The sequence below is a fragment of the Triticum aestivum genome, chromosome 5A, assembly GCF_018294505.1.
Source record: "Triticum aestivum cultivar Chinese Spring chromosome 5A, IWGSC CS RefSeq v2.1, whole genome shotgun sequence".
Lineage (NCBI taxonomy): Eukaryota > Viridiplantae > Streptophyta > Magnoliopsida > Poales > Poaceae > Triticum > Triticum aestivum.
The window spans coordinates 38,610,903-38,682,991 of NC_057806.1; the positions used below are offsets into that span (position 1 = coordinate 38,610,903).

At 50.5% G+C, this 72,089-nt stretch overlaps 1 protein-coding gene and 1 pseudogene across 1 annotated transcript; one reads left to right on the forward strand and one right to left on the reverse strand.

Annotated features, from left to right (window-relative positions):
* Nucleotides 1-1,895: 1,895 nt before the first annotated feature.
* Nucleotides 1,896-3,327, forward strand: LOC123106475 (splicing factor U2af large subunit A). The gene is made up of 5 exons (XM_044528629.1): nt 1,896-2,076; nt 2,222-2,266; nt 2,370-2,432; nt 2,539-2,739; nt 2,897-3,327. Exons 1-5 carry the CDS (start codon nt 2,023-2,025, stop codon nt 3,032-3,034), a joined length of 501 nt encoding a protein of 166 aa, XP_044384564.1. The 5' UTR covers nt 1,896-2,022; the 3' UTR covers nt 3,035-3,327.
* A 5,750-nt stretch (nt 3,328-9,077) lies between these two features.
* LOC123106476 (BTB/POZ and MATH domain-containing protein 1-like) lies at nt 9,078-59,265 on the reverse strand (annotated as a pseudogene).
* Nucleotides 59,266-72,089: the final 12,824 nt, after the last annotated feature.

Sequence of the window (72,089 nt, forward strand, 5' to 3'; positions counted from 1 at the left end):
GCCTGGACTAGCAGGGTGAATGTTGTTCTTGTTTTTCATTTGTAGTCGGATTCTACTCTTCTGTATGATTTTTCCTCTTTTTGTATTGATGTATTCATATGGCAAGAGTATGCCTTTGTATTATCCCTATCTATGTTGTACATGGTACGATGTAATGATATCCATCTTGAAAATCGTCTTCAATATGCGCTTCTATCCTTGGTAGGACATTCGAGTTCCTCGAGGATAGGACCGCATATTGGGCGTGACAACGCTGATCAGGGCATGGATAACTCTGATTAAGGGCGGCGAGTGGGGAGGGGTGCCTCGTGCGCTCCGATATAGCGCGTAGGTCGCTGGGAAGTGACCTAGCGCGTACTCCCTCTCGCGCGGTGCTGTTTCAATGGGCCGGCCCATTTCGGGGTTTCACCCCCAACCGGTTTTGGGAAGGTTCTGGAACCTTCTCTGAATAGGGATTTTCTGGTTTATTTCGGTTTCTGATTTCTTTTCATTTTTCTTTTCTTTTTGTTCCTTTTCTGTTTTCTTTACGTTTTTCTTTCTTTTATGTTTTCTTGTTTGGTTTTCATTCTTTTTTAATTTTGCGAAAATCTTTTGAATTTGCGGATATTCTTTAAATTCACAAATTTTTTATTAAATGATGACCATTTTTAAGTAGTGATTTTGCTTTTACAAATTCGTGAACAGTATCTTAGATCATGAACATTTTTTAAAACTCACAATAATTTTTTTCGAAATGTGAACATTTTAAAAAAATCATGAATATGTTTTTAAATTCGCGAAACATTTTTCTCGAAATCTTGAACATTTTTGAATCATGGAAATTTCATAAATTCACCACCAATTTTGTTGAAATCATGAAATATTTTAAAATTTGTGATCATTTTATGCAAATACGTGAACATTTTACTGAATTCACGAACATTTTTTGAAATCATGAACGTTTTTTGAAACCGCGAACATTTTCTGAAATCATGAACCATTTTTTAAATCATGAATATTTTTTGAAATCGAGATTTTTTTGAAATCATGATCATTTTTTGAAACCGTGAACACTTTCTGAAATCATGAACCTTTTTTGAAATCAAGAACATTTTTTGAAATCGCGAACATGTTCTGAAATCATGAACATTTTTTGAAATTCACGAACATTTTTAAATTCCTGAACGTTCACTTGAACCATGATTTTTTTTGAATTCCCAAACATTTTTAAATTCATCAACAGTTTTTAAAAAATTCATGAACGTTCACTTGAACCGTGATTTTTTGAATTCCCGAACAATTTTTTGAAATCATGAATATTTTTGTGAATTTGTGATTATTTCATTCAACATTCGTAACTTTATCTGAAATTTAGAATCTTTTGATACCCCAAATTATTGAAAAAGGAAATAAATAACAGGAAAAGAAGAAAAAAAGTGGGTGGCGTCCCGGCACGCACATGGGTCGGCCCAGATGGGTGCCAGGGGAGGGGACGGGGGGGGGGGGGGGGGTTGCGTGTTGGCTTGGTTCCCAGCGCGTTATGCGCCCTATAGGAGCTCTCGGGCACCCTCCATGGGGACCGTCTTGTCCGGATGTCCCCATAGCGACCGTTTCGGCGCCAATCCGGACGGCCTATGTTGCGCGAGTGCAGATGCTCTAAACTAAGCAATACTCCCTTCATCCCACAATATAGTATTGGGCCCGATTCCATTCAAATTCAGTGGTATAATTTTCGCTCCCGCCGCAGTCGATCTCGTTGGTTAAATTTATGCTTAAATTTAGATCTCGGAAAACGCAGGCGCACCAGATTGTGAAATGGAGGGACTATCAAATATAACTGTTTGCACCACCGTGTCCGAGAAATACAAAACACAACCGACTCGTATCTGAAATCGGCCCCCCAACGTCATATCATATTGACAAGAACAGCCCAAATTCCCCGTCTCCACCCAGGGCCGGGGCGATCTCATTTTAATCCCACGCGATCCGATCGACCAAGCTGCTCATGAACATACGGAATCGCCGCCGCCGCCGCCGCGTCTCATGGCCAACCACGGGGATCTCTCCCCGCCGACCGACAGCCGCTCCCAGCAGCAGGTTCGCATCTCCCGCCGTTTCCTCGCATACTATCGGTTGCTTTCACTCCCAGGGATTTCCCCACGGGGAGAAACAAATGCGTATATCCGCTTATGCTAGCTTGAACATGATGACATATTCTGACTTCCAATTTTGCATCTTTCAGCCGATTCCAGTCTTGTACCAGTCACGGTACGCCAAAACACCTGAGGTATATATACATACATACATACATACATCTTACAGATATGGCTTGATTCCTTTAATTCTTCTATCTACTTGTACTACTGATATGATATTTGTGCGCGCTGCAGGGCACTCCGCTTTCCTTTGTGCTCCACTACACGCCACTTCCTCCAAGTACTGCCACTCCTCCGGTAATTCCTACTAATTCACCACCTCCTCTTGTTCTTTCACGTGTCCAAGTTCAAGAATTTGTTCAGTAGGATCAGTTTCTCACCGACGATCTATCTGATTAAGCAGAGCCCCGTGCACGAAGATGGAGCCACAAGGGTGCTCTGTTTGACCCGCATGTTTTCACCCGATCGGCTCGCGGACGATGTGTATTACCGCAACTTCTGCTGGTGGATGACGGTAGAAGTGCGGAGACACGGTGGTAAACTGGTGAGAGCCGTGGGCCCACGGCCTGACCCCAGCGGTGCTCCGGTCCCCGGAGTTGGCAAGGTGAGGGACTACAGTTTAGTCTCTGATTTATACTCCCTCTGTAAAAAAATATAAAAGTGTTTAGATCATTACTGGAGTAGTAGTTTATTTCGACAGAAGATGAGGTGAGATCTCGTAACAGGGGGAAATTAATCAGCCTTTTTGTATTGCATTGCAGGTGTTTCTCGAGTACGCGGATCTCGACAGCTCAACACATTCAAAGACGATGTTGCACTTGACGTGGTTTCGCGGGAGGCAGGTGATTGCCGTGTTCTACCCTGAGGACAAGTTTGCTGATGGCAACTACGACGGATAAAACGTGATTATTCCCCTGTGTGTGGCTTTTACGCTCGATATGCTGTCAATGACATTGAGCTATGGGCTCGCCGGTTTTGCTGTCCTCACCGCAGTAATGTTGCTTGGAACCATGGGTCAGCCGCACCTATACTCGGTGCCGTACATCGGCTCACATCATGTTCGGGGATTTGTGCCTAACGCCCATAATATTTTATGACAAGAATCATCAACCATTGTTTAATAGCCCTAGTGTTCCTAATAAACCTACTGCATGGAGAGTGCCATAAGGAATAAAATAGAAACTTTGCATCAGTGCATGTAGTTTTCTCCATGTGGTCAGCACTGTTCAACATTTTGTATTGCCTTATTATGTGCAACATCATTGTTTTTGTTTTTTTACATGTCTGTGCATCAACATGGTTATTTGGGTCATCTATATCTTTTGAATAATTTCTTGAAAAATAAAATCGTAGCAACAAAAGGATAGAGATGGTTATGTGAAAGCACATGAAATCTTTCTTTTTTTGACAGCACAAGAGTTCTTTTCTTCTAAGAACGCTAAAGTATCCTTTTTGCATGAAAAAATAACATGAACACACACACAGAAACATCGATGTACCATGCGTACACTGTAGCCATTCTATAAATAAATAACCAAAAATATACTAATTGCTTTATTTGTATGGGACAACCAGGAGGGGAAGCAGCACTGGGGCACCTGCTTGGGCCCACATAGATTCAAAAACGAAAGGGTGTAGGCCTGGTCCTTTCTAGAATTAGCTTAACCTTTGAAGTTTGAGTGATAAGCTGGTGTGTATCCCATGAAAGCAGTATTAATCAAACGGCACCGAGCGTGGGTGCAGGTGGACCATGGTCCTGAATCTCGCCTCTCGTCCTCACCGATAGGGAGGCTCTCCACTCGGGGACAAATTTCATAATTTCCCGCCTAAGCGGGCTGTAATGTTTTCTTTCTGTTCCCCACCTTGTAACCTGCTCATGATGGCCTCGGCCTAACATTATGTATGCCTCTTCCAGTTGCCAATATAAAAAACGGTGGGGAGCCTGTGGATAAATTTGTGCTGTTACTTTGAAAGTGGCAGACTCTTGAGTACATATAAAATGAAAGACTCTTGAGCTAAACTTTTCAGTTTCATCAAGGTCACACAAAGAAAGTTGACATATTTTTTGAAGGCAGCGAAAGTAAAGATATTTGAAATTTGTGTTTACATTCAGTTTTCTAACTAAAATTTTGTATCAAGAGAGTCGAAGCAGCGCGCTTGTGCTTCCAAATGCCGATGTTTTCTCCTGCAGCCCATGCCTAACTTTGCCTGTCAGAGGTCCATAGTCTGTACTCTAAAGCGAGCCAAGCAAAAAAATTTCATTTGAAGAACAGCAGCATTCTGAATATTTGTAAATTACCACTTTGATGCCCGACTTGACAAGTTATCCCACTAAGTTCATGGATGGAGTCTCCAAGTTGAGAAGCCTGTACTCAATAAAACTGTTACAAAACTGAAGACACGAAAAACACAATTGTTAGATATGACTGATACAAAGGCATACTGCCCATGTTGTGACTTTGAAAGTGCCAACAGTGTAGCTAGATTAGCTTTCACCATTCTCAATCCTTGTCTACATGTAAAGTGATGAGTACAGTACATATCAAGTAATCCAGCAGTGTAAATTGACAGATTCTTGAGCTGAACGTTTCCAGTTTCATCGAGGTCACACAAAGAAAGTTGACACATTTTTTAAAGGCAGTGAAGTACAGATGTTTGAAGTTGTGTTTACATTCAGTTTTCTAACCAAGATTTTCTATCAAGAGATTCTTGACGCTCATGATGATTCATACAAGAAAAGAGGAACACTCTAAATTTTTGTAAATTACCACTTTGATGCCGGACTTGACAAGTTATCCCACTAAGGTACGGGGTACGGTCCTGGCCAGATCCAGAGTTCCACCATTGCTGATCACATCCAGGCTTTCACCCCCTTTCTAGCCGACCAAATTCACATTTATTGTGAGAAAAATAAAGAGGAGTGCTAAATTCGTGTTTCCACCAAATCTTGAACCCCCAAGTTCTTTGTGTGATTTTTCACTCTTGGGTTCGTGGGAATTCTGTGCGGATTGGAGTCACAGGGAGCTTTCATGTTTTGGATTTATGCTTCAGGCTTGTTTGTGAGTGCATTAGGGCATCTTCAACGGGGACCCGCAAATTTCCTCCCTCGCCTGTCCGTAGACAGGGGGATTAGTCTGCAGACACGAATGCACGAGTCGGCCATCTAACATTGCCTGCATACATTTCAAACATTTTTTCAACAAAACGGATAAAGTTCATGCAAACATGACAGATTTTCATATAAACCGGACGAGATTCATGAAAAGACGCCGGATTTTCGTTACAAGAACAAAAAAAGAAACCCGACCCTAAACTATCCTACGGTTTGACCACCAGCGGTAAGACCCGTGAAGGGAAGGTACGGTCTCCGACGAGGAAGAGTAGAACACGGGAGACAAACTGGCCCACATGGGACACAAGGCCCCGCCGCCTCCCGTGCCCTACTCATCCTTGGAGGAGTCCGTCCGTCGAAGGTGGACATGAGGTCCACGATGGAGATGGTGACACTGTCGCTGTCGTCGTCCAACCGGGCCGCTCGATAGTTTGTTGGAGGCGCAACTGGCGTTGTTCTCATCCACGATCGTCTGTAGCCATGCCTCCACGGCCGCTTATTGGTGAGCGGCGGCTTGAGCCCGGACGGCCTCGTAGATCTCACGCTTCTCCGCGACGAAACTGGGGTTCGCCACGGCCATGGCCGCCACGGCCTCCTCGTTCACGCACTCGGCATCAATCTAGCCCCCTCCGCTAGCCGGTGATGCTCTAGGAGAAACAAGTTGTAGCGCTACTTCTCCTCCGCTTGCCGGAACGCCAACCGAGGAGCTGACGCAGGCTGCTCCTCCTCCGCCGTGACGACGTCGTAGTGCTCCTGCGCCTGCTCCATGGTCAGGCCGGCATGCACCGACGCTGGTCCGGCGCCATGTCATCGTCGAAGCACGTGGGGTCGTCGTTGGAGACCTCGGGCGAATTGGCCGGCATGCCCTGCTCGATCCAATGCGGTCTTGAGGGTCGGTGTTGAGGGTGCCCTTAGTTGGTTGAGGCACTTGGAGACGTAGGCGAGACATTCGCAGTCATGAGGGCATTCGTTGGCTTTCACCTCTCCAACGAAGATTAGTACCCACATACATCTTCCTCTGGAACACTTGTGATTTATCTATCTTAGTAAGGTTTACGACGTGTAGCTTATCGCAGTCTGTTTGTGCATAATGTTACATCTTATAGGTTGCTCACCCTAACCGTTTTCATAGAGAACTTACTATTTACCATTGCCTCTAAGAGCATCCCGAGCCGCGCCTCCAGGAAGGCCTTCCCAGGCGATTTTTTCGCGCCGGCGTCGAAAAAATGGCTCAGTCGCGCCCCCAGAAGTTCGATTTTCGCCGGCCTGGGCCGAAAACAGCGCCGGCGGACCCAGGCCGAACCCGGCGCGCTGGGGGCCGCCCGGGGGCGCCGGGGCGAGCTGTTTTGGCGCGAAAAAGCTGCGGGCCAGCCGCGTCAGCGACACGGCGCCTCGTCTTCCCCCAACGGCCTCGGTTCCCGCCGGGAATCAATGGCAAGGCTGCCGCCGGTCAGCCTTGCCATTGATTCCTCACGGGCGGCGCGTCACGGGACGGCGCGCCGACGCCTCCCCTCCCTCGCACGCGTACACACGGGCGCGGCGTGGCTATATAGCCGGTGGCCTCACTCGCCTGTTCCCACACCAGCCCCGCCCCTCGTCGCCGCCCAGCCCCTCCCTCTACCTCTCCCGAGCGCCGCCGCCCAGCCCCTTCCTCTCCCTCTCCCCTTTCCCGATGGCAGAGCGTTTCCCCGGAGACGAGGCGGCGGCCAACGGCTTCGGCCGCCGTTCGCTCCGCGAACAGGAGTCCTGGCTCCTGTTCCAGGCGAACATCCAGACGCCGCCGGACATGCGCGTCGGGCCGACGGGCTGGAAGCTCAGCGACGGGGGGGGGGGGGGTTGACCATTCCCCCGCTGCCCGATGCCGTGGCCAAGCCCAAATACTTCGCCGAGAAGGTCGAGGTCGTGCGCGCCTCCCTCACCGACGCCCAACTATCCCTCCCCCAGTACGCTGCCGACAACCACGCGGCTTGGGCGGCGTACTTCGAGCGCCGCCAGCAGCAGCTGTTGGCGTCCACCAACGACGCGCCGGTGGTCGGCAGCCTGAAGAACAGCGAGGGGCGCCACCTGTGGTGGGGCGTCCCCGGCCGCACACTCGAGGTCGTGCTGACGTACCTCGAGGGCGGCAACGACCCGCCGTTGGCGTACCCCCCGGCGCACCACCAACGCGCCGGGCCATGGGCGCCAAGGAGGTTCAGGTCCTCCTCTTCTTCTTCCTCCTCGCGATCTTCCTCGCACTCCTCCGGTACTCCGGCCCTGTTCGGCGTCAAGGTCGAGCCCGCGGCGGAGACGCCGCTCGGCCGACGCACTTGCAGTGCCGGCATCGTCATCAACGAGGGCGGCCGGCGCGCCTCCTCGTCGGCTCCTTCTCCGCGCTTCGTCAAGCCAAAGACGGAGCCGGCCGCACCGGTGAAGACGGAGCTCGACGACGACGACGCGGCCCTGGAATGGGCGCGCAGGGACTCCATAGCGATGGAGAAGGAGCGCATGGAGAAGGCGAAGGAGCGCCAGTGCGCCGCCCTGCGCCGCTTCGCGGAGCGCCGACACGGCCGCGACGAAGGCGGAGTGGTCGTCATCTACGACAGCGACGATGACAATGCGCCGCCACCAGTCCGCCATGGCGACGCCGAATCTAGCAGGGGCACCCGCCTCAAGGACGATAAGGTCGACAACGACGACGGCGGTGAGGATGGCGGAGACGGCGGCGACTTCAGCCAGTTTTTTTAGATTAGTTTATATATGTGCTATGTAATGAAATTCCGCGAACTTTGTCGAAATATATGCTCAAGTTGGCCGAAATTTATCGTGTTTAGCCGAACTTCGCCGAACTGTGTGCCGAAATTTGCTATACATCTTTGAATTTTAAACGCGCCTGGGGGCGGCCCTGGGGCCGGCGTCTGGGGCCAACTCGCCTTCAGATCCAATTTTTGCGCCGGCTCACTTTCAGGCGGCGATTTTAGGCGCCCCCTGAGGGGCCAACAGCTGGAGATGCTCTAAAATGAACTAAGAAAAAGACAATTTGGTAATTGCCTATTCACCTTTATCTAGTTGATATCTTTAATCCTTCACTTTGCGAAGGTTGCGGCCTCGTTGCAAGTATGTAGATATGCTTTGCACTTGCTCCGAAGAACGAAGGTAAGAAACGTTGCACTTGCTCCGAAGAACGAAGGTGGGTGATGCAGTGAAGGAGTCTCTCGCGCCACTGTCGTCACAGCGAACCCGAAGCTAGCGATCAGTAGGAGAATGCAACCGGACTCCATTTGCCCCATACAGTGGGATGTATGCATGCATAAATTGTTTGGGACCTTGCTCCATGAGGCGTGGAATATATATAGGATGATCGACAGCATGTCACATACCCCGTGTAAAATTATGTACCATCAATGCTGGGATGATATTTTAGCGATATACAATTATGCTGGTGTATACTATGCTTAATTACATACAGTGATACATGGTGTCAATATCAAATCACCGACAAATTAATCTTGGTTTTCTCTATCACGCAAATAAAGTTGATGCATGTAACCTGTTTCCTGCATACACAACAGATAGTTGAAGATCAAGCTTCAGCTACCCAAAATTAAGTAGATTTCTTACTAGGCCAGTATGGTCAAGAACTCATGATATCATATATTCATGCATGAGTGGTTTCATTACATGCCGGCATCACAACTGAATCTGTAATCACTCGCCAGATCCACATCATCAGAACAAATCACGGAAATTAAATCAGACAAGATCGGGAACGTAAATGGATTTCCATCACAACTTCACAAGACACATATGTATATATGAAGTAATCAGCAGAGAATCCCATTGTACTAATTTAGTTAGTCAGACGTAGTGATTGCTGTGGTCTGCCCCATAGGGCTTGCTTTGTAGTATTTGCACCAAAGAAACCGCAGCAAAGCCGCCATTTGACCTCTTATCATCAACACAGCCTGCCCAATCTGCATCCAGAATACTCTAGCAAAGTTGACGACGAGCACCAAACGGTTAGCCCGGCAGACACAACCCCCTTCACAAATCGAACAATTCTCTTCACAGCCTCCCAATGAACATCAGTGGGACAAGACAAATACTGACACATCAAGATTATAGTTTCATAAAAGCAGTCAATACAAGAGTTACAATTCATAGATAATGCAACAGGTTCTACAGTACAAAATGGGAAGCTTATCATACTGCCTAGCTCGCTTGAGGAGCTTATCAAAATTGGTATAGTAATAAGTGAAAGAAGTTTCTAGCTGTTGACTGTGATTTTTGTTCATGGAGTATTGACTTAGTGTTTAGCAGAGATCAGATATAATACAACGCACTTTATAGTAAATAAGATACTGCAACATGCATTTCCCTCATCAAATATTTCTTATTTATGCAGGACAGAAGTTTCCAGATTTACATCCTACAAAAGTGGTCAGTAGACCGCGATGATAACTACATATTCTTTCATCAGCTTGTAAGAAAATATAGCACATACCAGCATAACCAGACAACTCATAAAGCTTCAACTGCTCCAATCTAGCAAAAGTAATGGACACATATCATGGGTTCTGACTGAAGATACGAAGAGGAAGGGCATTTTGACATTTCTACAAAAAATAGTTTTGATTATTAGAGAAAGCATGTAAATGCCTGTCATGTACAATATATAAGGTGGGCAAAAACATTTCACAGTTTCTTTTGTTAGCAGAGTTTGAATCAGAGAGTGTCCATCCGTGCATATTTTCCAAGTAAAATAAGAGTGTTAGGAGTCTTCATGCAAGGAACTGTTGTCATTTACTCAGAAACTTCGAATGGCAGATTATACAGGTCACGGAGCAAACATATAAACACACCGACGTATATCGTTCGTGCATGTTGCCGAATTGCACGCATGACCATGGCATCTTTGGCGCCAATTCTTTCCTGGGCTTTTCTTTTTTGCCACCTCTGTACCGTCCTTCGATTCCATATACAGAGTTCACAACTACCTCATTTGGATTGTAAGATTGACCTCTCATCATCTCATATTTGAAATGTTTCATGACTGCTCTAGTCAATCTTGCGTTCATGTCTACCTACTGGTCAGCCTCCCCTCTCTTTGCAATTACCGAAAAAGGCTTTCGCCCCGCTTTATAAATAAAGCACCCACCAAGCACAAAGTAACAAGGTAGCGACAGAACACAACACACACCCACACGCAATGCCACTGCAAGTCAGGTACCACACAAACACGCACAAACAGAACACACACCCCAAGTTCCGCTGTGGGCACAGCACAACAAGCCCAACACAAATGTCCGACGAAACAACCCAAGACGGCGGCGGCGGAGGCGACGCCATGACGAACTAATCTGGTTCCGGAGGTGGGGGGGGGGGGGGGAGCGGCGGCGCCAACCGGAGAGCCATCGCACGAAGCTGGGTGATGATGGAGGTGATGGCGTCTCTCTCCCTGGGCCGGCTAAGCGGCCGCCAAAGCTGCGAGTAACCTGACCATTTGAACAAAGCGTCAGTAGCACGACGAAGAGGGATATGCTGAACCACAAGTTTATTCCTAACAGTCCACAACGTCCAGGCCATGACCCCAATGGTCAGCCACCTAGTGTGGGGCAACGCGGGTGGGATCGCCTGGAGTTCGGCAAAGAGAGCGGGGAAATTGTTATGGTCCCAGTTTCCACCCACAATCTCGCGGAGACAGCTCCAAAGGAACTGCGCGGACACGCAGGTGAAGAAGATATGGTTCGAATCTTATTCAGGCCCACAGAGCGGGCAGCGCCCATCCCCAGGGCCATTGCGTTTCAGAACCTCAACGCCAGATGGGAGGCGGCCGCGAATCCATTGCCACAAGAATATCCTAATTTTCAGGGGGAGGCGGATCTCCCAAATGGAGGAGAGCGCCTCATGGCCAAGCGAAGGGGTGATGGCCTGGTATAGAGATTTGGTGGAGAATTGCCCAGACGGCTCTAGCCGCCATCTGGCACGGTCATCGTCCGTCGAGAGCTCAGGTTCGTGTAGTGCAATGCAGTCGAGCAGCTCCTGCCAGTCCTCGATCTCAGCAGGACCGAAGGGTCTTCGGAACGCTAGTTGCCCTAAGTCAATAAGGGCGGTCGCGATGGAGAAGAGGTCCGGAAATCGGGCCGCAAGGGGCGAGTCGCCAGCCCACCTATCAAACCAGAACAGAGTGGCGGTGTCGGACCCAACCTCAATCGAGGTTCCGATCCGAAGGACAGGGAGGAGCTGGATGATGGACTGCCAGAACTGTGAACCACCCGAACGCTGGCAGAAGGCGAGAGGCTGACCCCGGAGGTACTTCTGCTGAATCATGCGGAGCCATAGTCCACCATCACCATTCGCGGTCCGCCAAAGCCACTTAGTCAGAAGGGCAATGTTCATGCGTTTGGAGGACATGATACCCAGTCCGCCCTGGTCGCGGGGTTTGCAGATCTCCGACCACCTGACCATGTCGTACTTCTGCTTATCTCCCTCGCCGGCCCAGAAGAAACGCCCCTGGACGGTGGCAATCTCATGATGGAGGGTCTCAGGAAGGCTGTAGAAGCTCATGATGAATAACAGTAGACTGGAAAGGGATGAGTTAATGAGCACAGTGCGGGCCGCTTTCGAGAGCCATCTAACCTGCCAGGGTTCAATCCGGTGTTGAAGCTTTCCCACCGTGGGGCGGAGCTCGGCCACCGTAAGCCTGGAGTCGCTAATGGGGATCCCCAGGTAAGTCGTGGGGAAGCAGCTGAGGTGGCAGTTAAGCTGATCCGCAATGCTCTGGCGCTCTTCTTGGGTGTAGCCCAAGACCATCACCTCACTCTTGTCAAAGTTGATCTTAAGGCCGGCCATTTGCTGAAAGCACAGCAGGAGAAACTTGAGGTTGGAGATATCACTCTCTGAACCCTCCACCATGATAATGGTGTCATCCGCATATTGGAGGAGGGAGACTCCGTTCCCCCAAACCAGATGCGGTACTATTCCCTTAATGTGGCCAGCTGCCTTGGCCCTGTCAAGGATGGCCGCCAGGGCATCAACCACCATGTTAAATAGGAACAGGGAGAAGGGGTCGCCCTGACGCACCCAACAAAGTGTGGGGAAGAATGGGCCAATCTCCCCATTGATGTTTACTGCAGTGCGACCCGAGGAAACCATCTGCATCACCCTGGTCACCCAACGGTCATCGAAACCCTTACGAAGGAGACATTCCCGAAGGAAGGTCCAACTAACTGTGTCATAGGCCTTGTGGAAATCCAGTTTCAGGAAGACTGACTTGAGGTGTTTGGAGTGCACCTCATGGAGCGCTTCGTGGAACACCAAGACTCCATCAAGGATATAACGGCCCTGAATGAAGGCTGACTGGTCCGGGTGGGTGATCCGGTCAGCGATAGGAGCCGCCCTAATGGCGTACCCCTTGGCAAGGATGCGGAAGATGACATTAATGACCGTAATCGGCCGAAATTGTCGGATGTCAGACGCCCCAGCCACCTTGGGGATGAGAGTGATTACCCCATAGTTCAGCCGGGCGAGGTCAATGGATCCTACAGAGAACTCGTCAAATAGGGCCATCACCTCAGGTTTGATCACCTCCCAGAAAGTCTGGAAGAACTTGTCTGGGAGTCCATCCGGCCCAGGAGCCGAGGATGGGTTCATGCTCTTAATTGCCGCCCATACTTCAGCCTCAGAGAAGAGGGCCATGAGGGCCGCGTTGTCCAAGGGCGTGATGCAGCAGTGGGCCGGCCAGATATCTTGTGCTAAGGCAAGACCTCCCCGAGGGGAGGCAGAGAATAGGTCTTTGTAAAAGCCGTCAACATGGGCCCGGATCTCCTCAGGCCGCTGAAGGAGGGTCGCTCCGTCCCGCAGGAGGGGGATGGAGTTACCACGTCTGCGGCCATTAGCGATGGCCTGGAAGTAGGCCGTATTGGCGCCCCTCTTGAGGACCCAATTCTGCGTACCTCGTAAGCGCCAGTATGCCTCCTTGTTGGTGTAGATGACCATGAGCTGATCTTCCAGGTCATATCTAAGCATCCATTCGTCCGCCGATAGGCTGGCAGCGTCAGCCCACAGGTCAAGGGCCTGAATGTTCTCAAGGAGGGCTTTCTTCCGCTCACGGATATCCCGGCCCACATTGGCGCCCTACCCTTTCATGAATTGTCGTGACCGTTTGGCACAGAAATGCCATGAATCAACGGCGGAGAGGGCATGGTGGGGGGCATCACGCGCCTCTCGCCATCTGGCAACCACTATGGTAGTAAATCCAGGCTAGCGAAGCCAGAAGGTTTTGAAGCGGAAGCGGGGCAGTAGGGGTGGGCGTTCATTCTCCGAAGAAAGGAGTAGGGGGACATGGTCTGGACCAATCCGCGTAATCGCCCGGAGCGAAGCTAGGGGGCAGCGAATGTCCCACTCAGGGGAGGCGAAGACCCGATCGAGGACCGAGCGAGTCGGATCAACTTGGCAATTTGTCCAAGTGAACTTGGCCCCGACTCGATCGAGCTCTCACAGCCCCATGTCAGCAATGTAGTCATTGAACATTTGCATGCGAGGGAAGTTCACTAAATTATTGCTCTTGTCTTCTTCCGTCCTGATGAGGTTGAAGTCGCCGCCCATTACCACCGGTAGCTAGGCGGAGGCTACCTTCCTACGGAGCTCCGCGAGGAAGGTCTCAGACCGGCGGTGATCGGCAGGGCCATAAACCGCAGTGATTTCCCATTTGAAACTAAGGGCCCGCTCAAACACCTCCATGCTAACGAAGAACTCTCCCCGGTCCATGCTTCCTACCTCAAAGGTGGCATCCTTCACGCCTAGGAGGATGCCACCTGAGTGGCCCGTACTCCCACTAGAAGGGAGCCAATGCCAAGCGAACAAGTCGGAGCTCAGATGCACAAGTTCCGACAGGGAGAATTCGGTACGCATTGTTTCTTGGATTGCCACAATGTCGATTCACTCGGTTCGCATGTATTCTATGAGTTGGTGGCGCCGACCATCTTGGCCAAAACCGCGGATGTTCCAGAAGAGGGTCCGCGTCACGCATCCATCGGGGGGCTGCTTGACCCCAAGACACATGAGGCGCTCTGGGCGCGGATGGTAGCAGTAGGCGAGCGGGTGCGGCCCCGGATCTCACCCGGTGCGGCCGCCACGAGGGAGGCGACACTCGGAGCAACCCCGGAAGGGGCGGCTGATGAGGGGGGAGACGAGCATGGGCCTCGGCCAAATGACCATCGAGGATTTCCCGCGCACGTATCGCCTCGATCTGAACTAGAGGGGGGGCAACCTCCCCCCTGAACACTATGGCCGAGTTCGCTACCACCTTAGCTAGGTGGCCAAGCGGAGCCGACTCCAAAGCAGAGAAGGAACAAGTAGCCGAGGTGGCCGGAATGGATGGGGTACCTGACTCGAGGTTCCTGGAAGCGGCCCGAAGCGCAGCCCGCTCGGGAATGGGCAGAGCCAGGCTACCTGCCGGCCTGGTCGCCTCAATCCGAGCGTTGCGTCGCGAGGAAGTCACCAGGGTCGAGGTCGACCGGCCCCTCCTGGAGTACGCCGCAGACCAAGGCGGGGGTGGGGGCGGCCACCGAGGTGGCCACCACCGCAGACCCCCCACCAAGGGCGGTGCACGAGGGGGCCGAGGGGCGGGTCGGCGAAGAGGCGGGCGCGGCCGGGACCAGAGCCATCGGCACCGGGGTCACGTCCAGTACAGGGGGGGACGCAGGCATCCCCAGGTCCGCCCGACCCGGGGTGGCGCGAGGAGAGGGAGGGGCGGATCCCCTTCCGGGACCGGCCCACCCCCCTCGGGAGGTGAAGGAGCATCCGTCGAGGGTGGGGAAGCAGGCAAGGAGACGATCCCAGTGGAGAGCTCAGCGATGATGGAGGGAGGCACACCGGCAGGGGAGCGGGGGGACGACGCCGGGAAAATGGCAAGGCTCACGTCGGAGGCATCACTCCCGTCCGAAGGGGGTGTGGGGGCTGCCCCGTGGCCGCGGCCGGCGCCCGAGCCACCCCTGGAAGCAGCTGGGGGCGGAGGAGGAGCGGGAGGGCTGTCCTCAGACTCGTCGTCGTCGTCCTCCGATCCAGAGTGCCGGTCATGGCGGGGGCCACGATCACTGCGGTGCCCCTCGGGCCCCCACCATCGGGGCCGCCCAAGAAGCTGTCGTCGGGGATGCGGGGGCGGCCGATGTGGTTCGACGGCTCGGGAGAGATCCGGAGGTCGAACCCCTGGTCATTGAAGAACACCCGGACCGTGGCCCGGAGCTTGGACGAGTCAAGGCATTTGACCTTGACCCGCACCTCCTCCTCCTTGCAGAGTGAGAGCTCGTCCACTACGACCACCTTACCGAGAAGGTGGGACATGTTCCGAATGACCCTCTCCGAGCGCGCGATGTCGGGGAGGCCGCCGATGAGAATCCATGCCGTGTCAAGGACGGCCACAGCCAGGGGGTCCCGGACCGGCACAGAGATGTCCACTACCAACTTGTAGAGCGTGAGGGTGATGTCGCCGCTGCGGGTGTCGTAACCGTGACTGACAACGTCGGGGAAGACCACCGAGAACCGGTTGCCAGATAGAAGAGTGGCCTGCTAGTCCCAAGTGCAGTGGTAGAGGTGGTTGAGCTCGGCCTCGATCATCTCTGGGGACGCCACCCCGTCCCGGACGGTGACGATCGCGAGGAGCGAGGGTGAGGGAGGAGGAAGGTCCGAGACCTCAATGTGGAAGAAGCCGAGACCCTCAATCCCATGCCCGTACATCATCGACTCCTCCGGCATCGGCCGATCGGGGCAAAGGGCAGCCGGATGGCCAGAGTCGGCGCAAACGAAGCAGCACTGGGGTGGGAGCATGCCACCTGGGAGTGTCCGACAATGCCGGAGTTGAAGCACTTGATGAGGTCGGCGGCCCGGTCATCGGGGAGGAGGGCGGTCAGAGCGGGGATGGTCGGGTCGCGCGCCGAGGAGTGGAGGATGTCGGAAATATGCCCTAGAGGCAATAATAAATTGATTATTATTATATTTCCTTATTCATGATAATCATTTATTATCCATGCTAGAATTGTATTGATAGGAAACTCAGATACATGTGTGGATACATAGACAACACCATATCCCTAGTAAGCCTCTAGTTGACTAGCTCGTTGATCAATAGATGGTTACGGTTTCCTGACCATGGACATTGGATGTCGTTGATGATGGGATCACATCATTAGGAGAATGATGTGATGGACAAGACCCAATCCTAAGCATAGCACAAGATCGTGTAGTTCGCATGCTAAAGCTTTTCTAATGTCAAGTATCATTTCCTCAGACCATGAGATTGTGCAACTCCCGGATACCGTAGGAATACTTTGGGTGTGCCAAACGTCACAACGTAACTGGGTGGCTATAAAGGTGCACTACGGGTATCTCCGAAAGTGTCTGTTGGGTTGGCACGAATCGAGACTGGGATTTGTCACTCCGTGTAAACGGAGAGGTATCTCTGGGCCCACTCGGTAGGACATCATCATAATGTGCACAATGTGACCAAGGAGTTGATCACGGGATGATGTGTTACGGAACGAGTAAAGAGACTTGCCAGTAACGAGATTGAACAAGGTATCGGGATACCGACGATCGAATCTCGGGCAAGTATTGTACCGCTAGACAAAGGGAATTGTATACGGGATTGATCGAATCCTCGACATCGTGGTTCATCCGATGAGATCATCGTGGAACATGTAGGAACCGACATGGGTATCCAGATCCCGCTGTTGGTTATTGACCGGAGAACGTCTCGGTCATGTCTGCATGGTTCCCGAACCCGTAGGGTCTACACACTTAAGGTTCGATGACGCTAGGGTTATAAGGAATATATATACGTGGTTACCGAATGTTGTTCGGAGTCCCGGATGAGATCCCGGACATCACGAGGAGTTCCGGAATGGTCCGGAGGTAAAGATTTATATATGGGAAGTCCTGTTTTGGTCACCGAAAAAGTTTCGGGTTTTACCAGTAGTGTACCGGGACCACCGGAGGGGTCCGGGGGTCCACCAAGTGGGGCCACCAGCCCCAGAGGGCTGCATGGGCCAAGTGTGGGAGGGGACCAGCCCCAGGTGGGCTGGTGCGCCCCCCCACCAAGGCCCAAGGTGCCTCCAAGAGGGAAGGGGGGCAAACCCTAGGGCAGATGGGCCCTAAGGCCCACCCCAGGTGCGCCTCCCCCTCCCTCCTTGTGGCCGCCACCCAGATGGGATCTGGGGGGCTGCCGCCACCCCTAGGGAGGGAACCCTAGGTGGGGGCGCAGCCCCTCCCCTCCCCCTATATATACTTGAGGTTTGGGCTGCCCAAGACACACGAGTTCCTCTCCTTCTTGGCGCAGCCCTACCCCTCTCCCTCCTCGTCTCTTGCGGTGCTTGGCGAAGCCCTGCTGGAGTACCATGCTCCTCCACCACCACGCCGTTGTGCTGCTGCTGGATGGAGTCTTCCTCAACCTCTCCCTCTCTCCTTGCTGGATCAAGGCATGGGAGACGTCACCGGGCTGTACGTGTGTTGAACGCGGAGGTGCCGTCCGTTCGGCACTAGGATCTCCGGTGATTTGGATCACGACGAGTACGACTCCTTCAACCCCGTTCTCTTGAACGCTTCCGCTTAGCGATCTACAAGGGTATGTAGATGCACTCTCCTTCCCCTCGTTGCTGGTTTCTCCATAGATAGATCTTGGTGACACGTAGGAAAATTTTGAATTTTTGCTACGTTACCCATTAGTGGCATCATGAGCTAGGTCTATTGCGTAGATTCTATGCATGAGTAGAACACAAAGTAGTTGTGGGTGTTGATTTTGTTCAATATGCTTACCGTTACTAGTCCAATCTTGTTTCGACGGTATTGTGGGATGAAGCGGCCCGGACCGACCTTACACGTACTCTTACGTGAGACAGGTTCCACCGACTGACATGCACTAGTTGCATAAGGTGGCTAGCGGGTGCCAGTCTCTCCCACTTTAGTCCGAACGGATTCGATGAAAAGGGTCCTTATGAAGGGTAAATAGCAATTGGCAGATTACTTTGTGGTTTTGCGTAGGTAAGAAACATTCTTGCTAGTAACCCATAGCAGCCACGTAAAACAAGCAAGAAACAATTAGAGGACGTCTAACTTGTTTTTGCAGGGTATGCCATGTGATGTGATATGGCCAAAAGGATGTGATGAATGATATATGTGATGTATGAGATTGATCATGTTCTTGTAATAGGAATCATGACTTGCATGTCGGTGAGTATGACAACCGGCAAGAGCCATAGGAGTTGTCTTTATTTATTGTATGACCTGCGTGTCATTGAACAACGCCATGTAATTACTTTACTTTATTGCTAACCGGTAGCCATAGTAGTAGAAGTAATAGTTGGCGAGAAACTTCATGGAGACACGATGATGGAGATCATGATGATGGAGATCATAGTGTCATGCCGGTGACAAGATGATCATGGAGCCCCAAGATGGAGATCAAAGGAGCTATATGATATTGGCCATATCATGTCACTATTATTTGATTGCATGTGATGTTTATCATGTTTTTGCATCTTGTTTACTTAGAACGACGGTAGTAAATAAGATGATCCCTCATAATAATTTCAAGAAAGTGTTCCCCCTAACTGTGCACCGTTGCGACAGTTCGTTGTTTCGAAGCACCACGTGATGATCGGGTGTGATAGATTCTAACGTTCACATACAACGGGTGTAAGACAGATTTACACACGCGAAACACTTAGGTTGACTTGACGAGCCTAGCATGTACAGACATGGCCTCGGAACACAAGAGACCGAAAGGTCGAGCATGAGTCGTATGGTAGATACGATCAACATGAAGATGTTCACCGATGATGACTAGTCCGTCTCACGTGATGATCGGACACGGCCTAGTTGACTCGGATCATGTAATCACTTAGATGACTAGAGGGATGTCTATCTGAGTGGGAGTTCATAAGATGAACTTAATTATCCTGAACATAGTCAAAAGGTCTTCGCAAATTATGTCATAGCTCGCGCTTTAGTTCTACTGTTTAGATATGTTCCTAGAGAAAATTTAGTTGAAAGATGATAGTAGCAATTATGCGGACTAGGTCCGTAAACTGAGGATTGTCCTCATTGCTTCATAGAAGGCTTATGTCCTTAATGCACCACTCAGTGTGCTGAACCTCGAACGTCGTCTGTGGATGTTGCGAACATCTGACATACACATTTTGATAACTACGTGATAGTTCAGTTAAACGGTTTAGAGTTGAGGCACCGAAGACGTTTTGAAACGTCGCGAAACATATGAGATGTTTCGAGGGCTGAAATTGGGATTTCAGGCTCGTGCCCACGTCAAGAGGTATGAGACCTCCGACGATTTTCTTAGCCTGCAAACTAAGGAGAAAAGCACAATTGTTGAGCTTGTGCTCAGATTGTCTGAGTACAACAATCATTTGAATCGAGTGGGAGTTGATCTTCCAGATGAGATAGTGATGTTTCTCCGAAGTCATTACCACCAAGCTGCTAGAGCTTCGTGATGAACTATAATGTATCGGGGACATATATGATGATCCTTGAGATATTCGCGATGTTTGACACCACAAAAGTAGAAATCAAGAAGGAGCATCAATTGTTGATGGTTGGTGAAACCACTAGTTTCAAGAAGGGCAAGGGCAAGAAGGGATACTTCATGAAACGGCAAATCAGCTGCTGCTCTAGTGAAGAAACCCAAAGTTGAACCCAAACCCAAGACTAAGTGCTTCTGTAATAAGGGGAACAGCCACTGGAGCAGAATTACCCTAGATACTTGGTAGATGAGAAGGCTGGCAAGGTCGGTAGAAGTATATTGGATATACATTGTGTTAATGTGTACTTTACTAGTACTCCTAGTAGCACCAGGGTATTAGATACCGGTTCGGTTACTAAGTGTTAGTAACTCGAAATAAAAGCTACGGAATAAACGGAGACTAGCTAAAAGGTGAGATGACGATATGTGTTGGAAGTATTTCCAAGGTTGATCAAATATCGTACGCTCCCTCTACCATCAAGATTGGTGTTTGCGTTGAGCATAGACATGATTGGATTATGTCTATCGCAATACGGTTATTCATTTAAGGAGAATAATGGTTACTCTGTTTATTTGAATAATACCTTCAATGGTCTTGCACCTAAAATGAATGGTTTATTGAATCTCGATCGTAGTGATACACATGTTCATGCCAAAAGATATAAGATAGTAATGATAGTACCACCTACTTGTGGCACTGCCACGTAAGTCATATCGGTATAAAACGCATGAAGAAGCTCCATGTTGATGGATCTTTGGGCTCACTCGTTTTTGAAAAGTTTGAGACATGCGAACCATGTCTATTGGTGTATATGCATGAAGAAACTCCATGCAAATGGACCGTTTGGACTCACTTGATTTTGAATCACTTGAGACATGCAAATCATACCACATGGGCAAGATGACTGAAAGCCTCGTTTTCAGTAAAATGGAACTAGAAAGCAACTTGTTGGAAGTAATACATTTTGATGTGTGCAGTCCAATGAGTGCTGAGGCATGTAGTGGATATCGTTATGTTCTTACTTCACAGATGATTTGAGTAGATGTTGAGTATATTTACTTGATGAATCATGAGTCTGAATTATTGAAAGGTTCAAGTAATTTCAGGGTGAAGTTGAAAGATCGTCGTGACAAGAGGATAAAAGATCTATGATATGATCATAGAGATGAATATCTGAATTACGAGTTTGGCACAGAATTAAGACATTGTGGAAATTGTTTCACAACTAATACAGCCTGGAACACCATAGTGTGATGGTGTGTCCGAACATCATAACTGCACCCTATTGGATATGATGCATACCATGATGTCTCTTATCGAATTACCACGATAGTTTATGGGTTAGGCATTAGAGACAACCACATTTACTTTAAATAGGGCACCACGTAATTCCGATGAGATGACACCGTATGAACTATGGTTTAGAGAAACCTAAGCTGTCATTTCTTAAAAGTTTGGGGCTGCGACGCTTATGTGAAAAAGTTTCAGGCTGATAAGCTCGAACCCAAAGCGGATAAATGCATCTTCATAGGACACCCAAAACAGTTGGGTATACCTCCTGTCTCAGATCCGAAAGCAATAAGGGATTGTTTCTAGAATCGGGTCCTTTCTCGAGGAAAAGTTTCTCTCGAAGGAATTGAGTGGGAGGATGGTGGAGACTTGATGAGGTTATTGAACCGTCACTTCAACTAGTGTATAGCAGGGCACAAAGAGTTGTTCCTGTGGCACCTACACCAATTGAAGTGGAAGCTTATGATATTGATCATGAGACTTCGGATCAAGTCACTCCCAAACCTCGTAGGATGACAAGGATGCGTACTACTTCAGAGTGGTACGTAATCCTGTCTTGGAAGTCATGTTGCTAGACAACAATGAACCTACGAGCTATGGAGAAGCGATGGTGGGCCCGGATTCCGATAAATGGCTCGAGGCCATAAAATCCGAGAGAGGATCCATGTATGAAAACAAAGTGTAGACTTTGGCAGAACGGCTCGATGGTCGTAAGGCTATTGAGTACAGATGGATTTTAAAAGGAAGACGGACAATGATGGTAAGTATCACCATTAAGAAAGCTCGACTTGTCGTTAAGATTTTTTTCCGACAAGTTCAAGGAGTTGACTATGATGAGACTTTCTCACTCGTAGCGATGCTAAGAGTCTGTTGGAATTATATTAGCGATTACTGCATTATTTATGAAATCTTGCAGACAGGATGTCAAAACATTGTTTCCTCGACGATTTTCTTGAGGAAAGGTTGTATGTGATACAACCGGAAGGTTTTGTCAATCCTGAAAGATGCTAATAAGTATGCAAAGCTCCAGCAATCCTTCTAAGGACTGGAGTAAGCATCTCGGAGTTGGAATGTATGCTTTGATGAGATGATCAAAGATTTTGGGTGTATACAAAGTTTATGAGAAACTTGTATTTCCAAAGAAGTGAGTGGGAGCACTATAGAATTTCCGATGAGTATGTGTTGTTAACATGTTGTTGATCGGAAATGATGTAGAATTTCTAGAAAGCATGCAGAGTTATTTGAAAAGTGTTTTTCAATGGAAAGCCTGGATTAAGCTACTTGAACATTGAGCATCAAGATCTATAAGGATAGATCAAAACGCTTAATGGTACTTTCAAATGAGCACATACCTTGACATGATCTTGAAGGTGTTCAAGATGGATCAGTCAAAGAAGGAGTTCTTGCCTGAGTTGTAAGGTATGAAGTTAAGACTTAAAGCTCGACCACGGCAGAAGAAAGAGAAAGGACGAATGTCGTCCCCTATGCTTTTGTCATAGGCTCTATACGGTATGCCATGCTGAGTACCGCACCTGATGTGTGCCTTGCCACATGTCTGGCAAGAGGGTACAAAGGTGATCCAGGAGTGGATCACCAGATAGCGGTCAAAATTGTCCTTGGAGTAATAAGGACGTGTTTCTCGATTATGGAGGTGATAAAGAGTTCGGCGTAAAGGGTTACATCGATGCAAGCTTTAACACCTATCCGAATGACTCTGAGTAGCAAACCGGATACGTATAGTGGAGCAACCATTTGGAATAGCTCCAAGTGGAGCGTGGAAGCAGCATTTATAATATGACCTAGAGATTTGCGAAGTACATACGGATCTGAATGTTGCAGACCCGTTGACTAAAACCTCTCTCACAAGCAAAACATGATCAAACCCAGAACTCATTGAGTCTTAATCACATGATGATGTGAACTAGTTTAGTGACACTAGTAAACTCTTTGGATGTTGGTCACATGGCGATGTGACCTGTGAGTGTTAATCACATGGCGATGTGAACTAGATTATTGACTCTAGTGCAAGTGGGAGACTGTTGGAAATATGCCCTAGAGGCAATAATAAATTGATTATTATTATATTTCCTTGTTCATGATAATCGTTTATTATCCATGCTAGAATTGTATTGATAGGAAACTCAGATACATGTGTGGATACATAGACAACACCATGTCCCTAGTAAGCCTCTAGTTGACTAGCTCGTTGATCAATAGATGGTTACGGTTTCCTGACCATGGACATTGGATGTCGTTGATGACGGGATCACATCATTAGGAGAATGATGTGATGGACAAGACCCAATCCTAAGCATAGCACAAGATCGTGTAGTTCGCATGCTAAAGCTTTTCTAATGTCAAGTATCATTTCCTCAGACCATGAGATTGTGCAACTCCCGGATACCGTAGGAATACTTTGGGTGTGCCAAACGTCACAACGTAACTGGGTGGCTATAAAGGTGCACTACGGGTATCTCCGAAAGTGTCTGTTGGGTTGGCACGAATCGAGACTGGGATTTGTCACTCCGTGTAAACGGAGAGGTATCTCTGGGCCCACTCGGTAGGACATCATCATAATGTGCACAATGTGACCAGGAGTTGATCATGGGATGATGTGTTACGGAACGAGTAAAGAGACTTGCCAGTAACGAGATTGAACAAGGTATCGGGATACCGACGATCGAATCTTGGGCAAGTATCGTACCGCTAGACAAAGGGAATTGTATACGGGATTGATCGAATCCTCGACATCGTGGTTCATCCGATGAGATCATCGTGGAACATGTAGGAACCAACGGGTATCCAGATCCTGCTGTTGGTTATTGACCGGAGAACGTCTCGGTCATGTCTGCATGGTTTCCGAACCCGTAGGGTCTACACACTTAAGGTTCGATGACGCTAGGGTTATAAGGAATAGATATACGTGGTTACCGAATGTTGTTCGGAGTCCCGAATGAGATCCCGGACGTCATGAGGAGTTCCGGAATGGTCCGGAGGTAAAGATTTATATATGGGAAGTCCTGTTTTGGTCACCGGAAAAGTTTCGGGTTTTACCGGTAGTGTACCGGGACCACCGGAGGGGTCCGGGGGTCCACCAAGTGGGGCCACCAGCCCCGGAGGGCTGCATGGGCCAAGTGTGGGAGGGGACCAGCCCCAGGTGGGCTGGTGCGCCCCCCCACCAAGGCCCAAGGCGCCTCCAAGAGGGAAGGGGGCAAACCCTAGGGCAGATGGGCCCTAAGGCCCACCCCAGGTGCGCCTCCCCCTCTCCCCCTTGTGGCCGCCACCCAGATGGGATCTGGGGGGCTGCCGCCACCCCTAGGGAGGGAACCCTAGGTGGGGGCGCAGCCCCTCCCCTCCCCCTATATATACTTGAGGTTTGGGCTGCCCAAGACACACGAGTTCCTCTCCTTCTTGGCGCAGCCCTACCCCTCTCCCTCCTCGTCTCTTGCGGTGCTTGGCGAAGCCCTACTGGAGTACCACGCTCCTCCACCACCACCACGCCGTTGTGCTGCTGCTGTATGGAGTCTTCCTCAACCTCTCCCTCTCTCCTTGCTAGATCAAGGCATGGGAGACGTCACCGGGCTGTACGTGTGTTGAACGCGGAGGTGCCGTCCGTTCGGCACTAGGATCTCCGGTGATTTGAATCACGACGAGTATGACTCCTTCAACCCCGTTCTCTTGAATGCTTCCGCTTAGCAATCTACAAGGGTATGTAGATACACTCTCCTTCCCCTCGTTGTTGGTTTCTCCATAGATAGATCTTGGTGACACGTAGGAAAATTTTGAATTTTTGCTACGTTACCCATCAGTGGCATCATGAGCTAGGTCTATTGCGTAGATTCTATGCACGAGTAGAACACAAAGTAGTTGTGGGCGTTGATTTTGTACAATATGCTTACCGTTACTAGTCCAATCTTGTTTCGACGGTATTGTGGGATGAAGCGGCCTGGACCGACCTTACACGTACTCTTACGTGAGACAGGTTCCACTGACTGACATGCACTAGTTGCATAAGGTGGCTAGCGGGTGCCAGTCTCTCCCACTTTAGTCGGAACAGATTTGATGAAAAGGGTCCTTATGAAGGGTAAATAGCAATTGGCATATCACGTTGTGGTTTTGCGTAGGTAAGAAACGTTCTTGCTAGAAACCCATAGCAGCCACGTAAAACAAGCAAACAACAATTAGAGGACGTCTAACTTGTTTTTGCAGGGTATGCCATGTGATGTGATATGGCCAAAAGGATGTGATGAATGATATATGTGATGTATGAGATTGATCATGTTCTTGTAATAGGAATCACGACTTGCATGTCGATGAGTATGACAACCGGCAGGAGCCATAGGAGTTGTCTTTATTTATTGTATGACCTGCGTGTCATTGAACAACGCCATGTAATTACTTTACTTTATTGCTAACCGGTAGCCATAGTTGTAGAAGTAATAGTTGGCGAGCAACTTCATGGAGACACGATGATGGAGATCATGATGATGGAGATCATAGTGTCATGCCGGTGACAAGATGATCATGGAGCCCCAAGATGGAGATCAAAGGAGCTATATGATATTGGCCATATCATGTCACTATTATTTGATTGCATGTGATGTTTATCATGTTTTTGCATCTTGTTTACTTAGAACGATGGTAGTAAATAAGATGATCCCTCATAATAATTTCAAGAAATTGTTCCCCCTAACTGTGCACCGTTGCGACAGTTCGTTGTTTCGAAGCACCACGTGATGATCGGGTGTGATAGATTCTAACGTTCACATACAACGGGTGTAAGACAGATTTACACACGCGAAACACTTAGGTTGACTTGACGAGCCTAGCATGTACAGACATGGCCTCGGAACACAAGAGACCGAAAGGTCGAGCATGAGTCGTATGGTAGATACGATCAACATGAAGATGTTCACCGATGATGACTAGTCCGTCTCACGTGATGATCGGACATGGCCTAGTTGACTCGGATCATGTAATCACTTAGATGACTAGAGGGATGTCTATCTGAGTGGGAGTTAATAAGATGAACTTAATTATCCTGAACATAGTCAAAAGGTCTTCGCAAATTATGTTATAGCTCGCGCTTTAGTTCTACTGTTTAGATATGTTCCTAGAGAAAATTTAGTTGAAAGATGATAGTAGCAATTGTGCGGACTAGGTCCGTAAACTGAGGATTGTCCTCATTGCTTCATAGAAGGCTTATGTCCTTAATGCACCGCTCAGTGTGCTGAACATTGAACGTTGTCTGTGGATGTTGCGAACATCTGACATACACATTTTGATAACTACGTGATAGTTCAGTTAAACGGTTTAGAGTTGAGGCACCGAAGACGTTTTGAAACGTCGCGAAACATATGAGATGTTTCGAGGGCTGAAATTGGGATTTCAGGCTCGTGCCCACGTCAAGAGGTATGAGACCTCTGACGATTTTCTTAGCCTGCAAACTAAGGAGAAAAGCACAATTGTTGAGCTTGTGCTCAGATTGTCAGAGTACAACAATCATTTGAATCGAGTGGGAGTTGATCTTCCAGATGAGATAGTGATGTTTCTCCGAAGTCATTACCACCAAGCTGCTAGTGCTTCGTGATGAACTATAATGTATCGGGGACATATATGACGATCCTTGAGATATTCGCGATGTTTGACACCACAAAAGTAGAAATCAAGAAGGAGCATCAATTGTTGATGGTTGGTGAAACCACTAGTTTCAAGAAGGGCAAGGGCAAGAAGGGATACTTCATGAAACGGCAAATCAGCTGCTGCTCTAGTGAAGAAACCCAAAGTTGAACCCAAACCCGAGACTAAGTGCTTCTGTAATAAGGGGAACAGCCACTGGAGCAGAATTACCCTAGATACTTGGTAGATGAGAAGGCTGGCAAGGTCGGTAGAAGTATATTGGATATACATTGTGTTAATGTGTACTTTACTAGTACTCCTAGTAGCACCAGGGTATTGGATACTGGTTCGGTTACTAAGTGTTAGTAACACGAAATAAAAGCTACGGAATAAACCGAGACTAGCTAAAAGGTGAGATGACGATATGTGTTGGAAGTATTTCCAAGGTTGATCAAATATCGTACGCTCCCTCTACCATCAAGATTGGTGTTTGCGTTGAGCATAGACATGATTGGATTATGTCTATCGCAATACGGTTATTCATTTAAGGAGAATAATGGTTACTCTGTTTATTTTAATAATACCTTCAATGGTCTTGCACCTAAAATGAATGGTTTATTGAATCTCGATCGTAGTGATACACATGTTCATGCCAAAAGATATAAGATAGTAATGATAGTACCACCTACTTGTGGCACTACCACGTGAGTCATATCGGTATAAAACGCATGAATAAGCTCCATGTTGATTGATCTTTGGCCTCACTCGTTTTTGAAAAGTTTGAGACATGCGAACCATGTCTATTGGTGTATATGCATGAAGAAACTCCATGCAAATGGACCGTTTGGACTCACTTGATTTTGAATCACTTGAGACATGCAAATCATACCACATGGGCAAGATGACTGAAAGCCTCGTTTTCAGTAAAATGGAACTAGAAAGCAACTTGTTGGAAGTAATACATTTTGATGTGTGCAGTCCAATGAGTGCTGAGGCATGTGGCGTTGTCGGACCCAACCTCAATCGAGGTTCTGATCCGAAGGACAGGGAGGAGCTGGATGATGGACTGCCAGAACTGTGAACCACCCGAACGCTGGCAGAAGGCGAGAGGCTGACCCCAGAGGTACTTCTACTGAATCATGCGGAGCCATAGTCCACCATCACCATTCGCGATCCGCCAAAGCCACTTAGTCAGAAGGGCAATGTTCATGCGTTTGGAGGACATGATACCCAGACCGCCCTGGTCGCGGGGTTTGCAGATCTCCGACCACCTGACCATGTGGTACTTCTGCTTATCTCCCTCGCCGGCCCAGAAGAAATGCCCCTGGACGGTGGCAATCTCGTGATGGAGGGTCTCAGGAAGGCTGTAGAAGCTCATGATGAATAACAGTAGACTGGAGAGGGATGAGTTAATGAGCATAGTGTGGGCCGCTTTCGAGAGCCATCTACCCTGCCAGGGTTCAATCCGGTGTTGAAGCTTTCCCACCGTGGGGCGGAGCTCGGCCATCGTAAGCCTGGAGTCGCTAATGGGGATCCCCAGGTAAGTCATGGGGAAGCAGCCGAGGTGGCAGTTAAGCTAATCCGCAATGCTCTGGCGCTCTTCTTGGGTGTAGCCCAAGACCATCACCTCACTCTTGTCAAAGTTGATCTTAAGGCCGGCCATTTGCTGAAAGCACAGCAGGAGAAACTTGAGGTTGGAGATATCACTCTCTGAACCCTCCACCATGATAATGGTGTCATCCGCATATTGGAGGAGGGAGACTCCGTTCCCCCCAACCAGATGCGATACTATTCCCTTAATGTGGCCAGCTGCCTTGGCCCTATCAAGGATGGCCGCCAGGGCATCAACCACCATGTTAAATAGGAACGGGGAGAAGGGGTCGCCCTGACGCACCCCACAAAGTGTGGGGATGAATGGGCCAATCTCCCCATTGATGTTCACTGCAGTGCGACCCGAGGAAACCATCTGCATCACCTTGGTCACCCAACGGTCATCGTAACCCTTACGAAGGAGACATTCCCGAAGGAAGGTCCAACTAACCGTGTCATAGGCCTTGTGGAAATCCAGTTTCAGTAAGACTGCCTTGAGGTGTTTGGAGTGCACCTCATGGAGCGCTTCGTGGAACACCAAGACTCCATCAAGGATATAACGGCCCTGAATGAAGGCTGACTGGTCCAGGTGGGTGATCCGGTCAGCGATAGGAGCCGCCCTAATGGCGTACCCCTTGGCAAGGATGCGGAAGATGACATTAATCACCGTAATCGGCCGAAATTGTCGGATGCCGGACGCCCCAGCCTCCTTGGGGATGAGAGTGATTACCCCATAGTTCAGCCGGGCGAGGTCAATGGATCCTACAAAGAACTCGTCAAACAGGGCCATCACCTCAGGTTTGATCACCTCCCAGAAAGTCTGGTAGAACTTGACTGGGAGTCCATCCGGCCCAGGAGCCGAGGATGGGTTCATGCTCTTAATTGCCGCCCATACTTCAGCCTCAGAGAACGGGGCCGTGAGGGCCGCGTTGTCCAAGGGCGTGACGTAGCAGTGGGCCGGCCAGATATCTTGTGCTAAGGCAAGACCTCCCCGAGGGGAGGCAGAGAATAGGTCTCTGTAAAAGCCGTCAACATGGGCCCGGATCTCCTCAGGCCGCTAAAGGAGGGTCGCTCCGTCCCACAGGAGGGGGATGGAGTTACCGCGTCTGCGGCCATTAGAGATGGCCTGGAAGTAGGACGTATTGGCGCCCCCCTTGAGGACCCAATTCTGCGTACCTCGTAAGCGCTAGTATGCCTCCTCGTCGGTGTAGATGACCATGAGCTGATCTTCCAGGTCATATCTAAGCATCCATTCGTCCGCCGATAAGCTGGCGGCGTCAGCCCGTAGGTCAAGGGCCTGAATGTTCTCAAGGAAGGCTTTCTTCCGCTCACGGATATTCCGGCCCACATTGGCGCCCTACCCTTTCATGAATTGTCGTGACCGTTTGGCACAGAAATGCCATGAATCAACGGCGGGGAGGGCATGGTGGGGGGCATCACGCGCCTCTCGCCATCTGGCAACCACTACGGTAGTAAATCCAGGCTGGCGAAGCCAGAAGGTTTCGAAGCGGAAGCGGGGCAGCAGGGGTGGGCGTTCATTCTCCGAAGAAAGGAGTAGGGGGGCATGGTCTGAACCAATCCGCGTAATCGCCCGGAGCGAAGCTAGGGGGCAGCGAATGTCCCACTCAGGGGAGGCGAAGACCTGATCGAGGACCGAGCGAGTCGGATCAACTTGGCAGTTTGTCCAAGTGAACTTGGCCCCGACCCGATCGAGCTCTCGCAGCCCCATGTCAGCAATGTAGTCATTGAACATTTGCATGCGAGGGAAGTTCACTAAATTATTGCTCTTGTCTTCTTCTGTCCTGATGAGGTTGAAGTCGCCGCCCATTACCACCGGTAGCTGGGCGGAGGCTACCTTCCTACGGAGCTCCGCGGGGAAGGTCTCAGACTGGCGATGATCGGCAGGGCCATAAACCGCAATGATTTCCCATTTGAAACTGAGGGCCCGCTCAAACACCTCCATGCTAACGAAGAACTCTCCCTGGTCCATGCTTCCTACCTCAAAGGTGGCATCCTTCACGCCTAGGAGGATGCCACCTGAGTGGCCCGTACTCCCACTAGAAGGGAGCCAATGCCAAGCGAACAAGTCGGAGCTCAGATGCTCAAGTTCCGACAGGGAGAATTCGGCACGCATTGTTTCTTGGATTGCCACAATGTCGATTCGCTCAGTTCGCATGTATTCTATGAGTTGGCGGTGCCGACCATCTTGGCCGAAACCGCGGATGTTCCAGAAGAGGGTCCGCGTCACGCATCCATCAGGGGGCTGCTTGACCCCAAGACACGTGAGGCGCTCTGGGCGCGGATGGCAGCAGTACGCGAGCGGGTGCGGCCCCGGATCTCACCCGGTGCGGCCGCCACGAGGGAGGCGACACTCGAAGCAACCCCGGAAGGGGCGGCCGATGAGGGGGGAGATGAGCACGGGCCTCGGCCAAATGACCATCGAGGATTTCCCGCGCGCGTATCGCCTCGATCTGAACTAGAGGGGGGGCAACCTCCCCCTGAACACTATGGCTGAGTTCGCTGCCACCTTAGCTAGGTGGCCAAGCGGAGCCGACTCCAAAGCAGAGAAGGAACAAGTAGCCGAGGTGGCCGGAATGGATGGGGTACCTGACTCGAGGTTCCTGGAAGCGGCCCGAAGCGCAGCCCGCTCGGGAAAGGGCAGAGCCAGGCTACCCGCTGGCCTGGTCGCCTCAATCCGAGCGTTGCGTCGCGAGGAAGTCACTGGGGTCGAGGTCGACCGGCCCCTCCTGGAGTACGCTGCAGACCGAGGCGGGAGTGGGGGGCGGCCACCGAGGCGGCCACCATCGCAGACCCCCCACAGAGGGCGGTGCACGAGGGGGCCAAGGGGCGGGTCGGCGAAGAGGCGGGCGCGGTCGGGACCAGAGCCATCGGCACCGGGGTCACGTCCAGTACAGGGAGGGACGCACGCATCCCCAGGTCCGCCCGACCCGGGGTGGCGCGGGGAGAGGGAGGGGCGGGTCCCCTTCCGGGACCGGCCCATCCCCCTCGGGAGGTGAAGGAGCATCCGGCGAGGGTGGGGAAGCAGGCAAGGAGACGATCCCAGTGGAGAGCTCAGCGATGATGGAGGGAGGCACACCGGCAGGGGAGCGGGGGGACGATGCCGGGAAAACGTCAAGGCTCACGTCGGAGGCATCACTCCCGTCCGAAGGGGGTGTGGGGGCTGCCCCGTGGCCGCGGCCGGCGCCCGAGCCACCCCTGGAAGCAGCTGGGGGAGGAGGAGGAGCGCGAGGGTTGTCCTCAGACTCGTTGTCATCGTCCTCCGATCCAGAGTGCCGGTCATGGCGAGGGCCACAATCATTGCGGTGCCCCCCAGGCCCCCACCATCGAGGCCGCCCAAGAGGCTGTCGTCGGGGATGCGGGGGCGGCCGATGTGGTTCGGCGGCTTGGGAGAGATCCGAAGGTCGAACCGCTGGTCGTTGAAGAACACCCGGACCGTGGCCCGGAGCTTGGACGAGTCAAGGCATTTGACCTTGACCCGCACCTCCTCCTCCTTGCGGAGTGAGAGCTCGTCCACCACGACCACCTTACTGAGGAGGTGGGACATGTTCCGAATGACCCTCTCCGAGCGCGTGATGTCGGGGAGGCCGCCGATGAGAATCCATGCCTGTCAAGGACGGCCACAGCCAGGGGGTCCCGGACCGGCACAGAGATGTCCACTACCAGCTTGTAGAGCGTGAGGGTGATGTCGCCGCTGCGGGTGCCGTAACCGTGACTAACAACATCGGGGAAGACCACCGAGAACTGGTTGCCAGATAGAAGAGTGGCCTGCCAGTCCCAAGTGCAGTGGTAGAGGTGGTTGAGCTCGGCCTCGATCATCTCTAGGGACGCCACCCCGTCCTGGACGGTGATGATCGCGAGGAGCGAGGGTGAGGGAGGAGGGAGGTACGAGACCTCAATGTGGAAGAAGCCGAGACCCTCAATCCCATGCCCGTACATCATCGACTCCTCCAGCATCGGCCGATCGGGGCAAAGGGCAGCCGGATGGCCAGAGTCGGCGCAAACGAAGCAGCACTGGGGGTGGGAGCATGCCACCTGGGAGTGTCCGGCAATGCCGTAGTTGAAGCACTTGATGAGGTCGGCGGCCTGGTCATCGGGGAGGAGGGCGGTCAGAGCGGGGATGGTCGGGTCGCGTGCCGAGGAGTGGAGTAGGCCGGGCCGGAGCCCCTCCCCATGCCCCTCTTCTTCTTGCGCTTGGGGCCTGCCTTGCCCCGACCAGCACCGTTGGTACCCGGCGGGAAGCTAGGCTCACCGCGAGGGGGCTGGTAGTGGCGCGGCTCCGCGAGAGGCGCAGGGGGATGCGCACGGGCAGGGGAGCGGGACCGCCCGCTTCGGCGCGGCGAGCAGTCGCCATCACGGCGGCGAGGAGGGGATGGGGACAGGTGGCGCTGAACCCGCCAGTCGGTGGCCTGCGTGGGCGAGCGGGACCTAGAGCGGTCCCTGCATTCAGCCCGGACCGACGAGCGACGGGGAGGAGAACGGTATTCAGAGCGTGGGGGCAAGCGACGGTCGGAGCGGGGAGGGGAGCGGCGGCCATCGCGAGCCGACAACTGACGGAGGAGATCGGTCTCGAGGCGCGCCGTGTCATGGGAGGGGCAGGGCGCCGCGTGGTGCTCGTCCGCCCGCCGCTTGTGGCGGGGGCACCGTCATCCCACGCGCGGGGCATGGCCGCCGACGAGGATGGGGCTGAGGGGGCACCGAACAGAGGGGCGGCAGCTGGGGGGGGCTCGGGGGAGGATCTCTAGGGTTCCAGGCGCGGCCACGGGGGTGGAGTGCGGGATTGGGGGGCGCGGGAGCCCAGCCGGGAGCCAGATAGACTGGCGGACCGCGTGGGCCGGCCCATGGGCGTCCGCATGGGGGAGGCCCAGAACAGAGGGTGTAGCGGTCCGGCAAGGGACAAACGGCCCAAGGACCGTCTGACCCAAAGCCTCACGTCCCAGCCAGCGGGGCAGGGGGATGGGCGTGAGGGTTTCCCTCGTCGCCGTCATCCCTGCGGCGGCCGGTGCCAGAGCCAAGGGGGGAGCGGGCCAAGATCGCTATGGGCCCCGGCTGGGGGAGAGGCGAAGCGAGGACGAGCCGAACGCCGCGATGAAAGGCCTGAAGGGCGAGGTGCGGCGAAGAGGAGGGATGCACCGAGCCGTCGCGATGCGGGGGGGAGCAATGGCCGGGGAAGGAGGGGACCCGAGGGGCGCGGGGCGCCAGGAGAAGCACACCCGTCCCTGGTCGGACCACCCCGCGACACCCCACGCCTGAGCGCGGTGGCGGCGAGCGGCCCTGGAGCCCAAGGAGGCAGCTTTCCAGGACGGGGATGGGTGCGCAGCACCCACGGGCCAGCGAGTCCGAGCGGGGGTAGTGGAGCCGCCCTGCCGGGGCAAGGGGACAGTCACCACCCGAGCCACAACCGGCCGCAGTGGCGTGTCGCGGCGGACCACCGGACGACCGGCCGCCACATCCTCGACCTCCGCGAGGTCAGCCCATCAAGGCATCGGCTTCGGCGCCAGGGCCAGGGGGAGGGAGGAGGTGGGGACGGATGGGGTAGTCAGCGGCGAGGGGCCAACAGGGGCGGCCGACAGCGGCGGAAGCGGGGGCGGCGAGGCCGCGGGCAGCGGGTCGCCGGAGGCCGCAGGCGGCTGGTTGCAGGAGCTCGTCTCCCTCTCTAACTTTCGGATCGATTTGTTTGACTGCATTTTCATCCCCCGCCATTTACTTTCCGGGCAATAGCAGATAGGGACTAGATAGAGGTGCCCAGAGCTTTGCTTCCCACGGGGTCCGCTTTGCAATTACGCTGCCAACCAAAAACAAACGGTCAAGTGCAGATTTGGTATGACTTGTTAGAATGAACACAATTTTAGCATCACACAAACCTGCTCTTCAGAATCTTCAATGCCGTTCATTGCTTTTAGAAGAGGATTCCTTGGTCGGACAGGGGGCGGCAGGTTGTGGTCTGCGCGATGCAATGCTACAACCAGCCATGGTTCATGAGAGTCATTGTCAATACCCTGCAAGACAACCTGAACTGCCTAATTCGTCGCTAGCATGGTACTGACTACAAAATGAGCAACTATATCTAGAATTTACCCCAAGCAGGCATACAAGGTCCTGGGAGGAGCAGTTATTGCCACCGTTGGTGTATTTACATCCCCGTAACAAATATTGTAACAAACTTAACAAGAATATAGGTTCTAGAATTCATAAGCGGATATGCCTCTGCCAGCGAATCAAATTTAATTACCATTTGTATTTACAATTATTTTACATAGCCACTGAATACCCAAAGTTTCTCACTGACTGAAAGAGAAAATACGAAGGGCCTGGGCAGGGCAACTAGCTGGCGAGAGAAGAGACGAATCCCCAACTTAGTAGATATAGAGAGAAGCTTGACCAACAATGGCGTCGCTGGCTACTCACCCAATAATCTCACAAGCCTTCTACACCGGCTGCAAAAGTCAGAAGGAACTGGGAACAAATCGTCATCAGATATCGCTTCTTCCCAGCTTCTGCGAAGCGCGCAACCTGAATCAATGTGGAACAGGATAGGGGGATATTTGGGCCATACCTGAGGAAGAAAGTGCAAGACGGTGGTGGAGTCGAAACCCACATCACACGATTCACGGTAGGGGGGCGGTCAAAAGTTACAAGACGATGTGAAAATTTACAGGGGATGAGTTGACGTAATCTGAAAAGGCACTACCGGAATCGCCCCCTATGCCGACGGCCCTGGCCTGAGTCCCGTTGGGATAGACCTATGCCGACGGCCCCTGTCGGCATAGGGCCGTCGGCAACATATGCGTCGGCACAGCCAGGGAGGCCGTCGGCATATATGATACGCCGATGGGGGGCATACATCTATTCCGACGGCCCGGGCTGTCGGCAACTATCACGCCTAACGGCGGCCGCCGTCAAGTCTGCCCAACGACTGGTCGCCACGTGGCACCTAGGCCATCGGCTTAGTCAAAAACTATGCCGACGGATCGACCGTCGGCATAGGTGTGCCACGTGGCGACCAGCCGCTGCTCGTGGACCAGGGCTATGCCGACGGCTGGGCCGTCGGATAGTCCTTCATACAGAGCTCCCAGTAGCTGACACGTGGGCGCCTATGCCGACGGTCTAGCCGTCGGCACAGTTTTTAAACTAAGCCGACGGCTAGGCCGTCGGCATAGGTGCCACGTGTCAGCTACTGGGAGCTCACGCTAGCCCTATGCCCACGGCCTAGCCGTCGGCATAGTTTGCTTTTGCTTTTTTTTCTTTTTTCTGTTTGTTTTCAAATCAATTCAATTCAAATAACAGTACATATCAGCAGATATATATGATGGGATAGACATATAAAACACAACGGGATATCATCCGGCACCATCACAACAATATATGCATAAGCATCATCACACACAAGTCTCTAAATGAACATCATCACAACCAACATAAGCATAAGCATATAGAGAAGCACACAAGTCATCTAAATGATCATCACCACACACAAGTCATCTCAAGCATCATCACCACACACAAGGATCATCGAGCACCGCGGAGGTCGTCACCGCCAAGACGGCCGAAGCCCAGGTCGTCACTGCTAGCGGCAGCGCTACCGCCAAGACCGCCTCCGCCTCCACCTCCGCCTCCGCCTCCGTGGATCAGAGTGGTCGGGCTCCGTGTCTCCGGAGTGCTGCGAAGACCACCGCCAACGGTAGATCCACCTGTTCCCTGGATGTTGAAAAGACATATGCACGGGATATATGACTGTGTTGAAAGGCATGACATGCTTTGGGTGAATATATTGGGGATGAACTAACCGGCGAGGGGCCAGCGTTCTATGCCAGAAACTCCTCAAAGCTCATCAGCACTGGTTGTGCTGGAGGGCATTGTGCTGGAGGGAACTGAGGACACCTGCCGGCCGCCATATCCTGAAAAGCTTGCTGCATCTGGCTATCCCTCTGCACTTGGTGTTCATAAAGCCTCTGATGCCACGCCATGGTCTCCTGGCGTGTGTACTCCAGGTAGGCCTACGGTATGACATGATGGAACTCATAAAACTACTAAATGCGGAAAATAAAGTGAGCAATGAAGATAAGAGGGAAAATACTTATAGATTGTTGCTCCTGAAAGAGGGACTGTGTACTGGTCACTGGCTGGCTCGTGCGCTGGCTCAGGCTCGGGTCGATCCGACGAAGCTGTGTGTAGGAGATACTAGGAGTGATCACAGCATCGAGAACCGCCTCCCGACCGTGCTCCTTGGGCCCCATCCTCACCACCGCCATGTCGTCCAGAGGCGCCGCAATGGGGTCAGGTGTGTCAGGATGTAACTTCAGATACGCTTCGGAGTAGGCCTTCTTCCTCCCTGCGGTCTTCTTGCCGTAGTACTTGGGCTCGCCAGGCTTGGGGTCCTTCCGCGTATGGGCGATCTCCCACGCCTGCATGTGTGAGAGCGGCCGCTTCAGTTTCTCCTCCTGCACCACCAAACAGAGGTTAGTCATACATAAGAAAGTGATGGTAAATAGAAGAAGAAGAATGTTTAATGGGGTTAGTCATACATTAACTGCCTTGTGGAGATAGTGGTTTCGGTTTCCCTGAGCATGTACTCCCTCCGTCCCTCGGTTAGCCTTATTTTTGGTTCTCATAGCCGCCCAGGCTCCAGCCTCATCACACCAAAGATCCACCAATGCCGCCCAGGACTCGTCTTTTCCATAACACCAATTTGGACACACCTACATAATAAAAGCATAATGGCATGTAGGTGTGTCCAAATTGGTGTTATGGAAGCATAAAGCATAAAGCATAATGTACCACAAGGTAATGAAAGCATAATGAAAGCATAATATATGAAAGCATAATGAAAAATCTTTTATACTTACCGCCAAGAACTCGGGCCTCTCCAAGGTAATGCCCATCCTCCGCGCTTCTTCCTTGGTCATCTTCACACCAAGATAGTCGTGGTAGTATGTGGAGATGGCCACATAGCGCACCTCGTACTGCATCTGGCGGGCCTTCTTCTTGCATTGGCGCAGCACGATCTGGTCCGCTCTAGCCCTGTGCTCCGGAAGAACTCGATAGAATTTCTACAATCATGCATGAAACAAGAATGGAAGAAGCCATGAGTTAAATCATTTCATGAAACTAGAATGGACTTGTTCTTCTGAAGAGAACTCACCCAGAAAGTAGTGATCACGGCCTTGGCATGGGTCTCATGGTCCGCGTGGCGGGCCGCTTCCCAGTGGTCCCAGCTCGTGGCCAAAACCCGACGAGTCCGGCTGCCTGACTGGATCCGGACAGTACAACCCCGGCCAGTATAACTTCAGCAAGACGGTGATGAGGCCGTTGGGAATACGGACCCCTTTAGAATATATCCAGTTGCTGCAAAATAATGAACTATTAGCATGTGACAAGCAAAATAAATAACAACCGGAATAAGCATGTGACAAGCAAAATAATGAACCACTTACTCTTTTCCCATGGGCTCAATGAGCCACTTCTGCTCCTCAGTAGCCGGAACCTGCTTTGGTAGCTTTGCGTTACCACGCAGCCACCCCTTCTTGTCAACCCCCTTCCCGTCACCACCATCATCCCCGCCACCACCCTCCTCCTCGCCTGCCTCCCCCTCCCCAACCTCCTCCCTAACCTCCTCCTCCTCCTCCCCCTCCTCCTTAGAGTGTACCTCACTAGAGGAGGGTACCTCACTAGAGGAGGGCCTCGAAGACAACACCCCTAAGTCGGTGAGGGTGCGCTCTTTCTGGCCGCGACCCCCTGTAGTGGCTCTCCCCCCAGCACGTCGTCCTCTAGAGGCTCTCCCCCGCCCCCTCCTCCTCTAGGGGCACCTCTCCCTCGACCTCCCTGTGAGGAGTCATCGTCAAGTAGCCGAGGGGGAGGATTACGTGCTCGACCACTCCGACTAGGCAGGCCGACGACCTTGCGTAGGAAACCCATGCCATCGGCCTTCCCCTTGCCCATGTTCCACGAACCTGCATTGAAAAGAGAAAAAGCAATTAGTAAATTAATGAAATGAAGGAAAAGGCATGATAATAAACACATTAATAAAAATGCATAAAAAGGCATATTCCTAAACTATAGAAAAAAATACTTGAAACGTACATCTGCTAGAACCCATATGAATCATCACTGTTGTAACCTCTTTCTCGGTCCGTCTCATCATCACTATCAATCATATCATCTTCGTTGTCCGACGGAGGTGGAGGCTCTTCCTCGTCGTCAGCGTCTTCGTTTAACTTTTCTAGCATAAGTATGTCATTTTCATTGACAATGGTCTCACCATCATTCCGTGCATCGTCGACGTTTGGGTCCACATCATCATCACCCAATGGTCTAGCGTCATCGTTTCTAACCACATCATCATCATCATCATCATCATCAGGTTGCTCTTGATAGAACACTCCCTCGTATGTCATGGGGTTAATGTTGTAGTAATCGTCTTCATTCGGGTCTGGTAGCTTACCATGTGGCGACACCTTGAACACAACTTCCCAACCCTTTAGATACACTTTCTGGCATGGGTAAGGCAGATAATATACTTGTGTAGCTTGGGTAGCCGCAATGAAGAGATCGGCTCCGGCATAGACGGTTGATGGTTTAACTTCGACCAAACCAATGGAAGGCGTATGTTTTACCCCCTCCCGCGGATCGAACCATCGGCATTTGAACACAGGCAGACTTAGGGTCTCACGCCCCTGGCGGAATTTAACCTCGTATATATTTTGTACCCTTCCGTAGTAGTCTACTGAATTTTGACCGGGGGTGTACACTCCAGTATTTATAGTTTTGGGATCGGGGCGGCTGTTTTGGTGCTCCTCTGTATGGAAGCGATACCCATTCACATCATACTTTTTACATGTCATGACGGCAGGGTCAAAACCCATGGAAACCCATCTCAATTCATCATCCATAGATATGTTCGGATCTTTTCCCTACAAGTATAATGGAAATTGTTGCGTGCATTAGTTCGGTTAACTAATAAATGTTGAAGTAGGTATTTAATAGGGGAGTGTGGAAAATTACTTTCTCCATGAACCAAGCAACAAAATTTTTACGTCCAGGGTTTCCATGACGGAGAAGAGTAAGTGCCTCCGCCTCAGTAGGAGGATTCACTCCCGTCCATTCCTCTTGAACGAAATCACTAAAAAAAGATAAGCGGTGTTAGACCGGGACTAAGTGAACATGAAACATGATGATGTGGAAGACATAAAGGAATGGTGTAGTGGTATTACCTCATCCACACTTCCTCAACTTCCTTGATGTTGTGCAAGATATAGAACATGAGGTCCTCCCACTCTTGTCGTGGCATGTTATAAGATTTCGAGGCCCCAGCCCTCCCACCTTGCGCGTTGAATAGATCGAGCCTGGGTTGATACTTGGGCTCTTCTATATTGTATCGAGGCACCTTGTTATGCAGATGGGGAACGTGGTCTGGATAGTATGATGTCCTGAGGTCTGACACCTCCTCTAGGATAACTGCCTCAGCTATGGAAGCTTCAATCTTAGCTTTGTTTCCACATTTCCGTCGGAGATGCTTGTTCTGCCTCTCAGGGCCGTACTGCCAGCGATTTTGCACAGGGCCCCCCAACAATACCTCGTTCGCGAGGTGCAGAATGAGATGTGTCATCGGAGTAAAGAAGCCTGGCGGAAAGATCTTCTCTAGCTTGACTATCAACTCCGGTGCCTTCTTATGCAATTTTTCAATCACCTCTTTACTTACTTCTTTAGCACAGAGCGTGCGGAAGAAATGGCTAAGCTCGGCAAGCACTCGCCAGACATGCTCGGGGACATAGCCTCGAACCATCACCGGCATTATCCGCTCAATCCATACATGGTAGTCATGACTCTTCAGGCCGGTCACTTTGCCCGTTGAAAGATTGACTCCCTTACTTATATTCGATGCATAACCATCGGTGAACTTCAAAATTTGTTTCAGCCAGATAAGTACTTCTTTTTTTCTGGCGGTTTAAGGACAAAGTCAGCATCTGGCTTGAACCAGTTTTTTCGACCGCCTGTGGGAGGCTTCATGTTCAGGCGTGGTCTATCACAAATTCTCTGTTGATCGGCTCTAGCTTTTACGTTATCCTTCGTCTTATCAGGAATGTTGAGGATCGTGTGGAAAAGGGACTCTGCCACATTCTTTTCGGTGTGCATCACATCAATATTGTAAGGAAGTTTGAGGTCCTTGAAATAGGGAAGCTGCGAGAAGGGGGTAATGTGCGTCCAGTTGTGCGTCTCACCATATCCCTCGAAGCCTTTGGCTTTGGCTTTGCCTTTGCCTTTGACTTTAGGCTTGAGAGCTTTTAGCTGAGCAAGAACATCTGCCCCCGAAAATGTTGGAATCTCGGTTACTTCATGAACAACCCGGCCTTTCGTGAAGTTCTTCTTGTCTTCCCTGTCTGGATGGTCTGGAGGGAGGAACTGTCGATGCAGGTCAAAGGCTACATACTTGCCACCCTTACTCAGCCAAATCATTCGCAGAGCCTGCATGCACACTGGGCATGGCATCTTACCACTTGTACACCATCCGCAGAATAGAGCATAGCCGGGAAAGTCATGCATGCAATAGTGCAACCAAACTTTCATCAAGAAATTTCTCTGCAGATCCCGGTCGTATGTCAACCTCGGAAAGTACCAAGAATGGTGCAAAGCATCCACAAGCGGCTGCATAAACACACCCAATTGCTTCCCCGGGTAGTCAGGCCCCGGAATGATGAGCGACAAGAACATGGTCTTCCGTTGCATTAGGGCACCGGGAGGAAGATTGAGCGGAATTACAAACACAGGCCAGCAGCTGTATGGATTGGACGACATACCATATGGATTCAACCCATCACCTGATATGGCTATTCTGACATTCCCAGCCTCGGCTGCTTCCTCGGGGTATTCTTCATCGAATGACTTCCATGCTTCCCCTCCCGATGGATGTACGATTTTTTTGGATTGTACCTTATACCTTCCTTGTGCCACTTCATCATTTTGGCAGACTCCTTCGTGATGAAAAGGCGCTGCAGTCTCTTTATAAAATCAAGATACCAAAGAACCTTAACGGGGATGGTTAGCTGCTTTTTCTCACCATCCTCACCGACCACCTCAATGTACCGAGACGAACCGCACTTCCTACAGTACTTGTCATCCGCATACTCGTGCCTAAACAAAAGGCAATTCTTCGGGCAAACATCTATTTTCTCATAATCCATAGAGAGTGCCTTCATGATTTTCTTTGTATCGTACATGCTTTTCGGCAGTTCATGACCCTCAGGGAGGCTGTTAGCCCATACTCCCAGGAATGCTTCGAAGCATTTCTGGCTACAGCCGTACTCAGCCTTGACTGCAATTAGTTGCGAGATGGCATCCATCTGAGATATTTTCGCACCCGCATAAAGAGGTTTCTTCGACGAGGCCAAGACCTCCAAGAAGGCCTTTGCGGTTGCCTCCGGCTCCTCCGGTTCATTCTCTGAAGGTGTCGCATTTGCCGTTTCTGCAACAATGACATCATCTAGCATGTCCCTGACCCCTGTCGTCCTCATATCCATCGATGCGTTGTCGCATCACCTCCTCTCTACCACGGTCCTGCTCGGCTATGTTTATCGGCGGCATGTCAAAGTTTGGCATATATCCGTGCGTGCGAAGGTGCTCACTCATGTCCGTCTGATTTCTACGGTGACGTCTGGCACATCTCGCACAGGGGCATGGTGGGATAATTCTCATTGGACGACGGAATATCTCCTTCAAATACACATCGGTTTTCGCGATCCACTCTGATGTTACTCGATTCCGACGGATAAAACCACTGTACATCCACTGATTATCTACCATCCTCTGCTTTTTTGCAACCCACACAACATAATTAAGGATTCACTTAAATTAATCACATCAAAATTTCAGTTTCTACCGCGTTTAATCCACCTACATCTCTAATAGGTAAAGATGGGTCATAATCCCACCCGAGGATGTGTAGATTGAGTACGTTCTCCATTCTACCCCGTTCCAAGACAAAATTTCGGCAGCACCTCCCCGCTGTTCTCCAGATACATGTCTCAGCAAATAGCCGAGAGAATGTGCTCCGGAGAACAATGGGGAGGCGCCGCCGAAATCCTGTCTCGGAACGGGGTAGAACATGGAGAACATACCCAATCTTCCTCGGGTTGTCCATGGAAAACGCCGGACAATCCGAAAGAGCTGCGGTGATAAATATGCAATTGAATGCATATTCATCGATGCAACCCTTTCGGACGGGAGACGCCTAGGTTACGTCAGTTGACTTGAGAATGAAATCTAGTCACATGATTCGTAGCTCACCCTCGGCTGTAGAGGAAGTAGTCGAACACCGAAGGGACAACCGGGGACCAACAGCTCCTACGACGATCACTCCACCAAGATGGAACACCACAGAACCTGCATCGTGACAATAATTAAGTACATCACAATATATTCATCATCATCATCTAACAATCATCGAATCATAAAAATCAGCATCCTATATCATCTCTTCCGCAAAGAAATCATTATCTATCATCAACATCATCATCTATCATCATTAACATCACATCTATCATGTAACAATTATCATACATTTGCAACTATCATCAAAAAATCTATCATCTAACGTCATGCCCCTTGTTAAAAAAATTGCTTTTCTTGCATTTCTCACATTTGTAACTATCATCAAATCATCTATCAACTAACGATGCATCCATCCATCTAGTTACATAACTATGAACAACAACAAAATTATCAAAAAAATCTACAGAGAGGGAGGGAGGGAGCTCACCGTGGGGGAGGGCCGACTCGGGGGGAGGGGCAGGCACGGACGATGGGCTAGAGCAGGCAGCGGAGGGGCAGGCACGGACGAAATGGCCGCTGGGGCAGGGTCGATGGAGGTCGGGGCGGGGACGGAGGTCGGGGGAGGGAGGGCCGGCCGCGCGGGGATGTGTCGAGGGAGGCCGGGACGGGCGAATACAGCGGCGGTGCAGGCTGATCCGCGCGGAGACGACGGCAGCGTGGGCGGATCCAGGCGGCGGCGCGGCGCGAGGCGGGGAGGACGGCGGTGCGGCGCGGGGCGGGGAGGACGGCGGTGCACCGCTGGTGGGTGGGGGAGACGGGGGAGGCGTGGGCGATGGCGGGTTCGGGGCGGGGCGGGGCGGCCCGGGGTTGGTCTGGCGCGAGGCGGCGGGCTCGGGGCAGGCGGTGGCGTGCTCAGGGCGGGCGGCGGAGGTGGTGGGCGGCGGCGCGGGTGTGGGTCGGGGAGGAAGGGGGAGATGGATGGCGAATGGGTGGTGGGGGCGAACCGCAAGGGGATAAGGTCGGCCCTATGCCGACGGCCTGGCCGTCGGCATAGGCCCGCCCCTTTGCCACGTCATCGATCCGTGGACATGTGCGCTGCTATGCCGACGGCTAAGCCGTCGGCATAGATACTTTGCATTTTTTTATTTTTTGTTACGACATTTTTTTAATTTTTAATTTTTTGGTTACGGCATGTGTTGCACCCCCCAACACCATTCCGGCCCAAACCACCCAAAGATACCCTCCGTGTCGGCCTGACGTGGCCGTTTCCCCCCTCCGGGACACGGCGGCAGCCACGCCCGTGAGGTCTACACGGCAGGACGGGGCCGTGGGGGAGTAGTAATGCCACCGGAGCATCACACCGGGCCCTCATACATGCGGGGTGGTGTGGTGGCATGTCCGAAGAGGCGGCACGCATCTCCGGGGTGTGCCCCCCTCACGGACGGCGCCGCCGCCGGCACCTGGAGGGGGGAAACGAACGCGTAGGGTCTACACGGAGGGGATCTTGCTGTGGGTCTGGCCCGGATGTTGCTCCAGAGTGTTCCTATGGGCTGACCTAACACAACCGGGTGGGGAGGTCCACTGGTCAAAGCCCGTCCGTGCAAAGTCAAAGGGCTAGATCGCGTGGTCAAACGCTACAGGGTTAGGCGGGACGGGGGCACTTGGGGGGTAGCAATGCCACCGGAGCGTCACACCGGGCCCTCATACATGCGGGGTGGTGTGGTGGCATGTCCGAAGAGGCGGGACGCGTCTCCGGGACGTGTCCCCCCCTCACGGACGGCGATGACGCAGTAGTAGACGTTCTGCGGTAACGATGCGGCATCAATATTACTAAATACTCGGAGCGCGATAAAATCATGAGTTTTTTTTGCACGACGTGGGCACATGTGCTATAGGAACGATGGTATTTTTTCATAATTTTTGGTGATGGAGAAGTATCCGAAGAATTCCCTCTACGCGGATTGCCCTTCGCGCGTCTACGGCTGTGGCCGGCGGCCTCCGAGGGCTAGCATGCTGCCAAATCTTGCGTAGGCAGCCTCTCACAAGTCTGGAAGTGTTGTGGCGGTTGCAAACGCCCGGCACGCGTGTCCGGGGTGTGCCCCCCCTCACGGACGGCGCCGCCGCCGGCACTTGGAGGGGGGAAACAGACGCGTCGGGTCTACACGGAGGGGATCTTGCTGTGGGTCTGACCCGGATGTTGCTCCAAAGTGTTCCTATGGGCTGACCTAACACAACCGGGTGGGGAGGTCCACTGGTCAAAGCCCGTCCGTGCAAAGTCAAAGGGCTAGATCCCGTGGTCAAACGCTATAGGGTTAGGCGGGACGGGGACACTGGGGGTAGCAATGCCACCGGAGCGTCGCACCGGGCCCTCATACATGCGGGGTGGTGTGGTGGCATGTCCGAAGAGGCGGCACGCGTGTCCGGGGTGTGCCCCCCCTCACGGACGGCGCCGCCGCCGGCACCTGGAGGGGTAAACGGATGCGTCGGGTCTACACGAAGGGGATCTTGCTGTGGGTTTGGCCCGGATGTTGCTCCAAAGTGTTCCTATGGGCTGACCTAACACAACCGGGTGGGGAGGTCCACTGGTCAAAGCCCGTCCGTGCAAACTCAAAGGGCTAGATCCCATGGTCAAACACTACAGGGTTAGGCGGGACAGGGGCACTGGGGGGTAGCAATGCCACCGAAGCGTCGCACCGGGCCCTCATACATGCGGGGTGGTGTGGTGGCATGTCCGAAGAGGCGGCACGCGTCTCCGAGGCGTGGCCCGCCCTCACGGATGGCGATGACACGGTAGTAGACGTTCCACCTCTGCTGCATCGTTACCGCAGAACGTCTACTATCGTGTCATTGCCGTCCGTGAGGGGGGGGGGACGCCCCGGAGACGCGTCCCGCCTCTTCAGACATGCCACCACACCACCCCACATGTATGAGGGCCCGCTGCGACGCTCCGGTGGCATTGCTACCCCCAGTGCCCCCGTCCCGCCTAACCCTGTAGCGTTTGACCACGGGATCTAGCCCTTTGACTTTGCACGGACGGGCTTTGACCAGTGAACCTCCCCACCCGGTTGTGTTAGGTCATCCCATGGGAACACTTTGGAGCAACATCTGGGCCAGATCCACAGCAAGATCCCCTCCGTGTAGACCCCACGCGTCCGTTTCCCCCCTACAGGTGCCGGCGGCGGCGCCGTCCGTGAGGGGGGGCACACCCCGGACACGCGTGCTAGGCATTTGCAACCGCCACAACACTTCCAGACTTGTGAGAGGCCGCCTACGCAAGATTTGGCGGCATGCTAGCCCCCGGAGGCCGCCGGCCACAGTCGTAGACGCGCGAAGGGCAATCCGCGTAAAGGCAATTTTTCGGATACTTCTCCATCACCAAAAATTATGAAAAATACCATTGTTCCTATAGCACATGTGCCCAGGTCGTGCAAAAAAACTCATGATTTTATCGCGCTCCGAGTATTTAGTAATATTGATGCCGCATCGTTACCGCAGAACGTCTACTACCGTGTCATCACCGTTCGTGTGGGGGGGCCACGCACCGGAGACGCGTCCCGCCTCTTCGGACATGCCACCACACCACCCCGCATGTATGAGGGCCCGGTGCGACGCTCCAGTGGCATTGCTACCCCCCAGTGCCCCCGTCCTGCCTAACCCTGTAGCGTTTGACCACGGGATCTAGCCCTTTGACTTTGCACGGACGGGCTTTGACCAGTGGACCTCCCCACCCGGTTGTGTTAGGTCAGCCCATAGGAACACTTTGGAGCAACATTCGGGCCAGACCCACAGCAAGATCCCGTCCGTGTAGACCCCACGCGTCCGTTTCCCCCCTTCAGGTGCCGGCGGCAGCGCCGTCCGTGAGGGGGGGCCCACCCCGGACACGCGTGTCGGGCGTTTGCAACCGCCACAACACTTCCAGACTTGTGAGAGGCCGCCTACGCAAAATTTGGCGGCATGCTAGCCCCCGGAGGCCGCCGGCTACAGTCGTAGATGCGCGAAGGGCAATCCGCGTAAAGGGAATTTTTCAGATACTTCTCCATCACCAAAAATTATGAAAAATACCATTGTTCCTATAGCACATGTGCCCACGTCGTGCAAAAAACTCATGATTTTATCGCGCTCCGAGTATTTAGTAATATTGACGCCGCATCGTTTCCGCAGAACGTCTACTACCGTGTCATCGCCGTCCGTGAGGGGGGGCCATGCACCGGAGACGCATCCCGCCTCTTCGGACATGCCACCACACCACCCCGCATGTATGAGGGCCCGGTGCGACGCTCCGGTGGCATTGCTACCCCCCGGTGCCCCCGTCCCGCCTAACCCTGCAGCGTTTGACCATGGGATCTAACCCTTTGACTTTGCACGGACGGGCTTTGACCAGTGGACCTCCCCACCCGGTTGTGTTAGGTCCGCCCATAGGAACAGTTTGGAGCAACATCCGGGCCAGACCCACAGCAAGATCCAGTCCGTGTAGACCCCACGCGTCCGTTTCCCCCCTCCAGGCGCCGGCGGCAGCGCCGTCCGTGAGGGGGGGGGCACACCCTGGACACGCGTGCCGGGCGTTTGCAACCGCCAAAACACTTCTAGACTTGTGAGAGGCCGCCTACGCAAGATTTGGCGGCATGCTAGCCCCCGGAGGCCGCCGGCCATAGCCGTAGACGCGCGAAGGGCAATCCGCGTAGAGGGAATTTTTCGGATACTTCTCCATCACCAAAAATTATGAAAAAATACCATCGTTCCTATAGCACATGTGCCCACGTAATGCAAAAAAAAAACTCTTGATTTTATCGCGCTCCGAGTATTTAGTAATACTGACACCGCATCGTTACCGAAGAACATCTACTACTGTGTCATCGCCGTCCGTGAGTGGGGGCCATGCACCGGAGACGCGTCCTGCCTCTTCGGACATGCCACCACACCACCCCGCATGTATGAGGGCCCGGTGCGACGCTCCGGTGGCATTGCTACCCCCCAGTGCCCCCGTCTTGCCTAACCCTGTAGCGTTTGACCACGAGATCTAACCCTTTGACTTTGCACAGACAGGCTTTGACCAGTGGACCTCCCCACCCGGTTGTGTTAGGTCAGCCCATAGGAACACTTTGGATCAACATCCGGGCCAGACCCACAGCAAGATCCCCTTCGTGTAGACCCCACGCGTCCGTTTCCCCCCTCCAGGTGCCGGCGGCAGCGCCGTCCGTGAGGGGGGGCACACCCCGTACATGCGTGCCGGGCATTTGCAACCGCCACAACACTTCCAGACTTGTGAGAGGCCGCCTACGCAAGATTTGGCGGCATGCTAGCCCCCGGAGGCCGCCGGCCACAGCCGTAGACGCGCGAAGGGCAATCCGCGTAGAGGGAATTTTTCGGATACTTCTCCATCACCAAAAATTATGAAAAAATACCATCGTTCCTATAGCACATGTGCTCGTGCAAAAAAACTCTTGATTTTATCGCGCTTCGAGTATTTAGTAATATTGACGCCGCATCGTTACCGCAAAACGTCTACTACCGTGTCATCGCCTACCGTGAGGGGGGGGGGCACGCACCGGAGACGCGTCCCGCCTCTTCGGACATGCCACCACACCACCCTGCATGTATGAGGGCCCGGTGCGACGATCGGGTGGCATTGCTACCCCCCCCCCCCAGTGCCCCCGTCCCGCCTAACCCTGTAGCATTTGACCATGGGATCTAACCCTTTGACTATGCACGGACGGGCTTTGACCAATGGACCTCCCCCCCCGGTTGTGTTAGGTCAGCCCATAGGAACACTTTGGAGCAACATCCGGGCCAGACCCACAGCAAGATCCCCTCCGTGTAGACCCCACGCGTCCGTTTCCCCCCTCCAGGTGCCGGCGGCAGCGCCGTCCGTGAGGGGGGGCACACCCCGGACACGCGTGCCGGGTGTTTGCAACCGCCACAACACTTCCAGACTTGTGAGAGGCCGCCTACGCAAGATTTGGTGGCATGCTAGCCCCCGGAGGCCGCCGGCCACAGCCGTAGACGCGCGAAGGGCAATCCGCGTAGAGGGAATTTTTCGGATACTTCTCCATCACCAAAAATTATGAAAAAATACCATTGTTCCTATAGCACATGTGCCCACGTCGTGCAAAAAAACTCTTGATTTTATCGCGCTCCGAGTATTTAGTAATATTGACGCCGCATCGTTACCGCAGAACGTCTACTACCGTGTCATCGCCGTCCGTGAGGGGGGGGCCATGCACCGGAGACGCGTCCCGCCTCTTCGAACATGCCACCACACTGCTACATCTCGAGCTAGCGTTGGTTTCCCCCAAGGAGGAGGGGGTGATTCAGCATAGTAACGTAAGTATTTCCCTCAGTTTTTGAGAACCAAGGTATCAATCCAGTAGGAGGTCACGCGCAAGTCCCTCGTACCTGCACAAAACGGTAGCAACTCGCAACCAACGCTTAGGGGTTGTCAATCCCTTCACGGTCACTTACGAGAGTGAGATCTGATAGAGATAATATTTTTTGTATTTTTGGTATAAAGATGCAAAGTGAAAAGTAAAAGCAAAACAAGTAAAATAAAGTAATGGAGATTGATATGATGAGAATAGACCCGGGGGCCATAGGTTTCACTAGTGGCTTCTCTCAAGAGCATAGATATTCTACGGTGGATGAACAAATTACTGTTGAGCAATTGATAGAATTTAGCATAGTTATGAGGTTATCTAGGTATGATCATGTATATAGGCATCGCGTCCGTGACAAGTAGACCGACTCCTGCCTACATCTACTACTATTACTCCACTCATCGACCGCTATCCAGCATGCATCTAGAGTATTAAGTTAAAAACAGAGTAACGCCTTAAGCAAGATGACATGATGTAGAGGAATAAATTCATGCAATATGATAAATACCCCATCTTGTTATCCTCGATGGCAACAATACAATACGTGCCTTGCAACTCTTTCTGTCACTGAGTAAGGACACCGCAAGATTGAACCCAAAGCTAAACACTTCTCCCATTGCAAGAACTACCAATCTAGTTGGCCAAACCAAACGGATAATTCGAAGAGACTTGCAAAGATAACTCAATCATACATAAAAGAATTCAGAGAAGATTCAAATATTATTCATAGATAAGTTGGATCATAAACCCACAATTCATCGGTCTCAACAAACACACCGCAAAAAGAATATTACATCGAATAGATCTCCACGAGAGAGGGGGAGAACATTGTATTGAGATCCAAAAAGAGAGAAGAAGCCATCTAGCTACTAGCTATGGACCCGAAGGTCTGAAGTAAACTACTCACACTTCATCGGAAGGGCTATGGTGTTGATGTAGAAGCCCTCCGTGATGGATGCCCTCTCCGGCGGAGCTCCGGAACAGGCCCCAAGATGGGATCTCGTGGATACAGGAAGTTGCGGCGGTGGAATTAGGTTTTTGGCTCCGTCTTTGGTCTAATGGGGGTACGTAGGTATATATAGGAGGAAGGAGCACGTCGGTGGAGCTCCGAGGGGCCCACGAGGCAGGGGGGCGCGCCCAGGGGGGGGCGCCCTCCACCCTCGTGACCTCCCCGGAAACTTCTTGGAGTAGGGTCCAAGTCTCCTGGATCACGTTCGGTGAGAAGATCACGTTCCCGAAGGTTTCATTCCATTTGGACTCCGTTTGATATTCTGTTTCCTTGAAATACTGAAATAGGCAAAAAAACAGCAATTCTGGGCTGGGCCTCCGGTTAATAGGTTAGTCCCAAAAATAATATAAAAGTGGAAAATAAAGCCCAATATAGTCCAAAACAGTAGATAAAGTAGCATGGAGCAATCAAAAATTATAGATACGTTGGAGACGTATCTGGCATCCCCAAGCTTAATTCTTGCTCGTCCTCGAGTAGGTAAATGATAAAAAGAGAATTTTTGATGCGGAGTGATACTTTGGCATAATTTCAATGTAAATCTTCTTAATCATGGTATGAATATTCAGATCTGAAAGGTTCAAGACAAAAGTTCATATTGACATAAAAATTATAATACTTCAAGCATACTAATCAAACAATTATGTCATCTCAAAATAACATGGCCAAAGGAAGTTCATCCCTACAAAATCATATAGTTAGGCTATGCTTCATTTTCGTCACACAAAGATGTTCCCAACTTCTATACCCCCGATGACAAGCCAAGCAATTGTTTCATACTCAAATAATCTCAAACTTTTTCAACCTTCACGCAATACATGAGCGCGAGCCATGGACATAGCACTATGGGTGGTATAGAATATGATGATGGGGATTGTGTGGAGAAGACAAAAAGGAGAAAGCTCACATCAACGAGGCTAATCAATGAGCTATGGAGATGCCCATCAATTGATGTTAATGCAAGGAGTAGGGATTGCCATGCAACGGATGCACTAGAGCTAAGAATGCTCAACAAAAGAAAACTAGTGGGTGTGCATCCAACTTGCTTGCTCATGAAGACCTAGGGCATTTTCAGGAAGCCCATCGTTGGAATATACAAGTCAAGTTCTATAATGAAAAATTCCCACTAGTATGAACAAGACAAATTATGAGACTCACTATATGAAAATCATGGTGCTACTTTGAAGCACAATGTATGAGACTCACTACATGAAGAACAAGGTGCTACTTTGAAGCACAAGTGTGGAAAAAGAGATAGTAGCATTGCCCTTTTTATTTTCTCCTTCTTTTTTTGGGCCTTTCTTTTTTTCTTGTTGGCCTTTCTCTCTTTTTTTTGATTGGGCAATGCTCTAATAATGATGATCATCACACTTCTATTGATTACAACATAATTATTACAACTCGATACTAGAACAAGATATGACTCTATATGAATGCCTCCGGCGGTGTACCGGGATGGTGCAATGAATCAAGAGTGACATGTATGAAAAATAATGCATGGTGGCTTTGCCACAAATACGATGTCAACTACAAGATCATGCAATGGCAATATGACAAAAGTAAAGCATGTCATGATGATGATGATGATGGTGGAAGTTGCATGGCAATATATCTCGGAATGGCTATGGAAATGCCATGATAGGTAGGTATGGTGGCTGTTTTGAGGAAGATATAGGGAGGTTTATGTGTGAAAGAGCGTATCATATCACGGGGTTTGGATGCACCGGCGAAGTTTGCACCAACTCTCAATGTGAGAAAGGGCAATGCACGGAACCGAAGAGGCTAGCAAATGACGGAAAGGTAAAAGTGCGTATAATCCATGGACTCAACATTAGTCAAAAGAACTCATATACTTATTGCAAAAATTTAGAAGTCATCAAAAATCAAGTACTACACGCATGCTCCTAGGGGGATAGATTGGTAGGAAAAGACCATCGCTCGTCCCCGACCGCCACTCATAAGGATGCACAAGCCAGGTACACTTCATGCTTCAAATTTGTTACACAACTTTAACCATACGTGCATGCCACGGGACTTGCTAACTTTAACACAAGTATTTCTCAAATTCACAACTACTCAACTAGCATGACTATGATATTATCACCTCCATATCTCAAAACAATTATCAAGCATCAAACTTATCTTAGTATTCAACCCACTAAAAAGAAAGTTTCACATATCTTGAATACCAAGTATATTAACATTAAGCAAATTACCATGCTATTAACGACTCTCAAAATAATCTAACTGAAGCATGAGAGATCAAGTTTCTTTAAAACAAACCACCACCGTGCTCTAAAAGATCTAAGTGAAGCACTAGAGCAAAAATTATCACGCTCAAAAAGATATAAGTGAAGCACATAGAGTAAACTATCAAGCTCAAAAGATATAAGTGAAGCACATAGAGTATTCTAACAAATTTCAATTCATACATGGCTCTCTCAAAAGGTGTGTACAGAAAGGATGATTGTGGTAGACTAACAAGCAAAGACACAAATAATACAAGACGCTCCAAGCAAAACACATATCATGTGGTGAATAAAAATATAGCTCCAAGTAAATTACCGATGGAAGTGGACGAAAGAGGGGATGCCTTCCGGGGCATCCCCAAGCTTTGACTTTTTGGTGTCCTTGGATTATCTTGGGGGTGCCATGGGCATCCCCAAGCTTAGGCTCTTGCCACTCCTTGTTCCATAATCCATCAAAAGAATTCACCCAAAACTTGAAAACTTCACAACACAAAACTCAATAGAAATCTCGTGAGCTCCATTAGAGAAAGAAAACAAAAGACTACTTTAAGGTACTGTAGTGAACTTGTTATTTATTTGTATTGGTGTTAAACCTACTGTATTCCAACTTCTATATGGTTTATAAACTATTTTACTAGCCATAGATTCATCAAAATAAGCAAACAACACACGCAAAACAGAATCTGTCAAAAACAGAATAGTCTGTAGTAATCTGTTACTAACGCAAACTTCTGGAACCCAAAAAATTCTACGAAAATTAGAAGACCTGGGAAATTTGTTTATTGATCAGAAGCAATTGGAATCACTATTTTATCACGTTCTGGTGATTTTTGACAATTCGGGCACTAAGCACAAAGATTCTGGAAATTACAGCAAGATCAAATAACTATCTTCCAAGAAGATCTAATAGGTTTAACTTGGCACAAACACTAATTAAAAGATAAAACCACATCTAAACAGAATCTAGATGGATTATTTATTCCTAAACAGAACCAAAAACAAAAAACACAAAATAAAATTGGGTTGCCTCCCAACAAGCGCTATCGTTTAACGCCCCTAGCTAGGCATAAAAGCAAGGATAGATCTAGGTATTGCCATCTTTAATTTTCAACTTTTTAGCGGAGTCATGCTCGAATCCGGGGGGTTCTTCCCTCTTCCCTTCATACTCGGAAATTTTTGATCTAAAGAATCCAACTGTTTATTGCAAGAGTAATCAACATATTCATACGGTTAAGATTTCCGCTAATATTTTTAAGAGGATCAAGAGACTTTTGTAAAATCTTTGTTACTTCGCAAATCTTCTCAAACACTTGGGTTTCTTCCTGGGTAGGATGAGATCCTCCCTTTTGGGGTGGTGTTCCCACTATTCCCTCTATAATCTCATGCGCAATACCAGGATCAATATTAATAAAATTTCCCTTGGCCATGCAATCCAAGAGTTGTCTATGCGTCATGTTTAACCCAACATAAAAATTGCGAAGAAGAATTCTAAAGTTCACCTCTAGGGTGCACTTACGATAAGATTCCATCATCCTATACCAAGCATCTTTTAAGTTTTCTCCTTGCCATTGCTTGAAGTGAAGAACTTCAAACTCGGAAGACATAGGAGCGGATAAGGAATCCGGCATAGCGACAGGTAAGCAAACTAACACATGAGCAAACAAAAGGCAAAGGGAAAAAGAGGAGGAGATTGGGAAAGAGAGGGCGAATAAAACGGCAAGGGTGAAGTGGGGGAGAGGAAAACGAGAGGCAAATGGCAAATAATGTAATGCGAGAGATAGAGATTGTGATGGGTACTTGGTATGTTGACTTTTGCGTAGGCTTCCCCGGCAACGGCGCCAGAAATGGCTCGTTGACGGGAGAGTAAATATTCACTTGACATGGCCTAGGCCTCCCCGGCAACGGCGCCAGAAATCCTTCTTGCTACGTCTCGAGCTAGTGTTGGTTTTCCCTGAAGAGGAGGGGGTGATGCAGCACAGTAGCGTAAGTATTTCCCTCAGTTTTTGAGAACCAAGGTATCAATCCAGTAGGAGGTCACGCGCAAGTCCCTCGTACCTGCACAAAACGGTAGCAACTCGCAACCAACGCTTAGGGGTTGTCAATCCCTTCACGGTCACTTACGAGAGTGAGATCTGATAGAGATAATATTTTTGGTATTTTTGGTATAAAGATGCAAAGTGAAAAGTAAAAGCAAAACAAGTAAAATAAAGTAATGGAGATTGATATGATGAGAATAGACCCGGGGGCCATAGGTTTCACTAGTGGCTTCTCTCAAGAGCATAGATATTCTACGGTGGATGAACAAATTACTGTGGAGCAATTGATAGAATTTAGCATAGTTATGAGGTTATCTAGGTATGATCATGTATATAGGCATCGCGTCCGTGACAAGTAGACCGACTCCTGCCTGCATCTACTACTATTACTCCACTCATCGACCGCTATCTAGCATGCATCTAGAGTATTAAGTTAAAAACAGAGTAACGCCTTAAGCAAGATGACATGATGTAGAGGAATAAATTCATGCAATATGATAAATACCCCATCTTGTTATCCTCGATGGCAACAATACAATATGTGCCTTGCAACTCTTTCTGTCACTGAGTAAGGACACCGCAAGATTGAACCCAAAGCTAAACACTTCTCCCATTGCAAGAACTACCAATCTAGTTGGCCAAACCAAATGGATAATTCGAAGAGACTTGCAAAGATAACTCAATCATACATAAAAGAATTCAGAGAAGATTCAAATATTATTCATAGATAAGTTGGATCATAAACCCACAATTCATCGGTCTTAACAAACACACCGCAAAAAGAATATTACATCGAATAGATCTCCACGAGAGAGGGGGAGAACATTGTATTGAGATCCAAAAAGAGAGAAGAAGTCATCTAGCTACTAGCTATGGACCCGAAGGTCTGAAGTAAACTACTCACACTTCATCGGAAGGGCTATGGTGTTGATGTAGAAGCCCTCTGTGATGGATGCCCTCTCCGGCGGAGCTCCGGAACAGGCCCCAAGATGGGATCTCGTGGATACAGGAAGTTGCGGCGGTGGAATTAGGTTTTTGGCTCCGTCTTTGGTCTAATGGGGGTACGTAGGTATATATAGGAGGAAGGAGCACGTCGGTGGAGCTCCGAGGGGCCCACAAGGCAGGGGGACGCGCCCAGGGGGGGCGCCCTCCACCCTCGTGACCTCCCCGGAAACTTCTTGGAGTAGGGTCCAAGTCTCCTGGATCACGTTCGGTGAGAAGATCACGTTCCCGAAGGTTTCATTCCGTTTGGACTCCGTTTGATATTCTGTTTCCTCGAAATACTGAAATAGGCAAAAAAAACAGCAATTCTGGGCTGGGCCTCCGGTTAATAGGTTAGTCCCAAAAATAATATAAAAGTGGAAAATAAAGCCCAATATAGTCCAAAACAGTAGATAAAGTAGCATGGAGCAATCAAAAATTATAGATACGTTGGAGACGTATCACACACCACCCCGCATGTATGAGGGCCCGGTGCGACGCTCCGGTGGCATTGCTACCCCCCAGTGCCCCCGTCCCGCCTAACCCTGTAGCGTTTGACCACGGGATCTAGGCCTTTGACTTTGCACGGACGGGCTTTGACCAGTGGACCTCCCCACCCGGTTGTGTTAGGTTAGCCCATAGGAACACTTTGGAGCAACATCCGGGCCAGACCCACAGCAAGATCCCCTCCGTGTAGACCCCACGCGTCCGTTTCCCCCCTCCAGGTGTCGGCGGCAGCGCCGTCCGTGAGGGGGGGCACACCCCGGACACGCGTGTCGGGCGTTTGCAACCGCCACAACACTTCCAGACTTGTGAGAGGCCGCCTACGCAAGATTTGGCGGCATGATAGCCCCCGGAGGCCGCTGGCCACAACCGTAGACGCGCGAAGGGCAATCCGCGTAGAGGGAATTTTTCGGATACTTCTCCATCACCAAAAATTATGAAAAAATACCATCGTTCCTATAGCACATGCGCCCACGTCGTGCAAAAAAACTCATGATTTTATCGCGCTCCGAGTATTTAGTAATATTGACGCCGCATGGTTACCGCAGAACGTCTACTACCGTGTCATCGCCGTCCGTGAGGGGGGGCCACACACCGGAGACGCGTCCCGCCTCTTCGGACATGCCACCACACCACCCCGCATGTATGAGGGCCCGGTGCAACGCTCCGGTGGCATTGCTACCCCCCAGTGCCCCCGTCCCGCCTAACCCTGTAGCGTTTACCACGGGATCTAGCCATTTGACTTTGCACGGATGGGCTTTGACCAGTGGACCTCCCCACCCGGTTGTGTTAGGTCAGCCCATAGGAACACTTTGGAGCAACATCCGGGCCAGACCCACAGCAAGATCCCCTCCGTGTAGACCCCACGCGTTCGTTTCCCCCCTCCAGGTGCCGGCGGCAACGCCATCCGTGAGAGGGGGGCACACCCCGGAGCCCCAAGACGGGCGTCTACGCATGCATGAACACTTTCACATATGCATCGGGACCCGTGTGATGTTTCGGTGACATAGCTACACCCCGAATCCCCCCACCAACCAGAATTCCTTCCGTGTTGACCGTTTCCCCCCTCCGTGACACGGTGATAGCGACGTTCATAACGGGGGGCAACCGATATACCATCGGGTATGTTTTTTTAGATAAGGCATAATTATCTTATGCAAAAGAAAAAACTAAAATAAAGTAAAAATAACAAAACAAAGTAAAAATAAAAAAATAAAGTAAAATACACGGATCGATGATGGAGGTTGTCCCACGGATCGATGACGTGGCGTGGCACATGGATCGGTGACGTGGCGAAGGGGCCTATGCCGACGGCTGTGCCGTAGGCATACCTCTGCCACAGATAACCAAAGTAAAAATAAAAAATTAAATAAAGTAAACATATGCCGACGGCAAGGCCGTCGGCATATCTGTGCACACACGGATCGATGACGTGGCGTGGCACACGGATCGTTGACGTGGCAGAGGGGCCTATGCCGAGGCTATGCCGTAGGCATACCTCTGCCAAGGATATGCCGACGACCGCCGTTACCGCCCGTCGGCGTAGGATCAACGCCGTCAAATGGTCAGCGCTGATCGTGCAGGTGGGGCCAGGCTATGCCGACGGCCTGTCCTATGCCAACGGGCCCCGTAGGCGTAGCTCGGGCGGTCCCGACAGCCTCGTCTATGCCGACGGCAGATGGATGTATGCCGACGGCTATTCTACGCCTACGGCCTATCCTTGGCCGTCGGCATAGGTCCATAGATGCCGACAGGGGCCGTCGGCATAGATTTGGCCGTCGGCAACCCCAGTTTTTCTGGTAGTGAGGTGCTAGCTGCAGAAATAATGTCGAATGAATCTTGAACAACACCATGCGGATAGGATAGCTCATGTAGCGCGTGTTCTTGTACAAAATCTGTGTTGCTGTCTCAATCTGACTCACTCAACATTTTCAATTAAATGAGGATTCAATAAACATTTTCTCTTCCCATCATACCCTCTATGATCAAAATTCATGAACAGAAAACTATTGCATATAATTTTTTTAACTGCACATAATTCATGTATAGTATCTTTCCAAGCGGAACATAAAAAAATTGGTAGTATATTCCATATTTGTTGGGTTAGTCAACCATGCCAAGAAACCATTTGTAACTGTCTCTAATTAAAACCTAGCATTTAGCAGTCAAATATATGTTTTTCATACATGTAAAACAGATCATCTCAAAAGTGATAGGATTCATTCTTCACATAAGCCAGACACTAAAGTGAAAAGGACAACTAGTGAGCTACCATTGATTCATATATACTTATATCAGACGGGCTAACCAATACATTGGAGACATCCATTTTATAGAACCAACTGCTTCCTCCTAAAGATCTCTGGAAACTTCAAATGATGGCAACCTCATCTCATGTGGCTGTGTAAAAAGTAACTGGAAGAAGCTAAGCCAGGACGGGCATGCTAAATTCAGAAAGACTTAATTACTTTCTCCAACCCAACATAACTGATTTGCCTCCAAAGATCTATCAGAATGGAAGGATAAACGTAGCTCATACCAGGTTGGCGTACTAAATTTTGCGGGACTTGGCTGCCCTCTCCAACACATCTACAATGATATCAGGCGAAGATCTTTTGAGCTGTACATACCCTTGACTTGCGATCACATCATTCATTCTATTCGAAGAGAGCATAAATTCAATGCAAGCATCTTTGAGATTTCTGCAATTATGCTAGTCAGCCAGAGCTAATATGGTCGCCACATTCTCAACATCAAGACTCTTGCATAGCATGCGTTCACATACCATCTTCATCCTTTCCATGGCATACTTATCTGCAGCCACAAGTAAGTGCTTAACCATTTCTCTTTTGTCATCATCCTCAAGATCGTCCATGGAAGGCATTGAATCCGTGTAAATGAAGTGAAGAAATGACTTGAAAACAGCAGGCTGCATGTCGTCAATAGTTATGTCCTGTGCCCCTTTGCCCCCCATCGGCCCGTAGTACTCCGCGTCGAAGACCGCCGACCGTGTCGCAAGCAAAATCTTATGAGCAGAAAAAACTCCCCTTGAACGTTGAAAGTCACGTCTGCTCCTTTCCGCTCTAGCAATTTTGCAAGATTATCCGAAAGGTCAGAGGGTGGCACATGGATCTCGAGTGTTTCCTTGATAACACTGCCTTCGCACTCGATCACGAGACGATCGTTCCGCAGGTACACGGACTCTACTTCAAGGGTGCTCTTCATGAACTTTAGCAGGCCCCATGATGGCCATTTACCGCTAAACACTCGTGGTTCCTTGAAAGAGTGCACCACAATCGACTTCTCTTTAACCGAATCCACAAGCATAAAGCTGCAGAGCGCCCTCACCTCGGCGTTCTTGGTCAAGAGCTCGAGGTAGACAGAGACGTGGCCTTCGCTCTCCTCAGCGTCGGTGTAGTAGCGGACGCACCATTCGTAGCCACCGATGGAGAACGCAGGAGAACGGAGGAATTTGCCTCTAAAAAGGCCCTTGTGCCGGCTGTAGCCGGCGATCTCGAACGCGACCGTGGCCCGCGCCGTCTCTGCTGTGCACCTTGACGGCACCCTCACTATTGATGCCATTGTGGGAGTTGGAAGGAGGACGGGGGTCGGCGACGGTTGGAACTCTCGATTAGGGCCAGCGACGATGGCAGAAGCGGTTGCCTCCAAGGGGGGACTGGGAGGCAGCGACGCGACGGAAAAGTGAGCGGACGGATTAGGGATGGTTCGGCAGCGGAGAGAAGAGGGTTTGGACAAGGGACAGTTAAGTTTTGTGATGATGTAGCGGTTTTTTTAGTAGTATATTTGTATGTCAATTTTTTTAACACGGTATAAATGTAGACCCTCATACATATGTATTGTGACGCCCTCGATTCAATCGTACACTAATCATACACGCAAATGTGTACGATCAAGATCAAGGACTCACGGGAAGATATCACAACACAACTCTAGACACAATTTAAAAATAATACAAGCTTTATATTACAAGCCAGGGGCCTCGAGGGCTCGAATACATAAGCTCGAAAACACAAGAGTCAGCGGAAGCAACAATATCTGAGAACAGACATGAGTTAGACAAGTTTGCCTTAAGAAGGCTAGCACAAAACAACAACGATCGAAAAGGCAAGGCCTCCTGCCTGGGAGCCTCCTAACTACTCCCGGTCGTCGGCGTCCGTCACGTGGTAGGAGGCACCCTCGGGGTAGCAGCAGTTGTCAAAGGTGGCATCTGGCTCCTGGACTCCACCATCTGGTTGCAACAACCAGAAAGAAGAAAGAAGAGGAAAAAGGGGAAGCAAAGCAACCGTGAGTACTCATCCAAAGTACTCGCAAGCAAGGATCTACACTACATATGCAACATTATCAAAGGAAGGCTGTATATGTGGACTGGGCTGCAGAAATGCCAGAATAGAGAGAAGGTCTAGTCCTATCGAAGACTAGCATCTTCTGGAAACCACCATCTTGCAGCAAACAGGAGGGAGTAGAGTAGCATAAAGTAAAGCGGTAGTAGTGTTATCAACCTCGGCCAGAGATCCTTTCTCGACTCCCTGCGAGAAAGCAATCCCAGAGCCATACTATCCAGTTATCATCACAATCAAATCCTCATCACCATCCAGTTCTCATCTCAATCCATTTCTCATCTCAATCCATTTCTCATCATGAGTATCCAATTCTAGTTGTATCGATCGGGATACAACTCCAAGTGTCCGTTACCGTAGGACAGGCTATCGATAGATGTTTTCTTCCCTGCAGGGGTGCACCAACTTACCCACCACGCTCGATTAACTCTGGCCGGACACACTTTCCTAGGTCATGCCCGGCCTCGGCCAAACAATACGCCGCAACCCGACCTAGGCTTAATAGAGAGGCCAACACGCCGGACTAAACCTATGCCCCCAGGGGTCATGGGCCATCTCCCCGGAAACTCCTGCACGTTGCGAACGCGGCCGGTGAGCAGACCTAGCTACCTCCCTAAAAAGGCAGGAGCTTACCAGTCCAACCCGGCGCGCGCCGCTCCGTCGCTGACGTCTATTAAGCTTCGGCTGATGCATACGACGCAGAACGCCCATACTATGCCCACGTGATGGTTAGTGCTATCAGGCCAGAGGCCCCTCGGATCAAATATCCAAATCGTAGTGGATTAGGAACGCGCGGTAACAAGCAGAGACTCACGAAAGAGGTGACCCCGTTGCCCCGTCTCGAGGACTTGCGGCAAGGGCTAAGAATGCCCGGCCACGCCTCGTAATTATCTCACGGGCACCTTCCAGGTCAACCCGTCTCCACATCACTTTCCAAGTAACAGTTGTAAAGTCCAAGTATCCGTGTGTCCAAACATCAAGAGGAAAACCCAAGGAATCACCCTCGGTGGGTTCCACTCAATGTAATCATCAAGGTGAACGTAGAGGAATCACCCTCGAGGTTCACACTTGAGGGGTTGCACGACAGAGTCGTATCGGAAGTGGTTAAAGAGGAAATCACCCTCGATGACCACGACCGAATAGCTACACTACAGGGTTAACATCAGAAGTGTTGTAGAGGTCTCACCCTCGGCACTCGATAGTATCCCAGTAGTGTCGAGCAACTAAGGGGAGAGTGATGTGCGGTGCAGGGGCCTGGTCTTCGATCCCGTTGATCGGGTCTTCAATGATGAAGCAGGGGCAACAAGGACAAGGTGGGGGTCACTGATGGATCACTAACCAACCTATACTAAGCAATTTAGGATAAGCAGGTAAGGTACAACAGTAGGTACAAAAGCAGGCTATGCATCAGAATAGGAGCAAACAATAACAATAGTAAAATCTAATGCAAGCATGAGAGAATAGAATGGGCGATATCGGGATGATCAAAAAGGGGGGGCTTGCCTGGTTGCTCTGGCAAGGAGGGGTCATCGTCGACGTAGTCGATCACAGGGGCGGCATCGGTCTCGGGGTCTATCGGAGAGAAGAGGGGGAAGAAACAGTAAATATAAAGCAAACAAACATCACAAAGCATAACGTGGCAATATGTTGTGCCGGGAGTGACCTAACGTATGGCTACACGATATAGGTGAAGGGGGAATTCAACCGGGAATGTTTTCCCGGTTCCGGACCTGTGTCAGACAGATGACCGGAGGGGGAATGTCCCAAGTTCAGCATGCTAGGGGCATGTTACAGATGAACGGACCGCGTATTCGGATTCGTTGGATTTTTCTGAGCAACTTTCATATAGAAAACATTTTCATCCGAGTTACGGTTTATTTTCTATGAATTTTTAAAGATTAAACCATTTTCTGGAATTAAATAAATTATCAGAAAGGTTTATTGCGTTAGCATGACGTCACAGCGACATCAGCAGTCAGCAGGGCGGCTGACCAAGTCAAACCTGGCCTGTGGGTCCAGCGGGACCCACATGTCAGCCCCTGCTAGCCTAACAGTGCATTAAACTAACTAATCTAGGTTAATTAGCTACTGGACCCCACCTGTCATAGCCTAATTGGCTAAACTAATTAGTTTTAATTATTAAAACATTTTAATTAGAGGATTAAGCGGTGGGGCCCGCACGTCAGTGTCACAGGGATGCCTAGTCAGCAAGTTGACTGGGTCAACGGTTAGCGGGACCCAGTGGCAGTGGCTCAGCGGCGTGGTCCAGGGTTGCCGCGTCAGCGCCCCGTCGGACGGCGACCGGAGTCGCGCCGGCGACCATTCCCGTGGCGGAAGTCCGCCGGAGATGGCCGGAAAACGGCTACAAGGCTCGGTTCGCCGCGTTTTCGGTCGCGTTCGAGAGCTGGCGTCGGCGCGCATCGCCAGGTGCCACCGGTTGGTCTCGGGGAGGCTCGATACGACGACGGCGAGAACCTTAGCGGCCGCCGGAGTTCGGCCATAGGCGGGATGAGCGACAGAGGCCACGGGGATGGGACCTAGCGGCACGAGCGGCCGCGGTGAGGGGACCTGAGCACGTTCCCATGCTTGGGCGAGCCTGACAGCGACTACAACATCGACGACGAGCTATGCGGCGGAGCTAGGTTCGGGCGGCGATGGCAGAGGCTGCCATGGCGCGAGGAAGAGCACGGGGAGAGAGGGATAGGGAGGAGGAGCTCACTGGGCGCCTGTAGGTGTGCTCAATGGGCTCGGGGCAGGTGCGGGGTGGCCGAATTCGACGCCGGCGTTCGTCGGAGCAGAGGAGGAAGAAGAGGTCATCGCGCTTGCTGTGGGGGCTCCTGGCTTGGTCCGGTGGTCGAGGAAGACGTCGCGGGGCACGACGGCGCTCGGGGATTCGTCGGAGAGGGCCGGGGACAGCGGTGGCCGCGGAATCAACCAACGCACGGCGACGGTGGCGCTCGGGAGGAGTGAGCGCGTGAGGAAGAGGGGAAAGGTGGATCTGGGGGGGAGAGGCGCAAGTGGGAGTGGGGAGCTGACGAGGCCAGGAGGCTCGGCCTTATCCCCTCGGCGCGAGCAGCGGGGTGGCGAGGTGGTCGGGCGGCGACCGCGCGGGCGCGTGCCTCGGTCGGGTGAACAGGGGAAGGGGACGACCGCGGGGAGGAGTGGGCTGGGCTGTGCACTGTAGCAATGGGCTACAAGTGCACAGTAGTAGCTAGGCCCTTTTCTATTTCCTTTTTTTTTGAGAGAGAAAGGGAATTATTTGGCCAACTATTTCACTTAGCAAACATTTGGGAGGTGTCCCATTAAATCCCTGGTGATCATAGACATTGCCACAATTATTTTGGAGACCAGAAGAATTCATTTGTTTTTTTAAAGGATAGCATTTAAAAATGCTGAATTGGTGCTGTTATAATTGCTAATGTTCATCTTTGCACCAAAGTGATGTTGTGTTCCTTAACAAATAATTGTTATGGAATTTTTGACAGATGATGAACATTTTTCCGGCAACTTTTGATCAACTTCAAACTTCACTTGAATTTGAATTGACTGGAATTTCAAATGGGATATTGGACAAAGATGATTAAGCACTGTTTGGATAAATGGTTAGCTTAATCACAGAGGGTTACTGTAGCATGACACTGGGGGTGTTACAAATCTCCTCCACTACAAGAAATCTCGTCCCGAGATTTAAGTGGGGAAGTAAAGAGTAACTTCGGGAGAACTGACCCTTATAGGGTTAATTATCTGGTGAATAAATCAGGGAATGAGGCGGAAGTATCTCTCGAGTTGAACTTAAATAAAACGTCGAGAGCAAAGTATGAGGGTACCATGACAAGTTTTAACGGGCAGGCAATCATTCGATGCCTAATGAAATGGTGAAAAGGGGTTCCAAGCAACGGAATAATTATTGTTTCCGATGCCAGAATTGGTGATCTCATCGGAAGGTGGCTCGTGAATTACTTACGAGTCCACGCGAGAGGAATAACTTTGGGAACAGGGGGTGTACAGGAGAGCCAGGTTTCGATCCTGTGGAACTGTGGGTTATGGGCTCACCATGTGGGTTAAAAGTAGAAAGGGGGTTGACATCTTGTACGATCACGATAGCAAGGCATGTCAGAGGGTAGCCTATCAGTTATGTCGGCAACAACCTCGATACCAAGGGCGAGGGACGAAGAGAACCATTTTCCTGCTCGTTGAATGAGGCGGGCCAATAGGCAAGGTTCTCATCCATCGGTGGCATACCGGAATGTCATCAACAATAGCAACAGGGTCTTACTGACAAGGTTGTACAACGGGGTGTTTTATAAGAAGAAAATTATTCCTGCTTATATCATATAGCTCACAAGAAGGTTAAACAAAACAATGGAAAGGAGATAAGTGGTTATTAGGATAATCAGACCAATGGAAAGGAAAGGTGTTTATACCCAAGAATTGGGAGCATATCCTTCCCAAGGGGAAGCGGAGCAGGAAATACATGATATGACAGCAAGTTCAAAAGCATTTAGATAAAGGGGGCAAGGGAAGAATCATGATATTACCCATACAACGGTGTTTGGATAATAGATCAAGAAACTTTCGGCAATGTGTTTCCAACGTTCTTGTTGATATTCGGAATACCTCAGTCATGCTTCGAGGTAGCATTAACATGGTGCTACAAGTAGGGGTTGTAGTTGAAAAAAACACAAGAAATACCCAAGGAAGAGTTGCGGGATTAGCAAGGAGTCCAAGGTATAACCAAGACATGATCAAACATGCGTTGGAAAGAAGACAAAGGGGGTTGTCGATGATAACTCAAATCATCGAAGGTCAAGGATGGTATTCCTCACCATGAATTCAATTGTCATTTCAATGCAAGTCAAAATGTTGATGCTGATCACGACGCATTTGTCGAGAGGCTCTATGAAGATGCCATCGAGGAGCGATGCCATCAAGCAACAGGAAGGATGAAGCGAAAGGTTATTGAAACCACGAGTAAGACACAAACTCGATAGCAAGCTTGTTGTTCATGGCAAAATGGTATAATGAGGAAGATCGACATAAGCTTAGCTCGTCGTCGAAGATTGTGCTCCGGAAGGACCTGGTAGCACAGTTGAAATTTAGCACGGTAACAATACAGCTGATCAGGCTAGGAATGACTTGAAGGATTATTAAACTCGTAAGCAACAAAATTTACTTAAGAGTTATAGAATCGGAGTGTGGAATCGATTCACTTATCGGCGTTCTCGAGTGACTAACAACTCAAAACCCGGGGAAATATGAAATCGATGAGAAGCAATACCAAATGAAGACTCGTAGGAAGCAACACGGTTCTTTGTTATTCTCGAGGTACCGAAGGGTAATACTCGAAGGAAAATCAAAATAGAGGTTGCGGAGATGCATTGGTCTGTAGAAGACAAGTGCTTTAACTTGTCCGAGAAATGGAATCAAAGGGGAACAACCATGTTCAGAACCATGGTTGCAAAGGACCAAACATAGATACCATATGAACTTATAACAAGGGGATTATTATTATCACAAGAAGCTTCCATGATAAGTTTCACATCGGGTCCATGGGCATGAACACAAAGTTCAAGGTCGACTCCCACTTCTTCAATGCATAACCTTTCATTCACTCCTCGTTTTTAAAGAAATTGTAGTGCAGAGGATTTATCTGCCGAAGTACCAGTAGAGTAAGACTCGTGAGAACTCTCGGGTTCACACGGATTATGGAAGGCATAAGTTCAACCCATCGGGGCATTTTTACGAATCTATACAACCATCAACCAAGCAAAGATACGAGTTCAAAAGAAGAGTATCGGAGTCAAAGCAGATGATACAATTTACCGAAGGTGTTATGTATCAGGGAAAAACTCACAAGACTTTGGATGTGAAGGACTCAGTCGGATAACAACCCAGCAATGGATCTGGCGATTCACGACAGAGTTGATGTGATTATCGGTAATCAATCAGATGAAGAAGGAGATGCAAAGGCATTGGCTTATAGAAACGTCTGAATGATTCGATGCTTGGGTACAAAGGAATTATGATTTCAAGACGAAGGGTCGGAAGCAGAGGCTCTGATCAAAAGATGATAAGTTGAATAGACTTAGAGGTGCACCTGATCAAAACTTGATTGGGCAAGAACCAACTCATAACCGGAGCGATGTCGGAGACGGAAAGAAAATTTCCAAGGATTAATTGGTGATTGCCAGTATTCGCTCACACGTTGAATCCATAGGAACAGAAGTACAACCACAAAGAATTTTAAAGGATATTGCTCGACATACGGAACTAATCGTAGTGCAAGCAGGCAAGGAGAATCAAGAGCAATAGGTTGCAGAGGATTTTCGGAAGATCACATAGTATTTCGAAGAATTTTGTGAATCACACGAACAACTGAGGATGAACGGATCCTCGGTGAGTGCGAGGAATTATCCGAAGGGGGGTGTATTCATGGGGCAAAAAAAACTGCAAGGCAGTAAGCTCAACGGATTCTTGAAGCAAAAGAGAATTTCGGGGCATCTTGTAATAACAAGAGCATCGAGGAATGATTATATGGACGGCAAGTGTATGTAGCTATCAATGGGGATTTATCGGTGGTAGAGAAATGCAATGGCAAAGGGCACAAGGGTCTCGGGAAAACATCGAGGAGTATCTGCAGAATCTTCTGGCGAAGCAAGCGATCATCTGCAGTGAAGGGGCTCTCCGGGAGGAAGTGGTTACGAGATCCTAGAGTCAGAGTTAGTAAAATCTTTAACCCGAATAGAAGAGAGTTCAGAGTCCCGGAGTATAGACGAGGAATAAAAGATCCTAATACCACCCAATGGCGACGTGGGCCCGTAAGCCACACAGCCAATGTTAGTAAAAGTTTTTCAGTGACTAGACTCAACTTCGGTCAAGGAGTTGGAAAGGGGGCTACCTACAGGCAGTCGGCTCTGATACCAACTTGTGACGCCCTCGATTCAATCGTACACTAATCATACACGCAAATGTGTACGATCAAGATCAAGGACTCACGGGAAGATATCACAACACAACTCTAGACACAATTTAAAAATAATACAAGCTTTATATTACAAGCCAGGGGCCTCGAGGGCTCGAATACATAAGCTCGAAAACACAAGAGTCAGCGGAAGCAACAATATCTGAGAACAGACATGAGTTAGACAAGTTTGCCTTAAGAAGGCTAGCACAAAACAACAACGATCGAAAAGGCAAGGCCTCCTGCCTGGGAGCCTCCTAACTACTCCCGGTCGCCGGCGTCCGTCACGTGGTAGGAGGCACCCTCGGGGTAGCAGCAGTTGTCAAAGGTGGCATCTGGCTCCTGGACTCCACCATCTGGTTGCAACAACCAGAAAGAAGAAAGAAGGGGAAAAAGGGGAAGCAAAGCAACCGTGAGTACTCATCCAAAGTACTCGCAAGCAAGGATCTACACTACATATGCAACATTATCAAAGGAAGGCTGTATATGTGGACTGGGCTGCAGAAATGCCAGAATAGAGAGAAGGTCTAGTCCTATCGAAGACTAGCATCTTCTGGAAACCACCATCTTGCAGCAAACAGGAGGGAGTAGAGTAGCATAAAGTAAAGCGGTAGTAGTGTTATCAACCTCGGCCAGAGATCCTTTCTCGACTCCCTGCGAGAAAGCAATCCCAGAGCCATACTATCCAGTTATCATCACAATCAAATCCTCATCACCATCCAGTTCTCATCTCAATCCATTTCTCATCTCAATCCATTTCTCATCATGAGTATCCAGTTCTAGTTGTATCGATCGGGATACAACTCCAAGTGTCCGTTACCGTAGGACAGGCTATCGATAGATGTTTTCTTCCCTGCAGGGGTGCACCAACTTACCCACCACGCTCGATTAACTCTGGCCGGACACACTTTCCTGGGTCATGCCCGGCCTCGGCCAAACAATACGCCGCAACCCGACCTAGACTTAATAGAGAGTCCAACACGCCGGACTAAACCTATGCCCCCAGGGGTCATGGGCCATCTCCCCGGAAACTCCTGCACGTTGCGAACGCGGCCGGTGAGCAGACCTAGCTACCTCCCTAAAAAGGCAGGAGCTTACCAGTCCAACCCGGCGCGCGCCGCTCCGTCGCTGACGTCTATTAAGCTTCGGCTGATGCATACGACGCAGAACGCCCATACTATGCCCACGTGATGGTTAGTGCTATCAGGCCAGAGGCCCCTCGGATCAAATATCCAAATCGTAGTGGATTAGGAACGCGCGGTAACAAGCAGAGACTCACGAAAGAGGTGACCGTGTTGGCCCGTCTCGAGGACTTGCGGCAAGGGCTAAGAATGCCCGGCCACGCCTCGTAATTATCTCACGGGCACCTTCCAGGTCAACCCGTCTCCACATCACTTTCCAAGTAACAGTTGTAAAGTCCAAGTATCCGTGTGTCCAAACATCAAGAGGAAAACCCAAGGAATCACCCTCGGTGGGTTCCACTCAATGTAATCATCAAGGTGAACGTAGAGGAATCACCCTCGAGGTTCACACTTGAGGGGTTGCACGACAGAGTCGTATCGGAAGTGGTTAAAGAGGAAATCACCCTCGATGACCACGACCGAATAGCTACACTACAGGGTTAACATCAGAAGTGTTGTAGAGGTCTCACCCTCGGCACTCGATAGTATCCCAGTAGTGTCGAGCAACTAAGGGGAGAGTGATGTGCGGTGCAGGGGCCTGGTCTTCGATCCCGTTGATCGGGTCTTCAATGATGAAGCAGGGGCAACAAGGACAAGGTGGGGGTCACTGATGGATCACTAACCAACCTATACTAAGCAAATTAGGATAAGCAGGTAAGGTACAACAGTAGGTACAAAAGCAGGCTATGCATCAGAATAGGAGCAAACAATAACAGTAGTAAAATCTAATGCAAGCATGAGAGAATAGAATGGGCGATATCGGGATGATCAAAAAGGGGGGGGGCTTGCCTGGTTGCTCTGGCAAGGAAGGGTCATCGTCGACGTAGTCGATCACATGGGCGGCATCGGTCTCGGGGTCTATCGGAGAGAAGAGGGGGAAGAAACAGTAAATATAAAGCAAACAAACATCACAAAGCATAACGTGGCAATATGTTGTGCCGGGAGTGACCTAACGTATGGCTACACGATATAGGTGAAGGGGGAATTCAACCGGGAATGTTTTCCCGGTTCCGGACCTGTGTCAGACAGATGACCGGAGGGGGAATGTCCCAAGTTCAGCATGCTAGGGGCATGTTACAGATGAACGGACCGCGTATTCGGATTCGTTGGATTTTTCTGAGCAACTTTCATATAGAAAACATTTTCATCCGAGTTACGGTTTATTTTCTATGAATTTTTAAAGATTAAACCATTTTCTGGAATTAAATAAATTATCAGAAAGGTTTATTGCGTCAGCATGACGTCACAGCGACATCAGCAGTCAGCAGGGCGGCTGACCAAGTCAAACCTGGCCTGTGGGTCCAGCGGGACCCACATGTCAGCCCCTGCTAGCCTAACAGTGCATTAAACTAACTAATCTAGGTTAATTAGCTACTGGGCCCCACCTGTCATAGCCTAATTGGCTAAACTAATTAGTTTTAATTATTAAAACATTTTAATTAGAGGATTAAGCGGTGGGGCCCGCACGTCAGTGTCACAGGGACGCCTAGTCAGCAAGTTGACTGGGTCAACGGTTAGCGGGACCCAGTGGCAGTGGCTCAGCGGCGTGGTCCAGGGTTGCCGCGTCAGCGCCCCGTCGGACGGCGACCGGAGTCGCGCCGGCGACCATTCCCGTGGCGGAAGTCCGCCGGAGATGGCCGGAAAACGGCTACAAGGCTCGGTTCGCCGCGTTTTCGGTCGCGTTCGAGAGCTGGCGTCGGCGCGCATCGCCAGGTGCCACCGGTTGGTCTCGGGGAGGCTCGATACGACGACGGCGAGAACCTTAGCGGCCGCCGGAGTTCGGCCATAGGCGGGATGAGCGACAGAGGCCACGGGGATGGGACCTAGCGGCACGAGCGGCCGCGGTGAGGGGACCTGAGCACGTTCCCATGCTCGGGCGAGCCTGACAGCGACTACAACGTCGACGACGAGCTATGCGGCGGAGCTAGGTTCGGGCGGCGATGGCAGAGGCTGCCATGGCGCGAGGAAGAGCACGGGAAGAGAGGGATAGGGAGGAGGAGCTCACTGGGCGCCTGTAGGTGTGCTCAGTGGGCTCGGGGCAGGTGCGGGGTGGCCGAATTCGACGCCGGCGTTCGTCGGAGCAGAGGAGGAAGAAGAGGTCATCGCACTTGCTGTGGGGGCTCCTGGCTTGGTCCGGTGGTCGAGGAAGACGTCGCGGGGCACGACGGCGCTCGGGGATTCGTCGGAGAGGGCCGGGGACAGCGGTGGCCGCGGAATCAACCAACGCACGGCGACGGTGGCGCTCGGGAGGAGTGAGCGCGTGAGGAAGAGGGGAAAGGTGGATCTGGGGGGGAGAGGCGCAAGTGGGAGTGGGGAGCTGACGAGGCCAGGAGGCTCGGCCTTATCCCCTCGGCGCGAGCAGCGGGGTGGCGAGGTGGTCGGGCGGCGACCGCGCGGGCGCGTGCCTCGGTCGGGTGAACAGGGGAAGGGGACGACCGCGGGGAGGAATGGGCTGGGCTGTGCAGTGTAGCAATGGGCTACAAGTGCACAGTAGTAGCTAGGCCCTTTTCTATTTCCTTTTTTTTGAGAGAGAATGGGAATTATTTGGCCAACTATTTCACTTAGCAAACATTTGGGAGGTGTCCCATTAAATCCCTGGTGATCATAGACATTGCCACAATTATTTTGGGGACCAGAAGAATTCATTTGTTTTTTTTAAAGGATAGCATTTAAAAATGCTGAATTGGTGCTGTTATAATTGCTAATGTTCATCTTTGCACCAAAGTGATGTTGTGTTCCTTAACAAATAATTGTTATGGAATTTTTGACTGATGATGAACATTTTTCCGGCAACTTTTGATCAACTTCAAACTTCACTTGAATTTGAATTGACTGGAATTTCAAATGGGATATTGGACAAAGATGATTAAGCACTGTTTGGGTAAATGGTTAGCTTAATCACAGAGGGTTACTGTAGCATGACACTGGGGTGTTACATGTATATATATTTATATAAATGCACACATGCACATTCTAACTCTATGAACATTTTTGAGAGACTGAGCCGGCACATTCTCTTAAGATCGACGAAGTCACCGCATGCACCTTCATAATCGACGGGAACATATTCTCACACTAAAAGAACATCGCCGTAAAGGTCGGGAAAAAAATCAGAAAAATACGAGTGTCAATGTCAAGTCTAGGACATTCATAGGGTAGTGTGCGTGTGTGGGTTCATAGGATGAGTATATGTGTGTATGAGCGTCTACGTCTGTATTGTATTAAAAAACAACTAACCATCTGAGTTGGGCTCTCGTGGCTGATGCCGGGCAGGAGTGAAAGGAGACGTCTTCACTCCTCCTATCGTAGTGGGTGCACCTTGATGTGGGGGTTGGTGGTGTCTCGGACATGGATACCGGGATGGTGACCCCAGATGATGGTCCACATGGTTGGCTTTTCGGCGGGCACCATGGGACGGTGTTAGCCTTCCCTCTTGGTTGTGTGGGTGGCAAGAAGTCAAGTGCGGGTAGCTCGAGCATGCTTTCTGTCACCTGGTAGTGGCTCCACCCCGAACTGAATCTGGAGTTCTGACTTTGTCGCACTCGTCCTGGAGCCTTCCTCTTCTGTTTATGGCGCTAGGAGAGATGCGCTCGTATAATTAGTAACACGCCTTTTCACTTTATTCAAAACAGGGATAGATGGTACATGAACTTCTTAGTAAAAAGATGTTGAAAGTATTCACTGATCAGACTTCTCATAGACTCATTGTCTTCCTTGCAAACGCCACCATCATCCAGCAACCGCCTAATGTGATTTTTCTTCTTCCTGGCTGACGCAAAGTTATGGAAATAATTAGTATTGCGGTCGCCAAACTTTAACCAGTTAGTATGACCGCGTTGGATCAGTATATCTCCTCCTTCTGTAGATTTTCTTCAATTTTTATTAGCAGCTCATGTTGTCGTTTCG

What these genes read in the sequence shown, in the direction of transcription:
- LOC123106475 (XM_044528629.1), top strand. Translation starts at nt 2,023, where the DNA reads ATGGCCAACCACGGGGATCTCTCCCCGCCGACCGACAGCCGCTCCCAG. An exon ending in CAAGTACTGCCACTCCTCCG is followed by an intron (nt 2,433 to 2,538) that starts GTAATTCCTACT and finishes CTGATTAAGCAG; the next exon opens with AGCCCCGTGCACGAAGATGG. An exon ending in CGGTCCCCGGAGTTGGCAAG is followed by an intron (nt 2,740 to 2,896) that starts GTGAGGGACTAC and finishes ATTGCATTGCAG; the next exon opens with GTGTTTCTCGAGTACGCGGA.